The 60,019-nt window shown below is 38.9% G+C and overlaps 5 protein-coding genes and 3 pseudogenes across 6 annotated transcripts; 6 read left to right on the top strand and 2 right to left on the bottom strand.

Moving 5' to 3' along the window:
* Positions 1-4,514: 4,514 nt before the first annotated feature.
* On the top strand, positions 4,515-6,017 carry LOC126610930 (UDP-glycosyltransferase 83A1-like; annotated as a pseudogene).
* Positions 4,595-29,255, top strand: LOC126610929 (UDP-glycosyltransferase 83A1-like). 2 transcript variants are annotated; one of them, XM_050279097.1, is made up of 3 exons: positions 4,595-4,743; positions 27,676-27,990; positions 28,069-29,255. In XM_050279097.1, the coding sequence occupies exons 2-3, from the start codon at positions 27,771-27,773 to the stop codon at positions 28,950-28,952; spliced, it is 1,104 nt and encodes a 367-aa protein (XP_050135054.1). In that variant the 5' UTR covers positions 4,595-4,743; positions 27,676-27,770; the 3' UTR covers positions 28,953-29,255. The 2 variants fall into 2 exon arrangements, with proteins under 2 accessions (XP_050135054.1, XP_050135053.1); XM_050279096.1 differs by lacking the exon at positions 4,595-4,743 and having other exon boundaries at positions 27,443-27,990.
* LOC126610704 (UDP-glycosyltransferase 83A1-like) lies at positions 6,222-7,706 on the top strand (annotated as a pseudogene).
* LOC126610931 (UDP-glycosyltransferase 83A1-like) lies at positions 8,139-9,677 on the top strand. The gene is made up of 2 exons (XM_050279098.1): positions 8,139-8,624; positions 8,709-9,677. The coding sequence occupies exons 1-2, from the start codon at positions 8,147-8,149 to the stop codon at positions 9,590-9,592; spliced, it is 1,362 nt and encodes a 453-aa protein (XP_050135055.1). The 5' UTR covers positions 8,139-8,146; the 3' UTR covers positions 9,593-9,677.
* Positions 14,853-15,302, top strand: LOC126610703 (uncharacterized mitochondrial protein AtMg00810-like). The gene has a single exon (XM_050278814.1). The coding sequence runs from the start codon at positions 14,853-14,855 to the stop codon at positions 15,300-15,302; it is 450 nt and encodes a 149-aa protein (XP_050134771.1).
* Positions 29,256-30,141: 886 nt separating the features above from the next.
* Positions 30,142-40,024, bottom strand: LOC126611426 (30S ribosomal protein S9, chloroplastic-like). The gene is made up of 2 exons (XM_050279715.1): positions 39,584-40,024; positions 30,142-30,619 (listed from the first exon to the last, which is right to left on the bottom strand). The coding sequence occupies exons 1-2, from the start codon at positions 39,932-39,934 to the stop codon at positions 30,332-30,334; spliced, it is 639 nt and encodes a 212-aa protein (XP_050135672.1). The 5' UTR covers positions 39,935-40,024; the 3' UTR covers positions 30,142-30,331.
* Positions 40,025-53,309: 13,285 nt separating this feature from the next.
* On the top strand, positions 53,310-54,055 carry LOC126610166 (F-box protein At5g39250-like; annotated as a pseudogene).
* A 378-nt stretch (positions 54,056-54,433) lies between these two features.
* On the bottom strand, positions 54,434-55,388 carry LOC126610702 (expansin-A25-like). The gene is made up of 2 exons (XM_050278813.1): positions 55,157-55,388; positions 54,434-55,056 (listed from the first exon to the last, which is right to left on the bottom strand). The coding sequence occupies exons 1-2, from the start codon at positions 55,386-55,388 to the stop codon at positions 54,434-54,436; spliced, it is 855 nt and encodes a 284-aa protein (XP_050134770.1).
* Positions 55,389-60,019: the final 4,631 nt, after the last annotated feature.

The following is a 60,019-nucleotide window of genomic DNA, read 5'->3' as shown; positions in this document are numbered from 1 at the left end:
AAAACACTTTTGAGCAGAATATACTCATTACATTAACCCTTCTTGAATTTCTTGCAAGATTAGTTGCATATATAAAATATAAACAAGTATGATAATGTACGTTTTATCTACCAAAACTATGACCATTAAAAGCATGCAAAATTGATGAGTGTGAAGCCATAATACATTATTTCTCCCACTTGGGCAAACACTCAAAATTGCAAGATTAAACACTAGAGAAAGTGGTTTTCATATAACAAAATATAGGCTAGTTGAATCAATAAAGATCAAATACATATATATATATATATATTAATGGGTTCAAATTAAAAGTTCCATAAATGAAAAAAAAACTTATGCAATGACTACAAATTTTATTTTATTTTAGTGTATGAGCATATGTGTTAAAGATTAGGTCATCAATTAAAAATGAAACCTAATAAGAGAATTCAAACTCAAAATTTATGTTTTAATTCTAAAACAAAGTCGATTAAAATAAACACTTAGATATCTCAATAACATCAATTTTTCAACAATAATTTTAATCCAATTTAGAACTCAAAGAAAATTAAGACAAAGGATTGGTAAATTTACCTACTCATTCTCGATTTTGCAAGATTCATCATGGAAGTAGTCGAGTTATGGAGAATCAAACCAAACGCAAATTGCATGATTGTTGCACCTTTGGGCAGAAACTAATCATGCAAAGAAAATACCTGCATAGCTAGCCAAAACATAAAATACACAAAATACATATAGCTTCAACAGCTTTGGCCAGATGAACATATGTTAAAAGTATTTTATGATTTGCTATAATACTAATTTATAATTGGTGAGTGATTTCTTGAAATTCCCATTGGGACAAAAGTATTCACCATATAAATTAGAATTCTAATTTTTCAAAATAATTTTTTAGAACAGTATTAAATAACCATTTTGTTGGATAGTCAATGATTCTCAAAAGATTCAATCAGACACAAAAAGTATGTCGTTGTTTGACATTGAACAATAGAGTTCTCGAAAGAGGAAACATGGTTATTCAATTATTTGATAGGGACCCAAATGATCAATTAGTAAACTGATGCCACTTTCCAATTTTCTCTCAAAAGACAATTATCATCATAATCAGAATTGATGACCAAACAAAACATTGGTTTAAACAAAACAAACCAATACATCTTTAAATCAAAATTTAATCAGTGTTGTCTATAAAATTCATTAGTATTGAGAATTTGCATAAAATAAGGACATATTGGAACCATAACCTTGTATAATAATCGGTACCAATAGATGTGCACAAATCAGTGAAACAATATCACATAACAAAACTAGTTTTGAAGTACCAAAATTCAGCAGTACTACTTTAGTTTGCAAATTCACTCAAAATCAATTCTCGTTAGATTGTCATGAAAATTTTCAGGTATGAATTAGACACATATAGATACTATTTCACAAAATTTCATGATTTTAAATCTTTACAAATGACCCAAAAAGTGAATTCGAAAAGCGATGTGCTGCAGAAACTACATAAAATATGCAATACATACCTAAGATTAAAATTCACTTAAAAATTAATTTTCATCCAATGTATATGATAATTTCCAGAAATGAAGTAGATATATAAATTTACTGTCACCCAAAATTTCATAATTTGTTCGATTCTACAAGTGGGCTAAAAATAAAATCAAAATGGAATGTGCTATAGAAACCGCTTAAATTCTGCAATACATTCCCGAGATTAAAACTTCATCAATAATTTATTTTCAGACCACTGCTAGTGAAAATTTCTAGATTTAAAATAAACATCTCAATGTATATCATAATAAAATTTCATGAATTTAGGAGTTGCATAAGTATATCAAAATAATATCACAAACAGACTTTGCTGCTGAAGTCTGCAGAATTCCAGCAGCGTGGTATCACATTTAACATTTTACTATAAATTTATTTGATGTCCCAAAACGTGAAAAATTGCAGTATATACAATCTATTCTGAACTACAAGAAAACAATTACATAAGGTTTGGAGTTACGAAAGTCTCTATAAAAATAGGACGTTTATCAGGCCTAGGTTAGTGACATGAATGGTTTTCCTTTTCATGTGAGTTTCTTGCCTTTCAACATATCCTATTTTTGACTTATAAATACTTTTATTGATTTCTCACTCAAAATATAGCAAAACACATTAAACTTAAGTTGAATCCACTAAACCGCAAGCAAGACGTTATACGATAATCAACATAGTATTAGTATCACAGTTGACGTGAATCATGTCATAAGTATTCATAATTTGTCATAGGTAATCAGTCATACCAAACATGTACTTATAGCAAACAAGAGAATGCAAAAGACTTACTTGCAAACGATGTCGTTGAAGAAATTCTCCAAAATCTCAATTGTGTGTATTTGAGAAATTTCTCAAAAAACAAAGTCTCAGCTAACGCAATTTTATGTTTGAAGATGAAGGTCACAAAGGACAAACTTTGCAAACATGAACTGAAATCAAACAAATTCTGATTTCTGAAGAGGGGTGTTTACAGGCATAACGATAGGGGGAAGCGTAAACATCAACTTAATTAACATGTATGGGAAAGTCAGTTTGCAAAAACAATGTGAAAAACATAGCAAGCATTTATATTCAAATTAGTTCAACCGATCAACTAATACGCCTAAGTGGCCATACCATTATTCTTGTACTCCATTACTCAAAAATTATGCAGCGAACTGGAATAAACGAAATTAAATGTAATTGGAGAAAATCATCGAAAGCTCATTCTAGGCATTAGGAATTAAAGGCCCAGAAAACTTACTTGTGAACAGGATTGATATATAGCTCAAGCTCCTCAGGATCACAATGGCTCACCCAAATTATATGGTATTACTTGAAATTAAAATACGAAAGGCCTATTGTAAAAGGTTCCTTCAACCAGATTTATTCAATCATGCAGTCTTAAGACAATATATATAGTCAAAATGCAAAGTCATGCGGCAATCCTTGTTTGCAACATAGAGTTAATGTATTTATGGAAAATGAGCAGAAGCAAGAAGACAAACCCCAATTTATCTCCTAGCAGGGAGTAATTCTCAACTGGGTTTTGATGATGTGCGGGGAAGCAAAACCCGAATAACGGCTCGATCAATAATAACTGGATGGTGGCTCACTTAGAAATTTGAAATTAGCTATCACAGTCGAGCTCGTGGAAGAGAACACAGTCAAGAAAACATGTCAGGGAGAAAATTCTTTATGCCTTCTCCAGTTATGAATCAGAAACCAGTTATAAATTTATCAAATCATAATTGACTAATAAAACATTTCGTTTCAATTGCTTCACCGAAAGTGTAATTTTCAACCAAAAGGGACCACAAATCCATGACGTTATTCTGGATTGGTGTTCCACTTAATATCAAACGATGTTGGGATTTCAATTGAACTCCTGCAGATTGTATTATCTACACCCTGCACCGTATATAAAGTTTCTGCACCAAACTTATTAGCCATAATATATTCTTCTTTATGATGAATAACATCGCAGCACACGGTCATCATACATAAAACTATATTGAGTCATGAAAGAATAAGAACAGCGGAAGCAAAATGGGATGATTTGAATTATCCATAACGATGCAGTTATTTGAATTGGATTCTAGTCATATTGTTTGGCTCTGATACCACATGTAAGGTGGACAAATACAACATGGTTCTAGGATCACAATTTAACATGCATCATGATAATGACAAGAAGGAGATGAATGACACTAACCTGTACCAATTGGAGACATGGTGGCTTGAGTTCACAGGTTGTCTTCTACTTTCAGTACTTCAAAATGTCTCTCTACCATGAATAGGGTTTGGCGTGATTGAGAGTACAAGCGTATGGAAATAGGGACTTAACCATGGTATTTATATCGTTAGGGTTTTTAACACAGCCGACCTATCATTGGCTGTGAAGATTGACCCTCTCAGTGTTTAAGTCCCACCATGATTCTACATCTTCATAATAAAATCTATCAGATTTCCTCTAGGTTAATTGTAAGGGATAAGACTCCATAATCCTTATTATGTTAGGACTATCAGATCACTTTGGTTGCTAACAACTTGATAGACAAGTGGCTTACAACAAAATGATCCAATACAACATTCATTGTCATTCACAATCTTACAGACTTCGCATTGCTTCAAACTCGGATTATTTCTTGGAAGGAGTTGAGATCAAGCTGGTGTAAACTACAAAAACAGATACCAAATTAAAACTGAGTTTACGTGTTTAAATCTTTCAGTGCTTCCAGGAAAAAAAAATGAAACCCAGTTGCATCGGCTATAGAACAAGAGTATAAATTAAAACAATAGATAGATGAAACTGAAGCCGTTCGCTGAATGTATCCGCAAAACAACATCGTAATAAACCAAAGAAAGAAATATCATGTGTAAAACGGATAAATGCATCCGGAATGACTCTAAATCAAAAAGACAAAATGGTGGATTCCCCAATGAATCCAAACTGATGCTCCGGATTCTTCTATGTATGATAAGATTCAGAAGCAACATTCGAAAACATCTTATAGCGGAAAAAGGAAAGATCAAGAACAAAAATGAGCAACCTACACATAATAGCTGTTCCTTATCCGGCACAAGGCCATGTGCTTCCCTTGATGGAGTTGTCACAATGCTTAGTCAATCATGGCTTCAAGGTCACATTTGTGAACACAGAGTTCAACCACAAACGCATCGTGAACGCCTTGGCTGGAAAAACTCATGTAGGAGATTGTATTCGTCTAGTTTCGCTTCCAGATGGCTTAGAACCCGGGGAGGACAGGAATGACCTAGCCCTGGTTTGTGAAGCTATGCAATGAGTCAGGCCGGGAAAGTTGGAGGAGCTAATAGAGAAAATCAATGAAGAAGGAAGTGACAAGGTCACTTGCGTCCTTGCTGATGAGAGTTCCGGGTGGGCTCTGGACGTGGCAGTGAAAATGAAAATCCCCCGGGTTGCCCTTTTGCCTGCATCAGCTGCAGCTTTGGCATTGAGTTTCAATATTCCAAAGTTGATTCATGAAGGAATCATCAACGATGAAGGTACCATAAGACTAGTTAGATTAACAAATAAATATTTTGATCCAATTCACTAATTATATTTTTGTTATGATTCACAAATGGCAGGAACTCGGTTGAAAAGCCAAGAAATTGAGTTGGCAAAAAATCTGCCCGAAATGAAAACTGCAGACTTGCTGTGGACATGCTTTCATACACTAGCCACTCAGAAAATCGCCTTTCAAGTTGTAGTAAGAAACAATGTGTTTGTGGAAGCGGTAGACTGGCTTGTTTGCAACTCGGCGTATGATCTTCAACCAGCAGCATTCACCCTAGCACCCGAGATTTTACCAATAGGCCCAATTTTGGCAAGCAACCGGCTGGAGAACTCAGAAGGAAACTTCTGGCCACAAGCCTCAACTTGCTTAGAGTGGCTGGATCAATAGAAACACAGATCAGTGATCTATGTTGCATTTGGCAGCTTCACAGTTTTTGATCAAGGACAATTCCAAGAGCTTGCTTTGGCTCTTGAGTTGTCAGGGAGGCCATTTCTGTGGGTTGTGAGGCCGGATACCACTGATGGTACATGTGATCCTAACCCGGAAGGATATCAAGAGCGAGCAGGCTCTCGCGGTCTGATGGTCGGTTGGGCACCTCAACAAAAGGTTCTCAGTCATCCTTCGATTGCTTGCTTCTTAAGTCAGTGCGGTTGGAACTCTACCCTGGAAGGCCTAAGCAATGGGCTTCCTTTCTTGTGCTGGCCGTACTTTGATGACCAGTTGCTCAACGAGAGCTACATTTGCGATATTTGGAAGGTGGGATTGAGATTCGATAAGAATGAAAGCGGGATCATCACAAAAGGAGAAATCAAGAACAAGATGGAGCAACTACTCAGTGATGAAAACTTCAAAGTGAGAGCTTCGAAACTGAAGGAAATGGCCATGAACAATATCAAAGAAGGCGGCCAATCGTCCAAGATCTTCAAGAACTTTATTAAATGGATGAAGTCTTAGACGAGACGCCCATCGATCCTCGTTTTCTTCGGAATAAACAAGAGGAACTAGGCCGCAAAGAAAATGTAGCAATGCATCTGGTTCGAGAGTTAATAATATAAGATCAACATGTCAGTTGATTGATTCAACTGAGACCAATGTGTTTACCAAAACAAGAATATAGGAGTGATGAAACTCGTTTACCCGAAAGCATCAACTAGACCAATGCCCATGAATACAAAACCTACAGTAAAGGATCCTAAAGCACCTATATATGGTATTCTGTAGCTAATGAAATTTGATGAACCATACTTTATATCTTTCTTTTTCTTTTAAAATGACGATATGTTCTACTTTAAACTAATCCAAACGACAGAGAAGGGATTCAAACTCCGATGCATAGCAATAGCACATCCGCTCTTCCACGTCTGCACAAAATATATCTTTAAATGTAGCAAACAAGTGAAAGCTCTTTACCGAGACCAACTTCAATTATGACTAGTAGAAGTGGGCGTAGCCACATTGGCTAGAGCGGATGCGCTGTGCTCTCTCTATGCACCTCAGTTCGGATCCCCCTCGCTGTAGTTTAGATTAGTGTAAAGTATAATATCGCTTGTATTGAAACCTTCAATAGTGAATTGTATTTGCAGGGAACTCCCACAAAGAAAAGTAATTAAATTATCACCAGAAATGCCTGGCATGAACACATCAGCTTTTGTGTGGGCATGCCGTGGCAGTAACACTCTGCAGAAGAATGTGTTTCAACTTATGGTTAGAAACAACCAAAGGTCGTACCCAGTGCACAAGGCTCCCGCTTTACGCAGGGTCTGGGAGAGGTGAATGTCGGCTAGCCTTACCCCCATTTATGAAGAGGCTGCTCCCAAGTCTCGAACCCGAGACCTACCGCTCATGGGCGAAGGCACTTGCCATCGCACCAAGTGCGACCTCTTTTATGGTTAGAAACAACCAATCAACAAAATTAGCAGACTGGTTAATTTGCATCTCAACCTACGACCTTGAGCAGGCGGCATTTGCCATTTCTCCTCAGATTCTACCAATAGGTCCACTTTTGGCAAGCAACCGACTCGAAAACTCTGCCAGAAACATCTCGCCGGATGACTCATGTTTGAATTGGCTTGACCAACAATCTCCACAATCAGTCATATTTGTTGCTTTTGGTAGTAATGCAGTTTTTTTTATCGAAAACAGTTCGAAGAATTGTGCCAGGGGCTTGAACTCTCCGATAGGCCTTTTCTGTGGGTGGTGAGAGCTGATACACACACAGAAAATGAACCCTAGCCAGAACAATTTCTTGATACTGTTGTTGATCGAGGGCGGATAGTAGCTTGGGCTCCACAGCAGACAGTTGTCTCATCTGTCCATTGCGAGTTTCTTGAGTAATTGTGGTTGGAATTCCACCACGGAAGCTGTAAATCATGGGGTGCCTTTCTTATGCTGGCTATACTTTGCTTGACCAGTTTTTAAACCAAACCTACATTTGAGACGATTCAAAGGTTGGCTTGGGGTTCGAATGCGATGAAAGTGGAGGCATTACACGCAGAGAAATTGCAAACAAGGTGGGGCAACTGATAGAGGATGAGGGAATAAGAGCAAGGACTTTGGATATGAAGAAAAAAGGTTATGGATAGTGTCGAAGAAGGTGGCGGCTCAAACCAAAGTTTCAATAGTTTTGTCGATTGGATGAAATGATAGGTGACTTCTTCGAGCATTGTTTTCAAACTTGGATTACTTCTTGGAAGGAGTTGAGATCAAGCTGGTGTAAACTAGAAAAAAAAGAAACCAAATTAAAACCGAGTTTATGTGTTTAAATCTTTCAGTGCGTCCAGAAAAAGAAAATGAAACCTAGTTCCATCAGTTATAGAACAAAAATATAAAACAATAGATTGATGAAACTAAGGCCGTTCATTGAATGTATCAGCAAAACAACATCCTAATAAACCAAAGAAAGGAACAAAATCACGTGTAAAAGGGGTAAATGTAACCGGAATGAACCCTAAATCAAAGAGACAAAATGGTGGATTCCCCAATGAATCCTAAACCGATGCTTCGGGCTTCTTCTATATATGATACGATAGAGAAGCTACATTTGAAAACATCTCATAGCGGAAAAGGAAAGATCAAGAACAAAAATGAGCGACTTACATATAATAGCTGTTCCTTTTCCGGCACAAGGCCATGTGCTTCCCTTGATGGAGTTGTCACAATGCTTAGTCAGTCATGGCTTCAAAGTCACATTTGTGAACACAGAGTTCAATCACAAACGCATCGCCCTGGCTGGCCAAACTCATGTAGGAGATCGTATTCATCTAGTTTCACTTCCAGATGGCTTAGAACCCGGGGAGGACAGGAATGACCTAGGCCTGTTGTGTGAAGGAATGCAACGAGTCATGCCGGGGAAGTTGGAGGAGTTGATAGAGAAGATCAATGAAGAAGAAAGTGACAAGGTCACTTGTGTCCTTGCCGATGAGAGTTCCGGGTGGGCTCTGGATGTGGCAGCGAAAATGAAAATCCGGCGGGTTGCCTTTTGGCCCGCATCAGCTGCAGCTTTGGCATTGAGTTTCAATATTCCAAAGTTGATTCATGAAGGAATCATCGACGATAATGATGGTACCGTAAGAATAATTTGATTAACAAAGAAATATTTTGATCTAATTCACTAATTATATTTTTGTTATGATTCACTTATGGCAGGAACTCCGTTGAAAAGCCAAGAAATTGAATTGGCAAAAAATCTTCCCAAAATGAAAACTGCAGACTTGCTGTGGACATGCTTTCATACAATAGCCACTCAGAAAATCGTCTTTCAAGTTATAGTAAGAAACAATAAGTCTGTGAAAGCGGCAGACTGGCTTGTTTGCAACTCGGCATATGATCTGGAACCAGCAGCGTTCACCCTAGCACCCGAGATTTTACCAATAGGCCCGCTTTTGGCAAGCAGCCGGCTCGAGAACTCAGAAGGAAACTTCTGGCCACAAGACTCCACTTGCTTAGGTTGGCTGGATCAACAGAAACCCAGATCAGTGATCTATGTTGCATTTGGCAGCTTCACGGTTTTTGATCAAACACAATTCCAAGAGCTTGCGCTGGCTCTTGATTTGTCAGGGAGGCCATTTCTGTGGGTTGTGAGGCCGGATACCACTGATGGTACAAGTGATCCCTACCCGGAAGGATATCAAGAGCGAGTAGGCTCTCGCGGTCTGATGGTCGGTTGGGCACCTCAACAAAAGGTTCTCAGTCATCCTTCGATTGCTTGCTTCATAAGCCACTGCGGTTGGAACTCTACCCTGGAAGGCCTAAGCAGTGGGCTTCCTTTCTTGTGCTGGCCGTACTTTGCTGACCAGTTGCTCAACGAGAGCTACATTTGCGATATTTGGAAGGTGGGACTGAGATTCGATAAGAATGAAAGCGGGATCATCACGGAAGGAGAAATCAAGACCAAGGTGGAGCAACTTCTCAGTGATGAAAACTTCACAGCGAGAGCTTCGAAACTGAAGGAAGTGGCCATGAACAACATCAAAGAAGGCGGACAATCGTACGAGACCTTCAAGAACTTTATTGAATGGATGAAGTCTTAAGACGAGACGCCCATCGATCTTCGTTTTCTTCGAAATAAACGAAAGGAAGTAGGCAGGAAAGAAAATGTAGCCATGGATTCAATTGAGACCAATGTAAACGGTAATCCAAAATCTTGTGTTCATTAAATAAAGTTTTCCAACAGTACCAAAACAAGAATATAAAACAACGGCGTGATGTTTTGGGCGGCCAGACCTAGAACTACCTTCAACTTTGTGCAGCCATAATATTTTATGTTCACAGTAATATCTGTTGACTTCGTATACCATTCCAACCCATTGTCGTTTGCCCGAAAGCATCAACAAGACCAATGCCCATGAATACAAAACCTACAGTAAAGGATCCTAAAGTTCCTTCTATTTATAGTTTCACATAGGTAATGAAATTTGACTAAAGATACTTTATAGTTTTAGAAACTCTATTTGAATTGATGGTTTCTTCAATTTAACGGAGATTTTTCACATGACTAAAGTGATTGATTTGTTGGTAGACAATCTTAGAACTACTTCTATCGATTTTAAAGATTAGGGACTAAAGTGAGAATTTATAACAATTTCAAATACCATTTTGCTAAAAATCCTTATGTTTTTAGGTTGACAGAAGAAAATAACATATATTATAGGGTTTTAGGGTTTATAGAAAACGTACCAAAAAAGGATGCAGCATTAGATCCAAAACAAACCAAAATAGGTCCAAAAATAAGATACAAAATCTATAAGAAACTAATCTAAAATATGGGCAAAAGCTTCCAATACGACCGTATAAATCACGTGTTTCGCCCGATTTTACATATAAAGGTCTTTTTAACCTCAATAGTATATCTCAACCTCTGACTCGTGCCCCTCACCTTTTGTATCTGATATTCTCTCCATTTTTAGGGCTGGTCCATAACCCTAAATGTCTCGTCATTCGCTCCTCTCTTGTAAAAGCCCTTGAACTTCAAGCGACCTTCATCTCGCTTGGAAAACCAGCATAAATTTTGGTTTCAATTTTGTTATCCTTGGAGCCTACAAAGTTATTGTACTTTTTATGCAATGATGCAGGGTCATGCATGTCACTTGACGCCTAGGTTTGGAAAAGAAAATTTTGGGATATAGAGCATTTTCTATAGCTAAAATTAGTGATAATCTACTATTAACTAAAGAAGTAATAACAAGTCTTACGTGGTAACGAGATTATCTGAAAAAATCGTGCATGTTATGGCCGAATAACTCGATGGATCAATTCACTTGTGTTCTTGCTGATCAGAGTATTTGCCGGAATTGTTGAGAAAAAGGCAATCTAGCGAGCAAGCTGCATTCTGCCCGGTACTTGAATTTATGCCCGAAAACTCTAGGATCATATGATATAACACTAGAAACAAAAATATGTCTAGCAATCAAGTTATGGGAAGTATTGGAAGTAGGGTTAAAGCATCTACTCAAGTGTGTAGGGTTAGGGGTAAAGCAACCACTCAAGTGTGTCTCCTAAGTGGTTAATCATTTGTTCTCTTTAAGTAGGTTAAAGCATCTACTCAAGTGTGTAGGGTTAGGGGTAAAGCAACCACTCAAGTGTGTCTCTAATCATTTGTTCTCTTTTCTTAGGAGTCCACCGATTGTGGCATAACTCAAGGAGAGTTCATCTCCTTATATACGGCTAAACAATTGTAATGCATTCATGAAAGATATAAACAATCCTTGAAAATCAATATGGTATCAGAGCAGGAAAAATAACCTGCTTCTGCTTTACTACCATCTGAACGGGTTCAATCTTCAAAATGGCTGAAGACAATCCTCTTGGGTCGGATGCTGAAAGGTCACTGGTTTTTTCCTCCGTGAATATGCCTGAGGTGGATATCAACCCAAATCAAAGATTAAGCTCAGTCTTGTTGAATGGGTTTAATTATTTGCCTTGGTCAAGGGCTGTATCGTTTGCCTTAGGTGGAAGGTCCAAGTTAGGATTCATAAATGGAAGCATCGAAGTTCCTGATGCTTCCTCACCAGCTTATGAATCCTAGCTTAGCAAGGATCAGCTGGTTATGTCATGGCTCCTGAATTCCATGGAACATAAACTAGCTGAAATATTCAGTTACTCTGAATCTTCACTCCAGCTATGGGAGACTGTCAAGGAAATGTATGGCAGTCAGAACAATGCTGCATAGGTTTTCCAATTAAAGAAGGACATCTCCAACCTGTAACAAGAAGGTAAACCCTTTGTACAACTTTTAGGTAGCATGAAAAGCATGTGGAATGAGTTGGAAATATATCGCCCTCATACCACTGATGCTGGTTTGTTACGGACGAAAGCAGAAGAAGACAAGATATTTCAACTTCTGTCCAGTCTCGACTCAGAATATGAAGACCTACGAAGCCACATACTCATGAACACTGAACTTCCTTCCTTCACCAGTATTTGTGCAACAATTCAATGTGAGGAAGTAAGGAGGAAGGTCATGAACATTGGTACAAAGGCCAATGTATCTAAAGAAAAGGCCTACCTAATCAACGAGAAGAAGTACAAAGTGAAGCATCCAAACTTGAAGTGCCAACACTGCAACTATACGGGCCATGTTAAAGAGACATGTTGGATTTTACATCCAAAATTAAAGCCTGATTTCAAGAAGGACAACAAGGTTTCACAGAGAGTGAACCGTACTGTACATCGAGCAAATCATGCGTCTGCCTCCTCTTCACATGTGTCTGACACAGTTAAGAACTTCACAGCTAATCCAGCTGCACTCATGAATGAGTTTGCATTGTATCTTCAAAGAAAGAAATGAGAGACTGGAAGTGACCGAATAGACAACGTTGAAGACGGAAACCCAACAGCTTTGCTAGGCAAGTTTGCTGGTTTCTTAGCCGACACGAAACATGTACCTTAAGAAGACATGCAAGGTATCATGAAAGCTTTCAAAACTGCTCTTAATATAAATATGTTGCATGATTTTTGGGTTGTAAATTCGGGTGCCACAGACCATATGACCAACCATGTGTCTAAGTTTCATAAGTTTGAAAAATTATTAAATCCTTCCCAAGTTTCAATTGCAAATGGTGAAAATGCAAAGGTTTTAGGAAAGGGAAAAATCAACTTAATATCTGATGAAATTGAGTCGGTGGCCTTATATGTTCATTCCTTTCCATTTCAACTCCTATCTGTGGGAAAATCACAAATACCTTAAATTGCTTAGCCATATTATCCCCTCACAATGTTGTTTTTCAGGAATGTGCAACCAAGAAGACGATTGGTGAAGGGTTTTATCTAGATGGTCTCTATTACATATCGAAGAGTAATCCCAGAGGGTTTCAAGCCAAGTCCTACTCTATCCAAGATAACCAATTGTGGCATCAACGTTTAGCTCATCCTTCTCCACCCATTTTGTCAACTTTATTTCCAAACTTAGGGAAGGATGTAATTTCATGTGAAACATGTCACTTGTCTAAGGCCACTAGATTACCTTTTAACTCTTCCTTATCCAGGGCTAGTAAGTGTTTTGAACTTGTCCATTTGGATGTATGGGGACCAACTTTAGAATCTTTTGATGGTTATAAGTATTTTGTGATATTTGTTGATGATTTCTCTAGAGCCACATGATTGTACCTCCTAAAGTCTAAGAATGAAGTTATAGAAGCTTTTAAGGATTTTCATAATCTTGTTAAAAACCATTTCACTTCTCAAATTCAAACTTTAAGGTCTGACAATGGCACCGAATACACATCTCATATCATGACACAATATTTGAGCACTCATGGTATCATGCATCAAACAAGTTGTGTTGGCACACCTCAACAAAATGGCATAGCCGAAAGGAAAAATTGTGACTTACTTGAAAAAACTAGAGCACTAATGCTACAAATGAATGTACCAAAGAAATTTTGGTCCCAATGAGTCATGGCAGCTACCTTTATCATAAATAGGTTACCTAGCAGAGTCTTGGAGTTTAAATCATCCCTTGAGGTCATGAAAGGTAGGAAAATCGATCTTTCACACCTTAGAGTCTTTGACTGTATTTGCTTTGTACATATTCAACCTCATCATCGAGGTAAATTGGACCCTCAAGCTGTTAAATGCATTTTCCTTGGCTATTCTTCAACACAAAAGGGATATAAGTGTTATAATACCCAATTGAGGAAATTGATTGTGTTTAAAGATGTTCGATTCCATGAGACTGACCCTTTTTACAGTAAGTCACTTGAAACTACAAGTCAAGGAGAGTGTATGTTGGAGGTGTTTCCTCTACTAAGAATCGACCTTGATGCTTCAACAAATAGAGTTCTCAGCCATGTTAACACTGAGTCATCCCTCACTAAAAGTGGCAATGAAGGCCCTCACTCTGATGGTACAACACATGAAGATGGTGACAATCAAGATGATCCTCACAGTGTGGCTCAAGATGTGAACGAGTGTGAGACAACTCACACAACAGCCCCACGAAGCAATCCAATGCGTGAAAGACAACCTCCCCCAAGGTTTCAAGACTTCGTCACCTACAAACCCAAACATCCAATCTCCAATTATGTGTCCTACCAAAAGGTGACTCACTCTCATGCTGCATTCTTAAGTAACATTGCAAGTTGTAGTGAGCCTCAGAATTTCCATGAGGCTAACAACAAAGAAGTGTGGAAAGAAGCAATGCAAGAAGAACTTAAAGCTCTAGATCAACACAAAACATGGAGTATAACCACACTTCCAAAAGGAAAAAGGGCTGTGGGTTGTAAATGGATTTATAAGATCAAATTCAATTCAGATGGCTCAATTGAGAGACATAAAGCAAGGTTGGTGGCTAGGGGATTCACTCAAACTTTCGATGTAGATTACAAAGAAACGTTTGCCCCTGTTGCGAAAATGAACTCAGTTAGGGTTCTATTGTCTGTGGCTGTCAATAAAGGATGGTCCATGTACCAAATGGACGTGAAGAATGCATTCTTACATGGTGATCTCGAAGAAGAAGTCTATATGAAATTGCCACCAGGGCACCCTCAAAGCAATGAGCATGATTCAGTGTGCAAATTGCATAAATCAATTTGTGGATTGAAACAATCCCCCCGAGCTTGGTATGGTAAGCTAAGCTCAGTTCTCACAAATGTTGGTTTCAAAAGAAGCAATGTCGATTCCTCATTATTTGTTTGCACTGGAGCTGTGGACAAATTGGTTGTCTTGATCTATGTCGATGACTTAATAATTGCAGGAGATAATGCTGAAAAGATCTTCAAACTCAAACAGTCACTCAGACAAAGGTTTGCAATTAAAGACCTTGGGGTATTGAAGTATTTCCTTGGCATATAGATGGCAACTTCTCACAATGGACTATTTCTAAATCAAAGAAAGTATATCCTGGATTTGCTCAAGGAAGTTAACATGAGAGATGCCAAACCTACAATTACTCATCTGGATAGCAAGCTCAAACCTAGCTTGGAAGGCACCCCACTCACTGATATACGCCATTATCAGAGGCTTGTTGGTAAGTTGATCTACCTAACAATCACCAGACCTGACATCACATATTCCGTAAGTGTCATAAGCCAAGTCATGCACTCTCCCACAATTGAGCATTTGAACCTTGTTAAGCGGATATTACGCTACTTAAAAGGGTCTATGGGTCGTGGCATCATCATGAAGAAGAATGAAAACACACAACTCATGGGATATTGCGACGCTGATTGGACGGGAAACGCAATTGACCGTAAGTCCACAACAGGTTACTGTACATTTGTTGGTGGAAATTTGGTCAAATAGAAGAGCAAAAAACAAAATGTCATCGCACGCTCAAGTGCTGAAGCCGAGTATCATGCAATGGCCTCCACTGCGTGTGAGCTGATATGGCTAAAGGGTCTTCTAAGCGACTTAGGAGTGTTTACAACTCTCCCCATGTCTTTATTTTGTGACAATCAGGCAGCAATGCATATAACATCAAACCTAGTGTTTCACGAGAGGACGAAACATATTGAAGTTGACTGCCATTATGTTCGGGAACAAGTCCAGTCAAAAATGATTCAGACCCATTATACCAGAAGCTGTGATCAATTGGCCAACATTTTCACCAAACCCTTGGCTTCTCACCAGTTTATATACGGCTAAACAATTGTAATGCATTCATGAAAGATATAAACAATCCTTGAAAATCAATAGGAAGTAACAAATTAAGTTACCAAATCCAAATTCCTTGCTTTCAATCTACATTCACATTTCCAAATGAAAACCTGTTCATATAGTGCACAAAAAGATTTCACTACAAAAGCCACTTAATCTACAATGGAAGCCGAGATCTTTGTATGGCTTGCGATGTCCACAGCATAGAAAAGGAAAGACGAGTCTAACGCTTTGAAAATTCAGGGGCTTTGCGAGCTTTCTTGAGACCAAGTTGTTGGGGCTTAAAAAGACTTCACTACTTTGAAGATGTTTATCTCACAAAGAAGAATGTAATGCAGCAGAATTGATAGACAAGAGAAAGAAAGAACACTTAAAGTATTACACAAAATTTTTATTCTTACACAAACTAATACAAGAGGAAACACTTACACTCACACACTTCTTCACTCTTTTTCTCACTTCTTGCTCTCTTAGTTACATCACAACACATTCACCTATATTTATAGGCAAGCATTACCGACTTACCAAGTCGGTGGAATTTTGTTCTTCATCCTAACCTCAAGTTATAATTATTCTAGAGTTTTCTATAACAATCCATTAAACAAACTTGCCAACTTAATATGCTAAAATGCTAGAATTGTCTGTTATATTAATATGCATGCATGACGCACCGACTTTGGTGCTAGAATTCTCTAGCATTTTCAATGTATGAACCGACATGCTCTTGCTATAATTATCTAGCAATTGATGAATCTTGTTTTGCCTTTTCAACATGGGCTGGACCTGGCCCAAGACAAGATTACAATTCAACATAGGCTTCTTCCTTTCAACTACTCTGGTGTCTCTGGTCAGCAGCGCTTCCTTTCTGAAATGTCTTCTATGGCCTTCGCTGACCCTTAGCAAAGCTCGAGCAATGCCAAGGGATATCGCCTGCACCTGACCAGAAAGGCCACCACCATGAGCCTTGACAAACACATCGTACCCACTTTCGTATCCTAAAGTAATCAACGGTACTCTTAATTTTTCCCTTACCAGCAAAACCAGCACAGCATGCTGAGTTACTGTGGACCTCTGCTCATGCTTTTTCACATGGTTTCCTTTTACAAGCTTAACACACATAATTACACATAGCAGAAAGAATGTTAAGTAACATACAGATTTACTTACTACATGATACATCCAAACTGGCAAAGATGACATTACTGTCGTCTAACGTGTTATACCATGTGTATCTATTTAGCAAATTTGTACTCTAAATCCACAATATATTAGTTTTACCGTTCACCCATATAATAGTACTCCAATTAGTAACATCACGTAGTAATTAATACAACTGCCACACCTAAACAAATATAGAGCACACGCGGCATCCAAACCGGCAATGATGAAATTCTTCCGTGTGAATATCGTACATTAATGCTGGTAATCAATCTAGTCATGTTATATCACATCCCTATATTTAATAATATTATATTTCAGGATATGTGGATTAGAGTAGTTGTCTAGGGCAGTGTGTTCAACCCTTTGCACCAAAATTCAATTCCTTGCTGTAATATGATTTTTTATACCAAACCAAAAGAAATTAGAAAATATCAACTTAATCGTCTATCCATATTATAATATATAAACTAGTAATGTCTCTCATGTTAGTGTGACCGCCACACCTTGAAATTTTTCCCCGGCAAAGAATCCTTAAATTTGGCTTTTGCACATGGGATTCTTGACTGTGCTGAGAAATAAAAAATTGCCACTATCATCACAAACACTGCATGCCACAAGGGGCACTGCTGCCAATTTCATGGAGATATTATGTGAAATATCTATCACATTCAAATTTGCTACATGCACCCATCCATCCCCATTTCTTTAATTTCTAGTGTAGTACCTCTACAATGACTGTAAGGCCATCTCCAACCGATGGCTGGTCAGATGACTCGTTTTAGTCTTCTGGCTCTCCAAGATCCTCCAAGATATTAACAGTACAGGGCCATATTTGCGTCCGTCTCCAATCAAGGGCTAGAGGGCTCATTTTAGCCCTGTCACAAAAAACCGTCTCAAACCGAGGGCCAAAATGCCATAAGGCCAAACATAATTTATTATTTAAAAACTACAACTTAAATTCAAATCCAACGGCTAAGTGACGTCAGCTAGCCGTTGGATTTGAATTTTTTTTTGCTATAAATAGGGTGGATATTGGGATATAATTCACATAACTTTGAATTCAATCTATTTCAATTCAATCTCTTTCAATTCAAGTTTGCAATGAATTCCAACTTTGGATCCTCTTCATATTCCAACTGGGGGTCCTCATCCAATTCCAAAAGAGAAGCAAAATAGGCGCAAATGAGACAAGAAGATGAAGAGTCTGGTGAAGAAGTTCAAGTAAGGCGCAACAAACAAAACAGAGCAGCAGCCATAGCTGCGGCCATGGTGTGTCAGCCAACTGAGGAACAACCTCAATGGGGTGGCTTTATTGCTGGTCGCTCTTAAATGTTTTTAAAAATATTGTTTAAGTTTCATGTTGTTAAATGTTTTTTTTATGTTGTATAATTTGTATGTTGGTTTGTGACGACTCGTCACTAATTTTACGTTTTTATTAATTTTAAAAGTGTGAATTTACGAAAATGTCTTAAAAGCAAGGACTTTGACTTCCGTTGACCATCAGCTAGAGAAACATATGACTTATTCTTTTAGCATATCCTCATAGTAGTCGTCGCTACGAATGTGTAGACGTGTGTTAGACTCGAATTGGATTTGTAACGAAAAAATTACGCTCCGTTAAAGTACGTTAACTACGGGTATTTTGTACAAGCACGAACAAGATAGAGGCAGATTTTGTACATTTTAAATTGTACAAAATTAACCCATCCAATCCCAAAAAGGGATATGGTCCCATTCCTTTCACACCAATCAACTTTTACTTTCCTTCTTTTCCTCTCCACCATTCACATCATTTCCCTCATTTTTTTACAACAATAAGAAACCCTTGCTTTTCTCTTCTCTCTCTCTCTCGAAACTCTCTTTTCTCTGCAACAAGGAAGACCAACCCCAAATCTTCATTGTTCCAGCTTAACAACCTTACGATTGTGTTCACCTTACCTCCACGAACACAACCATACCAACCAAACTAAGAATGGACGAGTTTTGACTCACCAACTTGGAAGGTCCGAACTCGGACGAGTTGAGTTCGACGTGTTTTCAACCGGGTCACGATGTTTTAGGACTCGGGAAAGCCTCTACGCAACTCCCTAGGGTCCCTAGTCAAGGTTTGAGGAAGCTTTGATGTGAAACAACTCGGTTTCGAGAAGTTCAAGTTTGACCCGTGCTTTTCGAGCCAATTTCCAGCCAAACCACGGCGAATTAGCCGGCATGCAAGATATCAATCTCTTCGTCTCGCTAAGTACTATAACTTGTGTGAGATACCATTCTCTTCGTCTCTTTGAGAACTACAACTTTCGTTTTTGTTTCACTCGATTTCGTTGAGTAACGAGGAAGTTGTGAACGTTTAAAGGTTGTGTATTTTTCCAACCGAATTTCGGCCTTCATCTTCCTTTGGGTCCGGCGACCCATATGTTGGACTCGGGCCAGGCTTTTAAGCCCTACCCTTTCAAACCCAGGCCCTTGGGGCCGAGTAGAAGAAGGCCTTTGGCCCGTGACTCCAAACCCAAACCCTTAACCCTTTTTAATTCTTTTGTTTTTATGTTATTTGTTAAATTGAAGGCCTAAACCCCAAACCCAATCCCTAAAGCCCTAAACCCTTTTAGTTTAGGCCCAGAACCCTTAAGTCCAACATATTAAACTAATCCAACCTAATAACCCTTAACCTAGATGAAATATTTCGTTAGGGAATATCCCATTCGTCAGAGAATATTTCGTCATTCAGGGAATATTCATCATGTTGACTTTTGTTTTCTTTTCAGAAATTTAAGCGGGACCCTTCTTAGGGTAATTCGACGTCCTGAATCTGTTTTTGACGTCTGTTTTCCCAAATTCAATTTTTATAATATAGTTTTATTAATTGTACCTTTATGTGCTTAAGGGCAATTATTAGTGGCATTTCCATTCGCTAGGTTGCGTGGCTCGTCAGCGGTGAAATATCTGTGAGTGGGCAGTTTATTTTATACCTATACATATTGATAGTTTCCCTAAATGTGTAGTTACTTCACTTTTTCGCTTATATTGCCAAGTATTCGATAATGTGATATGAAATGTGATAAATGCTGCTATATGGTTGAGATATTATTGTCATGACATTCATACATATTTGTACATGCTCATCTTGCTGCACCCCGATGTTAGTACTCCGCCTAGGGCCAGGACTAGTGGTTCACGTGTATGTTCACATTCGCACCATTCGCTCACCTTGGATCCAAGTTAGGTACCAGTCTTGTCGGGTAGATTGCATTAGGCAATCCGACTTGTATGTGACCATGCTTCTGTACCAGTCTTTGTGTGATCGTAGTACTAGAGCACATTGATTACACCCAGTCCTGTCGGGTAGAATTGCCTTAGGCAGTTCCGACTCATGTGCTAGCTTAGATGATGAGCAAACTACTTATAATTGATTATCACATGATTATATTACTTTGGCATTTGATATATCATGACTTGGCAAATATTTGGTTATATTGCTGTTATATTTGATTACATACTTACATAATATGTTTTAAGGAAACTATACTTGTTTTACGGCGAGGGGTTAGTATATTAAAAAATAAAGTTTTTCGTATAAGTATTGTTTTGCTGACCCACTCAACTTTGTTCTTCGCCCTTCCAGGTTTAGTAGCTATGTTTACGCGTATACAAGGATTCTGGCAAATCTCATAAGATGGTTACCTTCAGTGGTATAACCCTTATCCTATTTACTATATTGTCTTATGCTCTGACATCATGTGTGAAAAGGGTTCAATCCCGCTCACCCGCACACTCTTTTGATTAGGCATTTTTAGGTTTAATTTATTCACTTTTTTCACATTACTACACTTTATGGCTTCATCACCTTCCAGTTGTCGGCCAGCACAACTCGATTCGGAGTTCTAGTAGACATTTCGGGTCGGGGTGCATCATGGTTAATGTTATTTAATGTTGTTTCATATTGTTTAATGTTGTTTCATGTTACTTAATTTAATTTAATGTTGTTTCATATTGTTTAATGTTGTTTCATGTTACTTAATTTAATGTAATGTTGTATAATGGCTTAGGAAGTTATAGGAAAAAAAATATGAAACAAATTTTGTGAAATAGAAGTTATAGGAAAAAAAAATAGAATTTAAAATAAAATGAAACAAATTTTGTGAAATAGAAGTTATAGGAAAAATGGAATTTAAAAAAAATATGAAACAAATTTTGTAAAATAAAAGTTATAGGAAAAAATAGAAGGTATATGAAAAATTTTGTAAATAAAAAATAATAATAAAACTGTAAAAAAATAAATATATCAAATGCAACGGCTAGTCAGCTAGCCGTTGCATTTGAATTTTTTCTTAAGAATTAACCGACAGAAAATCCGACACATTTAAAAAATTTATGGCCAACCCGGGGCTGGTTGACTGGCCAGAAGTGGCCAGCCCTCTAGCCCTTTGGCCATTTCCGATTCCGTGGGGCCCTTTCAGATTCCACAGCCCTCTGGCCTAGCCCTCGGTTGGAGACGATTTTAGGGTTATTTTCGGTCCTCTGGCCCTTTGGACCTTTCGATTGGAGATGGCCTAACCACCACCACCAACCCATGCTCTCTTCCCGCGATTAATACTAACGTATGGCTTTCAAGGCTTTCTTGTGAAGAGTAGGATTTTCTCCCCTCCTATTCTCATTCCTTTATGTCCCTTTCTCTCACATATTATTTTTTGTCTTATTGTCTCTATAAAAAAATTAATATAAGATGTTGACGTGATTAAATGGTAACCGTTCAAATAGGAGGGAAGAGAAGGAAAGAGAGTTTATAATAGAAGACATCTTTCTTCCTTTGAAAATACCATGCCATTCACTCATGCAGTCCTTGGATTTATATTTGTATATATAGATTCATCAAATATCTATATATATATATATATATATATATATATATATATATATATATATATATATATATATATATATATACAGAATATCGAGGCTTCGTTGCAAGGCTTTATTGAAAAGTGAGGAATCTTAGATGATGTGATTGGTGGCCCCGTTATCCAAAATCCAAGGTTTTGTAAATATGGAATTAACAGAAGCAACAGTAAAAGGGAACAGAACTGCAGATTTTGCATAAGCATTGTTATTAACAGGAGCATGGTTAAGGAAAACTAATGAAAAGAGCTTGAAAACTTTGAGTTTTAATAATAAGGACAAAATAAAGGGTAAAGTGAATAGTACCATGATTGACTTTTTAGTGTAAAAATGTGGTTTTTCATTAAAATGAACAGTACCAAAAGCTTTACGTTAAAGTTCCCTCAAATTTATCATGGATACAGCTTGGGCTAATTGTTGAAGTTGTTCTGCTGAAAGTCCTTGCAGAGCATTTGATTAAGACATGTGTGGTTGAGAGGGGGCAGCTGTTGTATTGGCAGCAAGAGAGGATGACCCAGCAGCGAAATTTGCAGCAGGGAAGGCAACACGTGGGTTGCTGCTATGGGACCCACGGGAGTGAGGTTTGTTGATGTGTTTCTTGTCTTGGTTTCCCCTATAACTAGAGTCCTCGGTCCCATTTTTTACTCTGCATATGTCTTCAGTGTGGCCTCTTTTGTCAAAAAACTTGCAATAATATTTCGAGTTCTACAATTTTCGGTTAATCCTGATATCATTTGTTGTTGTGTTTCATCTTGAATGACAAGTGAATATGCCTGACGAACTTTTTGGCAATGGTGTCATCATAAGGATATTACTGCGAACTCCATTGTAAAAGTCGTTAAGACCCATAAGAAATTGCATCATCTGATCTTCTTCTATTTGCTCATTATGTGCCTTTGTCTGATCGCAGGTAAGAAGATGTCGATATGTCTCTAATTCATCCCAAAGGCCCTTAAGTTTTGTAAAATAAGCCGAGACCGTCATGGAACCTTGTGAGAGAGATGTGATGGACTTCTGAAGATGATAGATTGTTGGTGCATTCTTATGTGAAAACTAATTTTGAAATCTTCCACACACCCTTTTAGACACTTTTGGCTTGAACAACTCCTTTAGATAAATCAGATTCAACTGATTGAGCAAACCATGACAAAATCATACTATTGCATTGATTTCAGAAAGCAAATTCTTTTGGTTGACTTGTTGCTGAGGGGGGCTGAATAGAGCCATCGATGAAGCCAATTTTATTCTTGGCTGTGAGATAAAGGATCATGGATTTACTCCAAGATGGATACTTGGGACCGTTCAATTTTTCCGAAATGATCATATGATCGGGGTTATCTGAATAATGAACATAGTATGGACTTGATGGATCGATGCCGATACTGCATTTGTTTTGATTTTTCTGTGGTTGTGGCAAGGACGGAGCTAGAAATTTCCTTTAGTGGGGGCAACCCGAAAATCAATTAAGAAAACCTTATTATAGTATGGCTTAATTATAACCAATATGAAAATATGGATGATTTCAAATGATAATGTATTACAGTTCCAATGTTACAAAAATTTCAGGGTAGTAGTGGAAAGTGGCAAAGTGATAAGAAAAATATTAATACATAATTATGCAAGAGTAAGGTTTTTCGATTTGAATGACAGAACAAAAGCACTTTTGCTCATATAATATTTGATATAGAGTATACGCATATGAAAGTAAGTTGGATATTAGGTACATATATTTTCTTAAAAAATAACGCATGTGTATTATATAATTGTAGTTTACAACTTAACAAACGAATATCATTTAAATGACGGCATGTGCCCCCAATAAGCCTTCATTGGCTCTGGGTGGTGGTTGAACAAATGTGTCTGACATGATGTTTAGAAATTGATGAGAGTTGAAAACGTGGGCAATCAGGTAGGGGTGGGTTCAAAAAACCGAAAACCAAACCGAAATCGAAACAGAAAAAACTGAACCGAATGAAAAAATCGAACCGAACCGAATTCTTTTGGTTCGGTTCAGTTTTAGTGATCTAGAAACCGAACCAAACCGAACCGAATTAATTAAATTAATTTTTTTATTTAATTATTTGTTTTGGGTATTATTTTCTAAACCCAATTTGTAAGTTAAAATATGCTAAACCCAATGTGTTGCCAAACTTTAAGCTCAAAATATTAAAAAAAAGCCTATAAAAACTCTAAACCCTAACCTATTATTTCTCCCCTATATAAGGTTCCGAAACCAAACCTCCTCCTGAAGTACCTACATCCATCTCCATAGCACTGTCTACTTCTGCCCCAGCTTTCTTTTCCAAATCTACTCTCATATAACATATAACATAATCCATAAACATTTATTTCAGGTAGATTACTTGGGTAATTTGTGATGGAAAAGAATCCAACACACACTAAATAAATCCACTCACACATTACTTTTACTAATCAAGTTGTCAACATGCAGTTACAAGCAAACAACCATGATCTTTGAACAACATCATACAATTTAACTTTTCTAAGTCATTTGTACGATTTTTGTGTTGTGAGGTTGTTAGTTTGGACTTTGGAATACTTGATTGATGATTTTAGTTCAACTTTAAATGTTTATTTTCATTGTCTTTTATTATAGTTAGAATGCTTATGTTATGATTGTGGTGGATATGTTAAAAATTTCAATGTTTTTCATTTTTTGAAAAAAAAAACAAAAAACCGAAATTGAACTGAAATCGAACCGGAAAAAACCGAACCGAAAAAAAAATTAACCGAACCGAACCGAACCGAAATTTCGGTTTGGTTTCGGTTTTGGCAAAAAACCAAACCGATTTGAACCGAACCCACCCCTACAATCAGGCACCAGAACCTTATGCTCTGGATATAGCTCTGCAATGATTGTAACCACCACCACCAACCCATGCTCTCTTCCCACAGTTAATACTGACATATGGCTTTCAAGGCTTTCTTGTGATAGTAGGATTCTCTTCCCTTCTATTCTTATCTTCTTCCCTCTTCTTCTCTCACATATTATTTTTTATTTTATTGTCTTTATAAAAAAAATCAATATAAAATATTAACGTGACTAAATCGTAACCGTTCAAATAAAAATTAAAAAAAAATTAGAAGGGAAGAGAATCCTCGTCCTTCCTGTGAACATACTATGCCATTCCCTCATGCATTCCTTGGATTTATATGTGTATATATAGATTCATCAAATATATGTGTGTGTATGTATACACACACACAGAATATTGAGGCTTCGTTGCAAGGCTTTATTGAAAAATGAGGAGTCTGAGATGATGTGATTGGTGGCCCGCTATCCAAAATTCAAGGCTGTTGTAAACATGGAATTAACAGAAGCAACAGTAAAAGGGAACAAAACTGCAGCGTTTGCATAAGCATTGTTATTACCAGGAGCATGGTTTAAATTTAGGCTAAATTGGATTAATGGTCCTTGTGGTGATAAGTTAATCGAATGATAATCCCCGTGGTGAAAAAAAATTAAATTTAAACGCTTGTGGTGAAGTTTCATTAGGATTCAAACCCAAAATTAACTGACGTCAACTTCCGTTAACATTTCCAACTTGGTTCTTTGATTCTGCCTCTCCCCACCTGGTTCTTTGCATCCCATCTCTCTCTCATTTTCTCTCCAGACCTTCGGCCTGGAGCAAACCAATGGATATTTATCTTCATCCCAGCACCCAAATCATAGAGTCATAGCTATGGTTATGGAACATATGAGTTAATTAACTAATCATTTTCAGCTCCAAAATAAAAGAAATTAAGAAATCGAGTCATGAGGGCATAGAACAGAAGACGAAGAAACTAATCGTAGCGAAGTTGCCAAGGCAGCGATATACAACAAGATTACAGATTTATCCATAGATAACGAACAACAATAACCAGTCGAATTGACGAACACGAGAAGAAGAAGGAGGGGAAAAGAAGGGTAAGAGAAGATAATACATAGGTGAGAGAAGGGCAAAATTTAAAAAAAACGAAAACCAAGAAAAGGATATGAGTATTTATGAGAAACAAAATCTGGGATTAGAATAAATGTAGGAAAAGAAAAGGGTGTGAAATTTTGGGGTTGGAGTTGATGATGGTGGTGACTGGTGTTAGAATTTTACCCGCATTCCTTCTTCTAACAAAAATATCTTCGAAAAAAAAAATAGAGAGAGGAAAAGTAACTCTCAAAATTGAAAATTCTAACGGAAATGTTAATTTTGAGCTTAAATCCTAACGGAACTTCACTATGAAGGTTTCAATCCGAATTTTTTCACCACGGAAATTATCTTTCTATTAACCTATTATCACGGAAACCATTAATCCAATTTAGCCTTAAATTTATCATGGATGCAGCTTGGGCCAACTGTTGAAGCTGTTCTGCTGAAAGTCCACTGCAGAGCATTTGATTGAGACATGTGTGGTTGAGAGGGGGCAGCTGCTGTATTGGCAGCAAGGTGAGGACCATGTGCTGCGTTGGCAGCAAAAGAGGATGACCCAGCAGCGGCATTTGCAGCAGAGAAGGCAGTACGTGGGTGGCTGCTATGGGATCCACGGGAGCGAGGTTTGTTGATGTGTTTCTTGTCTTGGTTTCCACCGTAACTAGTCCTCGGTCCCATTCTTTATTTTGCATCTGTCTTGGCCTTATTTGTCACAAAATTTGTAATAATATTTTCCAAGTCCTACAATTTTCAATTGTGTGTCTGTCTTTACCACAGTATTCGTAACGAAGATTCGTGGAACTGTTAGAGGAATGGTTCGATCGATTTTGAACTGCAGTAGCGATTGAGAAATTTTCGATTAATTCTGATGTCATTTGTCGTTGTGTTTCATCTTGAATAACAAGTGAATATGCTTGATGAACTTTAGATCATATGTCTCTAATTCATCCCAAAGGCTTTTAAGTTTTGTAATATAAGCCGAGACCGTCATGGATCCTTGTGAGAGAGATGCGATGAACTTCTGAATCTGATAGATTGTTGGTGCATTTTACTGTGAAAACTGATTTTTAAAATCTTCCCACTCCTTTTGGACACTTTTGGCATGAACAACTCTTTTAGATAAACCAGATTCAACTGATTGAGCAAACCATGACAAAATCATATTGTTGCATTGATTCGAGAGAGCAAATTATTTTGGTTGACTTGTTGCTGAGGGGGACTTGATGGATCGATGCCGATATTGCTATTGTTTTGATTTTTCTGCGGTGGTGGTTGAACAAATGTGTCTGACATTATGACATTATGTTTAGATGGATGAGAGTTAAAAACGTGGGCAATTAGGCACCAGAACCTTATGCTCTGGATATCATGTTAAAATAGTTGAATATTCAAAGGGCTAGATTGGAAGTCTATGACAATTGATAAACTGAAAAGAAGATTAATAAAAATAATTTGAAAATTTTGAGTATTAACAATAAGAACAAAATAAAGGATAAAATGAATAGCATCAGTTTTAACTTTTTAGTGTAAAATTATGGTTTTTCCTTAAAATGAACAGTACCACGAATTTTTCGTTAAAATTTTCTAGATTGAATGTTTTTCATCTGTCTCAATTGGCAGAGTATACTGTACAATATATACACCACCTAGTGAACTAATCAACCCTACATTAATGACTAAGGAACAGTGACCCATATTTTGTGGGATTTGACTCAAACGTATTTAGGTAAATATAATACAAGATATTTACATATAATACCGTATATAATATTTCTTAATACGATGCTCCGGGCTTCTTCTATATATGACACGATAGAGAAGCTACATTCGAAAACATCTCATAGCGGAAAAAGGAAAGATCAAAACAAAAATGAGCAACCTACATATAATAGCTGTTCCTTTTCCCGCACAAGGCCATGTGCTGCCCTTGATGGAGTTGTCACAATGCTTAGTCAATCATGGCTTCAAAGTCACATTTGTGAACACAGAGTTCAATCACAAACGCATCGTGAACGCCTTGGCTGGCGAAACTCATGTAGGAGATCGTATTCATCTAGTATCGCTTCCAGATGGCTTAGAACCCAAGGAGGACAGGAATGACCTAGGCCTGTTGTGTGAAGGAATTCAACGAGTCATGCCGGGGAAGTTGGAGGAGTTGATAGAGAAGATCAATGAAGAAGAAAGTGAAAAGGTCGCATGTGTTCTTGCTGATGAGAATTCCGGGTGGGCTCTGGACGTGGCAGCGAAAATGAAAATCCGGCGGGTTGCCTTTTGGCCTGCATCAGCTGCAGCTTTGGCATTGAGTTTCAATATTCCAAAGTTGATTCATGAAGGAATCATCGACAACGATGATGGTACAATAATTTGATTAACAAAGAATTATTTTGATCTAATTCACTAATTATATTCTCGTTATGATTCACTTATGGCAGGAACTCCGTTGAAAAGCCAAGAAATTGAGTTGGCAAAAAATCAGCCCAAAATGAAAACTGCAAACTTGCTGTGGACATGCTTTCATACACTAGACACTCAGAAAATTATCTTTCAACTTTTAGTAAGAAACAATAAGTATGCGAAAGCGGCAGACTGGCTTGTCTGCAACTCGGCGTATGATCTTGAACCAGCAGCGTTCACCCTAGCACCCGAGATTTTACCCATAGGCCCCCTTTTGGCAAGCAGCCGGCTCGAGAACTCACAAGGAAACTTCTGGCCACAAGACTCAACATGCTTAGATTGGCTGGATCAACAGAAACCCAGATCAGTGATCTATGTTGCATTTGGCAGCTTCACGGTTTTCGATCAAACACAATTCCAAGAGCTTGCGTTGGCTCTTGAGTTGTCAGGGAGACCATTTCTGTGGGTTGTGAGGCCGGATACCACTGATGGTGCAAGTGATCCCTACCCGGAAGGATATCAAGAGCGAGTAGGCTCTTGCGGTCTGATGGTCGGATGGGCACCTCAACAAAAGGTTCTCAGTCATCCTTCGATTGCTTGCTTTGTAAGCCACTGCGGTTGGAACTCTACCCTGGAAGGCCTAAGCAGTGGGCTTCCTTTCTTGTGCTGGCCGTACTTTGCTGACCAGTTGCTCAACGAGAGCTACATTTGCGATATTTGGAAGGTGGGACTGAGATTCGATAAGAATGAAAGCGGGATCATCACGGAAGGAGAAATCAAGACCAAGGTGGAGCAACTTCTCAGTGATGAAAACTTCACAGCGAGAGCTTCGAAACTGAAGGAAGTGGCCATGAACAACATCAAAGAAGGCGGACAATCGTACGAGACCTTCAAGAACTTTATTGAATGGATGAAGTCTTAAGACGAGACGCCCATCGATCTTCGTTTTCTTCGAAATAAACAAAAGGAAATAGGCAGCAAAGAAAATGTAGCTATGGATTCAACTGAGACCAATGTAAACGGTGATCCAAAATCTTGTGTTCATTAAATAAAGTTTTCCAACCGTACCAAAACAAGAATATAAAACAACGGTGTGATGTTTTGGGCTGCCAGATCTAGAACTACCTTCAACGGTTTGTGTATCCAATGTAAACGGTATATCCTTCTATTTATAGTATCACGTAGATAATGAAATTTGACTAAAGATGCTTTATTGTTTCAAAAACTTTAGTTGGATCGGTGGTTTTTTCTATTTAACAGAGATTTTTCACAGGACTAAAATGATTGATTTGATGGTAGACAATCTTAGGACTACTTCTATCGATTTTAAAATTATGGACCAAAGTGAGAAGTTACGATAATTTCAAATATCATTTTGCTAAAAATCCTTATGTTTTTAGGTTGACAGAAGAAAATAACATATATTATAGGGTTTTAGGGTTTATAGAAAACGTACCAAAAAAGGATGCAGAATTTGATCCAAAACTAACCAAAATAGGTCCAAAAATAAGATTACAAAATCTATAAGAAACTAATCTAAAATATGGGCTCACCTTTGTATCTAAATCTCTCTCCTTTTTTAGGGCTGGTCCATAACCCTAAATGTTTAGTCATTCGCTCCTCTCTTGTAAAAGCCCTTGAACTTCAAACCACCTTCATCTCGCTTGGAAAACCGGCATAAATTTTGGTTTCAATTTTGTTATCCTTGGAGCCTACAAAGTTATTGTAATTTTTATGCAATGATGTAAACAAAGTTATTGTACTTTTTATGCAATGATGCAGGTTGCATGTCACTTGACGCCTAGGTTTGGAAAATAAAAATTTGGGATATAGAGCATTTTCTATAGCTAAAATTAGTGATAATCTACTATTAACTAAAGAAGTAATAACTAACAAATCAAGGTTATCTGAAAAAATCGTGCATGTTATGGCCGAATAATTCGATGGATCAATTCACTTGTGTTCTTGCTGATTAGAGTATTGGCCGGAAATTGTTGAGAAAAAGGCGATCTAGCGAGCAAGCTGCCTTGAGCCGGTACTTGAATTTATGCCCAAAAACTCTAGGATCATATGATATAACCCTAGAAACATAAATATGTCTGGCAATCAAGTTATGGGAAGTAACAAATTAAGTTACCAAATCCAAATTCCTTGCTTTCAATCTACATTCACATTTCCAAATGAAAACCTGTTCATATTGTGCACAAAAAGATTTCACTACAAAAGCCACTTAATCTACAATGGAAGCCGAGATCTTTGTATGGCTTGCGATGTTCACAGCATAGAAAAGGAAAGACGAGTCTAACGCTTTGAAAACTGAGGGGCCTTGCGAGCTTTCTTGAGACCAGGCTTCTTCCTTTCAACTACTCTGGCGTCTCTGGTCAGCAGCCCTTCCTTTCTGAGAGGTCTTCTATGGTCTTCGCTGACCTTTAGCAAAGCTCGAGCAATGCCAAGGGATATCGCCTGCGCCTGACCAGAAAGGCCACCACCATGAGCCTTGACAAACACGTCGTACCCACTTTCGTATCCTAAAGTAACCAATGGTACTCTTACGTACTGTAGCCACAACGGGTTGCCTTGCAGATATTCCTACACAATGTTATAATACAGAATCATAAGGGTTTCGTTAACATTGTCTAAAGCAAACAAAATCCCCTAACAAGCAACTTTGGTGCCTGTACTCCAACTACTGCTATACTTGCTACATGATCATGATATTCACGACAGATGTGACAATTATTTGTTGACCATGAGATTTAAAAAAGAAAGCATTGTTCAAGGAATTGCTGATACTGAAAGCTGTAAAGGACTCGGACCACAAGAAATATCACAGTAGTCGGCAACCATGAACGAAACCTAACACAAATCATCGCATTCCACTCAGAGTTGTATCTAGAAACAGATAACAGATCGAAAAACAAGATTAGACAAACGAATTAACCACTACCCAAACCTTTCCATCATAAACATAATCCCCAAAGAAGAATGCTTGAATTCAACAACAACAACAACAACAACAACAACAAAGCCTTTTCCCACTAAGTGGGGTCGGCTATATGAATCCTAGAACGCCATTGCGCTCGGTTTTGTGTCATGTCCTCCGTTAGATCCAAGTACTCAAGTCTTTTCTTAGGGTCTCTTCCAAAGTTTTCCTAGGTCTTCCTCTACCCCTTCGGCCCTGAACTTCTGTCCCGTAGTCACATTTTCGAACCGGAGCGTCAGTAGGCCTTCTTTGCACATGTCCAAACCACCGGAACCGATTTTCTCTCATATTTCCTTCAATTTTGGCTACTCCTACTTTACCTCGGATATCCTCATTCCCAATCTTATCCTTTCTCGTGTGCCTATACATCCCACGAAGCATCCTCATCTCCGCTACACCCATTTTGTGTACGTGTTGATGCTTCACCGCCCAACATTCTGTGCCATACAACATCGCTGGCCTTATTGCCGTCCTATAAAATTTTCCCTTGAGCTTCAGTGGCCTACGACGGTCACACAACACGCCGGATACACTCTTGCACTTCATCCATCCAGCTTGTATTCTATGGTTGAGATCTCCATCTAATTCTCCGTTCTCTTGCAAGATAGATCCTAGGTAGCGAAAACGGTCACTTTTTGTGATCTTCGCTAGATTGCTCCGGTCATTAGTGTGGATAAGTATATAAATAGATAGAGATAGGAAAGCAAACACAAGATGTACGTGGTTCACCCAGATTGGCTACGTCCACGGAATAGAGGAGTTCTCATTAATTGTGAAGGGTTTACACAAGTACATAGGTTCAAGCTCTCCTTTAGGGAGTACAAGTGAATGATTTAGTACAAATGACATTAGGAAATATTGTGGGAGAATGATCTCGTAACCACGAAACTTCTAAGTACCGGAGTGTGGTATCGTCTTGACTTTCCTTATCTGTCTCATAGGTAGATGTGGAATCTTCTCTGGAAGTACTCTTCCTCCATCCAGGGGTGGTATCTGTAACTGGTGGAGATGCACAAGGTAATGTATCAATGTCACTTGAAGCTTACTTGTAGTTTCAGGCTTGGTCAAGCGCGATACAAACCATGTAGTAGGAGTCCCCCAAGTCGCCGAGCTAGGGGATCTGCTGAAAGAGGTAACAGACAAGGTAAGCAATCAGAGCTCCGGCTGATTGTTCACATTCTCCCTATCTTGCAGGCAGCATGAAGGATAAAGAGAAGAAAAATGAGAAGAGATGATATGGGATACTTTTGCTTTTGAAGAAGTAACTTTCCACAGGCTTATTCTTGAACTGGGCTGGAGGGTTTTCTGGTTTCCTCCAGAGTATAAGGCCGACTGAAGAATTTGAAGGTCAAAACAAGTCCATCAAATCTAGAGTACGTTCGACCCTGCTGATATGGGATACTTTTGCTTTTGACAAAGTAGTGGATGTATCGGCACGTGTGCTGTTACGCTTGTCTCCACATGCTTCCTTGTATCCTTCTCACTTGCCCTATCTGTTCCTCAGGCAGATGCGGTATCTTCCCTGGAAGCATAAGATGTTGAAGATGAGTACTCGAGAGCAATGCCAGGTAAGTAATCAGGTAAGGGGTTCCAGGCAGTCAGTTCCTGGCTGGAAGCTTGATTCCAAGTGCTGACTGATTGCTCTCTTTCTCCTTGTCTTGCAGGTAAGAACAAGGCCAAAGGAAAAGACAGGGAAAAAGCATGATATGGGATACTCTTGCTTTTAACCCTGATGATATGAGATATTCTTGCTCTAGTATAGCTTGTTTACAGAGGTATTATCGGGGGGAAAGAAAGCTGAATATTTCGAAAGGCTTCGTTGAGAGTGCCCTCTCAGATAAGAGGAAGGGTTGAGCATTTTTGCAGGTCTGCCTATCCGTTGGGGATGGAGGTCGACATATATAGGAGTCTCCCTAACATCAAGTAATAATGCTATTCCTTTACCCTGCTTGGTCATAGCACAGTAGTGGGAGCTGCCAGCTTCACAAGTTTTAACTCTGTCAGAGCACTTTGAAAAAGTGGTCTGTGGTATCTGGAAAGCTGATGTTGCGTGTGAAGATTACAGACAAGCTTTATCCAAGGAGATCCGGCTCTTGAAGTTGGGAAAGTGGTGCCTCTTCGGTTTTCGAACAAGCAATCCTGTCGGGGATCTGGCTCTCGAGATTCGGAGAACGATGCCTCTTCGATTTTTGAGAAAGCAATCCTGCTGGGGGTCTGGCTCTCGAGATTCGGAGAGCGGTGTCTTCGATTTTTGAGAAAGTAATCATGTTGGGAGTCTGGCTCTCGAGATTCGGAGGGCGGTGCCTCTTTGATTTTGGAGCAAGCAATCTTGTTGGGAGTGTTTTCTCGAATATGAGTAAAGGTTGGGCATGTTTGCTAGTCTACCTTGCCACGAAGCACAGAGGTTGACACACAGGGACTTTCCAATTATCCAGCAGTGGTACTGTTCCTTTACCCTCTCTTCGATTTTTGACAAAATAATCATGTTAGGAGTCTGGCTCTCGAGATTCGGAGGGCGGTGCCTCTTCGATTTTGGAGCAAGCAATCTTGTTGGGGGTGTTTTCTCAAATGTGAGTAAAGGTTGGGTATGTTTGCTAGTCTACCTTGCCACGAAGCACAGAGGTTGACACACAGGGACTTTCAAATTATCCAGCAGTGGTACTGTTCCTTTACCCTCTCTTCGATTTTTGAGAAAGTAATCATGTTGGGAGTCTGGCTCTCGAGATTCGGAGGGCGATGCCTTTTCGATTTTGGGGCAAGCAATCTTGTTGGGAGTGTTTTCTCGAATGTGAGTAAAGGTTGGGCATGTTTGCTAGTCTACCTTGCCACGAAGCACAGAGGTTGACACACCGGGACTTTCCAATTATCCAGCAGTGGTACTGTTCATTTACCCTTGTGGGTAATAATATGGTAGCTAGGCCTTCAAAATTTATGTGTCTAAACTTTGTTAGTGTTGTTTCTTTGCTATTCTTTTACCCTTCTTGGTCAGAGTGATGTAGTGAGAGTTGCAAGCTTCACGTGTCTCAACTTTGTCAGAGAACTTTGGCAAAGTTATATGTGGCACCCATGAGCTACTGTTGCGTGTGGGAAGTGGGTGATTGAACAGTACGATTCATGTGCTTTCTACTTCGCCAGAAATCTTCGACAGAATGCCCATAATTTCCGCAAAGCTGAGTGTGCTTGTGACAGGTGCTGACAAGGCTGGAAAAGTAGTCTCAACTTTGTCAGAGAACTTTGGCAAAGTTATATGTGGTACCCATGAGCTACTGTTGCGTGTGGGAAGTGGGTGATTGAACAGTACGATTCATGTGCTTTCTACTTCGCCAGAAATCTTCGACAGAATGCCCATAATTTCCACAAAGCTGAGTGTGCGTGTGACAGGTGCTGACAAGGCTGGAAAAGTAGGTGCCTCTTCGATTTCTGAGATCGGCCCTCGTGGTCTCTGAGCAGCCCAGCTTTTGAGAAAGCAAACCTCTTCGATTTCTGAGATCGGCCCTCGTGGTCTCTGAGCAGCCCAGCTTTTGAGAAAGCAAACCTCTTCAATTTCTGAGATCGGCCTTCGTGGTCTTTGAGCAGCCCAGCTTTTGAGAAAGCAAACGCCTCTTCGATTTCTGAGATCGACCCTCGTGGTCTCTGAGCAACCCAACTTTTGAGAAAGCAAACGCCTCTTCGATTTCTGAAGCTTCGTCGAGTGCAGATTTTTATAGAGGCTGACATTAAGTTCCAAAGCACACTTGAATATCCACCAGTAGAAGCTCCATTCTTGCACTTCTAAGATCTTGATTTGTCCGACCTCTTCTCTCTTCTACACCTTTGAAAATGTCTGGCCCCTCCGACCGTCGTTTTGACTTGAACCTTGTTGAAGAGGCAGCCCCGCCTTCTCCAGACAACATATGGCGCCCATCCTTCGTCTCCCCTACTGGTCCTCTTACCGTTGGGGATTCCGTGATGAAGAATGATATGACCGCTGCGGTAGTGGCCAGGAACCTTCTCACTCCCAAAGATAACAGACTACTTTCCAAACGGTCTGATGAGTTGGCTGTTAAGGATTCTCTGGCTCTTAGTGTTCAGTGTGCAGGTTCTGTGTCTAATATGGCCCAACGCCTATTTGCTCGAACCCGCCAAGTTGAATCATTGGCGGCTGAAGTGATGAGTCTCAAACAGGAGATTAGAGGGCTCAAGCATGAGAATAAACAGTTGCACCGGCTCGCACATGACTATGCTACAAACATGAAGAGGAAGCTTGACCAGATGAAGGAATCTGATGGTCAGGTTTTACTTGATCATCAGAGATTTGTGGGTTTGTTCCAAAGGCATTTATTGCCTTCGTCTTCTGGGGCTGTACCGCGTAATGAAGCTCCAAATGATCAACCTCTGATGCCTCCTCCTTCTAGGGTTCTGTCCAGTACTGAGGCTCCGAATGATCCCCCTCCGGTGCCTTCTCTTTCTGGGGCTCTACCGACTGCCGAGACTTCTCCTAAGCAACCTTTGTGAAGGCTCCCTCTTGTTTGTTTATTTTGACTCAAGTATATGTACATATTTGTAATTTATCGGGGATATCAATAAATAAGCTTTCCTTCATTTCAACGTATTGTGTTAAATCACCAAAGCCTTCTTCGCCAAGTTCTTTGAATTTTCTTTTGTTGAAGCTTGTATGTTGGAGCTTTGTGAGTGGAGCATGTAGGTTGAGGTAGTGTTCCCTTAATTTCCCGAGCGAGGATAACTTCTCGGTTGGAGACTTGGAAAATCCAAGTCACTAAGTGGGATCGGCTATATGAATCTTAGAACGCCATTGTGTTCTGTCCTGTGTCATGTCCTCCGTTAGATCCAAGTACTCTAAGTCTTTTCTTAGGGTCTCTCTCAAAGTTTTCCTGGGTCTTCCTCTACCCCTTCGGCCTTGAACCTGTCCCATAGTCGCATCTTCTAATCGGAGCGTCAGTAGGCCTTCTTTGCACATGTCCAAACCACCGTAACCGATTTTCTCTCATCTTTCCTTCAATTTCGGCTACTCCTACTTTACCCCGGATATCCTCATTCCTAATCTTATCCTTTCTCGTGTGCCCACACATCCAACGAAGCATCCTCATCTCCGCTACACCCATTTTGTGTACGTGTGGATGCTTTACCGCCCAACATTCTGTGCCATACAGCATCGCCGGCCTTATTACCGTCCTATAAAATTTTCCCTTGAGCTTCAGTGGCATACGGCGGTCACACAACACGCCGAATGCACTCTTCCACTTCATCCATCCAGCTTGTATTCTATGGTTGAGATCTCCATCTAATTCTCCGTTCTTTTGCAAGATAGATCCTAGGTAACGAAAACGGTCGCTCTTTGGTATTTCTTGATCTCCGATCCTCACCCCTAACTCGTTTTGGCCTCCATTTGCACTGAACTTGCACTCCATATATTCTGTCTTTGATCGGCTTAGGCGAAGACCTTTAGATTCCAACACTTCTCTCCAAAGGTAAAGCTTTGCATTTACCCCTTCCTGAGTTTCATCTATCAACACTATATCGTCTGCCAAAAGCATACACCAAGGAATATGATCTTGAATATGTCCTGTTAACTCATCCATTACCAACGCAAAAAGGTAAGAACTTAAGGATGAGCCTTGATGTAATCCTACAGTTATGGGAAAGCTTTCGGTTTGTCCTTCATGAGTTCTTACGGCAGTCTTTGCTCCTTCATACATATCCTGTATAGCTTGGATATATGCTACTCGTACTCCTTTCTTCTCTAAAATCCTCCAAAGAATGTCTCTTGGGACCCTATCATATGCTTTTTCCGAATCTATAAAGACCATGTGTAAATCCTTTTTCCCATCTCTATATCTTTCCATCAATCTTCGTAAGAGATAGATTGCCTCCATGGTTGAGCGCCCTGGCATGAACCCGAATTGGTTGTCCGAAACCCGTGTCTCTTGCCTCAATCTATGCTCAATGACTCTCTCCCAAAGCTTCATTGTATGACTCATTAGCTTAATACCCCTATAGTTCATGCAATTTTGTACATCGCCCTTATTCTTGTAGATAGGCACCAAAGTGCTCGTTCGCCACTCATTTGGCATCTTCTTCGTTTTCAAAATCCTATTGAAAAGGTCAGTGAGCCATGTTATACCTGTCTCTCCCAAAACTTTCCACACTTCGATTGGTATATCGTCTGGGCCTACTGCTTTTCTATGCTTCATCTTCTTCAAAGCTACAACCACTTCTTCCTTCCGGATTCTACGATAAAAAGAGTAGTTTCTACACTCTTCTGAGTTACTCAACTCCCCTAAAGAAGCACTCCTTTCATGTCCTTCATTGAAAAGATTATGAAAATAACCTTTCCATCTGTCTTTAACCGCGTTCTCTGTAGCAAGAACCTTTCCATCCTCATCCTTGATGCACCTCACTTAGTTTAGGTCCCTTGTCTTCTTTTCCCTTGCTCTAGCTAGTTTATAGATATCCAACTCTCCTTCTTTGGTATCTAGTCGCTTATACATATCGTCATACGCCGCTAACTTAGCTTCTCTCACAGCTTTCTTCGCCTCTTGCTTCGCTTTTCTATACCTTTTACCATTTTCATCGGTCCTATCCTTGTATAAGGTTTTACAACATTCCTTCTTAGCCTTCACCTTTGTTTGTACCTCCTCATTCCACCACCAAAATTCCTTTTGGTGTGGGGCAAAGCCCTTGGACTCTCCTAATACCTCTTTTGCTACTTTTCGGATACAACTAGCCATGGAATCCCACATTTGGTTAGCTTCCCCCTCTCTATCCCACACACACTGGGTGATTATTTTCTCTTTGAAAATGGCTTGTTTTTCTTCTTTTAGATTCCACCATCTAGTCCTTGGGCACTTCCAAGTCTTGTTCTTTTTTCTCACTCTTTTGATATGTACATCCATCACCAACAAGCGATGTTGATTAGCCACGCTCTCTCCTGGTATAACTTTGCAATCCTTACAAGTTATACGATCCCTTTTCCTCATTAGAAGAAAATATATTTGTGTTTTTGACGACCCACTCTTGTAGGTGATCACATGTTCTTCTCTCTTCTTAAAGAAGGTGTTGGCTAAGAAGAGATCATATGTCATGGCAAAATCCAAGATAGCTTCCCCATCTTCGTTTCTCTCCCCAAAACCATGGCCACCATGAAAACCTCCATAGTTGCCTGTCTCCCTGCCCACGTGTCCATTTAAATCTCCTCCTATAAATAACTTCTCCGTCTGAGCAATTCCTTGCACCAAGTCTCCAAGGTCTTCCCAAAATTTCTCCTTCGAACTCGTATCCAACCCTACTTGAGGTGCGTACGCACTAATCACATTGATAAGTTCTTGTCCTATTACAATCTTGATTGCCATGATTCTATCTCCTACCCTCTTGACATCTACAACATCTTGTGTCAAGGTCTTGTCCACGATGATGCCAACACCGTTTCTCGTTCTATTTGTGCCCGAATACCATAGTTTAAACCCTGAGTTTTCTAGATCCTTTGCCTTATGCCCAACCCACTTAGTTTCTTGTAGACACATAATATTTATCATTCTCCTCACCATAACTTCTACTACTTCCATAGATTTTCCCGTCAAGGTTCCTATATTCCACGTTCCTAAACGCATTTTGCTCTCTTGAACTCTACCCTTCTGTCCTAGCTTCTTCACCCTTCCCCGTCTAATAGGATCAAAGTACTTCTTTTGTGTGTCCCGTGTAAAGTTGATAGGAGCATATGCTCCCAAACAACTTTGAGTGGAGTCGTTCGAAAAGAAGTTTCTATAGCCCCCTTGCTCATTTAACACTGCATCAGGGTGCCGATGGAGATACAGCGACCCTTGCTCACTTATCACTGTGCTCGGGCCACACAGCGCGCCACTTACGGGTGACGCCCTAGCTTTAGCGCGATTTCGTTCTGGATTCATTTTCATAAGGATTCGACGTGATCATGGAGTGTCGGCTGTCGACTACCTGACGCCCTCCCCCTCCTCCTTTATCCGGGCTTGGGACCGGCAATGTAAGATAAACTTACACGGCGGAGTTAGAATGCTTGAATTCAATACATAAAAATCATTGGCGCACTTTGAGCATAAAACGAAAAGAACAGAACAGAACAAACAAAGCAAAACATAAAGAACTAAGAACATCATAGCAGATAGTTAAAGAGCAATCCCCCACAACCGCATCTGCTATCGTAATGTTGTTAGGGGGTTTTGTCCAATGCGGGATGGTTGCAGGAGGTGAATAGCCCGCAACATTCTTCCGGCATTGAAGAATTTCGGAATGTTGTTCATCTTACAACATTTATATTACTTGTGTCTGGACTCAGTAACAAACAATATAAAAAGTACAAAAGCAAACATCTTTGGCTGCCCAAAGACGCACACTTTGAGCATGAAATTGCTTAACCGCAGAGATATCAGCTTAACTATACATTATTCACAAATCAACTACACTAAAATCATTATTCTTGTGGGGAAAAAAATCGAATTCTGTAGCTAACAAATCGGTAAAATTGGATGAGCACTGAAGCCCCAATTCGAAACCCTAAACTACATGTGTTAACAAAGAGAGCGAGAGAGAGAAGAGACCTTGGCGTCGCGATAGTTGATGATAACTTTTCCGGTGCCCTCCTGGAGTACAACACGAGCAATCGCACATTTCCGGCGACCGGTGCCAATGATTGTCTGAGCCGCAAAGCCGCCGGGAAGCCTCGATTTCACGTATTTCTTGAGGTTTTCAGTCTCCACCACTTCCGTTGGAGGAGCCGCCGCGACGGAAGCCACCACCAGACGAGGTGCACGTGTGGGGGCTCCGCACACGTGCGAAACAGACACTGATTTGGAGCCGGGAAACGACACAATGCTGGGCTTCTGAGCTACGTGGGAGGAAAACGAGAGAGAGGATAGGGATGACGTGAGAGCCGTTATCGAAACCGCCATTTTTGCCGTAATGTTTCACACCACTGAGCCTGCTGCTGGTGGGAAGATGAAGGGGATAATGTTTATACTGCGAAATGGGAGGATTAAGGGGATAACGTCTGCAACTGTTATTATTTCGTAAAATTGCACGACTGGCACCCATATTATTTGGCATTCGAATTTCCACCCCAAATAAAATTTGATCAATGTCATGTCACTCGTATTGACATTAAGGGTTTATATCAACTTTTCCCCATGAGTTTTTTAGGTTAGTTCACTTTGGTTATTTGAAAAATATTTAAGTCATGTTGTTAAATATTCTAAACTACTCTAATTTACAAAATAATAATAATAATAATAATAATAATAATAATAATTCAAACTTAAGTGTTGGGGACAAATTCGACGGGAACACGGTCCTTGACTAATTGGCCTAACCGACATTTGCGTAGAAAAATTAATTTTCTTGGAAGGGAATTGAGACCTGTGAGTTCCTCTATCACTAGTTATTCAGCCATGCATGTAAACATTTTAATCCAACTAGTTCTAAATTAAGTTCGTAAAGCCTACTCATTTGAAAGATAAGATTTTGAAGTTTAGAAAGTGCTCATAATGTTATTAAAATCGCTTTTACTTGTCAAAAAACGCTTTTCTCTATGCCATAAGTAGTTTCAAACTGGTCCACTAGGGATGGATATAGACTTCCTTGCTAGTTACTCTTTGAAGTGTTCTAAATTTTTGGTTACTATAGTGAAACTTCGGGTTGTGTGGCGTGTGTAACATCGGTAACCTAATAGATCTAGCATATGTAAGTGATTATCGAAGCCTCGCCAATACGTGTTCCACAAATGACGCATTAAACAAGTAAGCGAATAGAGACCAGGTTCCTTGGGGATTAGTGACTAGTCCTCTTGACAGTTGAAACCTCCATGATTAGTAATAGGAAATGCAACACTTAAGTTCTGTTTCTATGGTTATCTTTCAAAAACATTCACTTATGGCAGGAACCATGTTGAAAAACCAGGAGATTCAGTTGGCATCAAACATGCCCACCTTGAAAACTGCAGACTTTGTGTGGGAATTCTACCAAAAGACCCGCTGTTAGCTAGCAGCTGGCTTGGGAATTCAGCAGACTACTTTTGGCCACAAGACTCAACTTGTTTAGAGTGGCTGGACCAACAGCCACCCAGCTCAGTGATCTATGTTGCATTAGGCAGCTTTACAATTTTGAATCCAATCCAATTCAAAGAAATGGTTCTGGCTCTTGAATAATCCGAGAGGCCATTCCTCTGCATTGTGAGGCCGGATTTCACTGACAAGACGAGTAATCGCTACCCGGAAGGATATCAAGAGCGAGTAGCCTCTCGCGGTTGGATGGTTGGTTGGGCGCCTTAACAGAAGGTTCTGGCTCATCCTTCGATTGCTTGCTTCCTAAGCCACTCTGGTTGGAACACTACTCCAGAAGGCCTAAGCAATGGGGTTCCTTCAGTTCACTAATGAAAGCTACATTTGTGATGTCTGGAAAGCCGGCATCATCAGGAAGGAGAAATCAAGAACAAGATCTTCAAGAATTTTGTTGAATGGATGAAATCATAGGCGTGCAAGTGGAAGAGGTAAATAAGAGAATGTGCTGATCATCTGGCTTTTAAGAATTAATATAAGACTAGTGGCTTAGTTGATACAGTGATACAATACTATTTGCACCAAATTGCTCAATGTTCACATCTCTCACATAGATGAAATCTATTTTTTTTTTTTTTTGGTCAATAGATGAAATCTATTTAAATCTTAATTATATCTATCAATTGTGATCCGAAAATTTAATCTCCACACATTAAAATTCTACAATATTACATAATAAATAGTTCAAGATATATATACTTGTATTTGAAATTATTTATATAATTAGGGTTTATAGGTCGGATTAGCATAGCTAATAGGATAAAGGATGAATCATATTAAAGAGTGTCGATCTTACCTGATTGGTAAACATTTGTACGATGTATAATTTCCAATCTTATATGTAACTAATCGAAATGACTCCTTGATTCGACTTTCGTGTTCATTCAACTACAGTGATAGCCAACAGGGGTATCCAACTAGAGGGCAAACGCATTTACGAACCGGCAAAAAGCATACTTTTATTGGAGCTATTCGGAAAGAAAAAAAAAAAGAGGAGCAATATTTTATCCCAGCTTCAATGTATAGACAAATGGTAGCTGATGAAGATGTGACAAAGATGATTGTTTGCATCTAGTCATGGTTGTGGAGGTTGGACCCCTTTTGAAACGAAAGATCATGGAAGTATCATCCTTCTTGTTTTAAGTGAAGTGAGAACAACACCACCAACAACAAAGTATTTTCCTACTAAGTAAGGTCGGTTGTATGAATCCTAGAACGTCATTGCGCTCAATTTTGCACATTTTTGTAAGATATAATTCTTAAATGCAAACCCTAGCTAGTACTAGAGCTAGCTTTAATAGAAGATGGACGCTTCCCAACAAGAGTAATGCTACAATTGGTCGGCCACATTTAGCTGTTGTCAGTCGTCAATGCAAGTAAATCTCATAACGTAATGACAATTGACACTCATCCTCACGCATGTAGACCCTCACTATTTCAACAATTGTCGCAATTAATTAGGTTAAGAATCTACAAAGAATTAGGGCAAAAATTACTGAAATTTGGTCAACTAATTGCTACCAAAAAAGCAAACAAGTGAACAAATATTTAAAGCGAGCTCTGAACTCCATGTTAACAAATTTATTGAAAAGCAACCGAAATTAGATTCACCAATATAATGAAGCCTGTGACATGGTTGCTCAATTTTTCCCTTAACAAGCAAAACCAGCACAGCATGCTAAGTTGCTGTGGACCTCTGCTCATGCTTTTGCACATGGTTTCCTTTTACAAGCTTAACACACAAAATTACACATAGCAGAAAGAACGTTAAGTAACATACAGATTTACTTACCACATGACACATCCAAACTGGCAAAGATGACATTACTGTTGTCTGAAGTGCTATCGATCAACTCATGTTATACCATGTGCATCTATTTGGCAAATTTTTACTCTAAGTCCATAATATATTAGTTTTACCATTCACCCATATAATAGTACTTCAATTAGTAACACCACGTAGTAATTAATACAACTGCCACACCTAAAAAATTACAGAGCACACGAGGCATCCAAACCGGCAAAGATAAAATTCTTCGGTGTGAATATCGTACATTAATGCTGGTAATCAATCTAGTCATGTTATATCACATCCATATATTTAATAATATTATATTTTAGGATATGTGGGTTAGAGTAGTTGACTAGAGCAGTGTATTCAACCGTTTGCACCAAAATTCAAATCCTTATTGAAATATGATTTTTTTATACCAAATCAAAAGAAGTTAGAAAATATCAACTTAATCGTCTATTTATATTATAATATATAAACTAGTGACATCTCTCGTGTCAATGTGACTGCCACACCTTGAAATTTTTCCCAGGCAAAGACCCCTCAAATTTGGCTTTTGCACATGGGATTCTTCACTGTGCTGAGAAATAAAAACTTGCCACTATCATCACAAACACTGCATGCCACAAGGGGCACTGCTGTCAATTTCATGGAGATATTATGTAAAATATCTATCACATTCAAATTTGCTACATGCACCCATCCATCCCCATTCCTTTCATTTCTAGAGTAGTAGCTCTGCAATGACTGTCACCACCACCACCAACCCATGCTCTCTTCCCACAGTTAATACTGACATATGGCTTTCAAGGCTTTCCTGTGAAAATGCCATGCCATTCACTCATGCATTCCTTGGATTTATATGTGTATATAGATTCATCATATATCTGTGTGTGTGTATATATATATATGTTGCTCTTTTGTGATGGAAGGGTAAGACTACGTATGATAAACGTTTTTACTCCCGACCCTGACAAAGTCTTGTTGTCTTAGAGTCGTTCTTTTTTCTTATTTTCTCTGCAATGCATATGTCTGTGTGGTTAGAAAACGATGTGTGTGCAGTGTGTGCCTGCAAGAGAGACATATACGGAGAGAGCCAGAAGGGATGTCTAGCTCTTGGGTGCCAAACAATTCCTGCAGTTTTTGTTTATGCATTTTAACTCAGACATAAAAGCAAACAAAAACCCAGGAATAAAATATGACTAATATTCAAATTCAACCAATTTCAAGCAAAAAATTTTCCAAGTAGAAGGAAAATGATGATAAAAAGGGAAAAAGTATAAAACTTTCAGTCTTATTTAAGATAAAAATTACCTAAGCTAAGCTATTTTTTAACGACCGATATTTTAAACTACTCTAATCAACAATAATTATTCTAATCAAAAGAGAGATTTAACAGGCGAACTCGTTGATAGAAGTAACACATTTTGTCACAAAAGATCTGGGAAAAAAAATTAGCTATTAATAATTTAGTTGAGCCTCATATGGTGGATGACCTTCAACCAAACAAAGCATGCAACATCTAAACTTCCAAACAAAAATTAAGAAAAATAAAAGGAAAAAAAAAACCCAAAAAACCCATCTTTTTCTTCTTCTTCTTCTTCTTGTTTTCCATTGACAAATTAAAAGATATGGAACGACTATAATACAGCAGCAGCATTTTCCTTCTCACTAGATCCATAAAACTCGACGAGTCTCTGCAAAATCACGACCTGGGTCCGCAGCAGGACGATGTAATCCGCCGTTTCCTGGAACAATTCGTCGGCTTTTAGCGTTTTCCCGACCTGGGTCGGATTAACGAGGCTCTTCAGGGTCTCCAGCTTGGCGGAGACCGCCTTCAAACACCTCCGTTTGCGGCCGCCATTGTTGAATTTTCTTACCGGAGCTCGACCCCTACGCGACACAAGTCTTCTTCTCGAAGTGGTTCTTCTTCTTCCGGCGAGGGTGGCTTTGAGGTAATTTCCAGGAGCCGAGCTCATTGTGTTTTTGTATGATGGAAAAACAGAGTCGCAGAGAGAGTGTGGGGAGGAAGAAGAGGCCTTACGGGGTTTAAGTAATGGAGGGTTGGTAAATTGACACTCGGGTTGTTGGTTACTACGAAAGTGCCATTACAGGTTTCCTTTGTCGTTTAGCCATTTTCTTATGATTCTCATAATTTTGACAACGTTTTAAATTACTATAAATGATTAGTATTTGTGAATTTGAACTTGAGGGTAAGAAAGCGCATACATTATCGGCTCATTAGCCTAATACACAGTAAGTTCTCAAGTTCGATTCTTGCCAAAGTCGAAATTGAACCACATTATTATGATAAGCCCATTGTACGATTTAGTTCACTCTCCCACCTCCCTTGGTGCATATTCTATCGTTTATTCAGAAAATATACGATAAGTTCTTGTGTTGAACAGTCCATTAGAACTCAATGCAAGGAAATGGGTGCACTTTTGAACTAACTATCGTAACACACGAGAAATTTTTATGTCCAACAAGAGGATCAAGCTGAATATTCGACAGACTGCCTCACAAGAAATTAAACTCTTACACAAAGTGTGAGTCGTAAAGTCCACCTGATTTGAATGTGCTCTCCTTGGACATGTTTGGAAGTTTACTTTTATTGTTTACCAATTTTATTTTGATTCTCTCTATTTTGGCCTTTGGCTTTGATGCATTTGGTAAAAGGTTGTGCCTTCTTCTATTTATTGAGCTATAATTGAAAGAAAAATAACCATGCGAGGAGCAAAGGACGGAAGGAAAATGGCAAAATGCAGATCTTTCCAATGAGGAGATAAAGGGGGTGTTTTTGTAATTCCACCTTCGAGGAGTTCGCATCTCAATCAAAAGGAGAAAGCGGGAACACGGCACAACTTGCGAGCCACAAAGGCAGAAAGGCTGCCCATCTGTAACGGCACATGCGAGGTCCGGGACGGTATAAAACCCTCGTTCCGAAAATACCCCTCAAGTTTGTTTCTTTGATTTTTTGTGTTTGCGAGTTGAGAAGCATTAACCTCTAATCAAAGGGTTCTTGTCTTTTAGATCCAAAAATACTGATAATTGGTGCAAGTTTTATTCGGGATGAACAACGCGTGTGAGTAGTTGTACATAATAAATTTTGCCCATGAGCGGTAGGTCTCGGGTTCGAGACTTGGGAGCAGCCTCTCCATAAAATGGGGGTAAGGCTAGCCGACATTCACCTCTCCCAGACCCTGCGTAAAGCGGGAGCCTTGTGCACTGGGTACGACCTTTTTTTAAGTAAATAGTCAGTACAGATATCCGAAACAAACCGATTCATTAGGATTGGATCGAAAAATACATAGTTGAATGCATCAGATGGAAGGCACTATCATGTTAGGCAACCAAAGCAACAAAGGACAAATATGATACTATACCAAAGTCCAATGGAACAAGTTAGAGAAAATATTATATGGGGTGATCTAGAAGGTATTGCAAGACAACAAATTAACCTTCTCTTCTTCTCTCTACTCTTCACGTTATTAGAAGACAAAGCTTGTCTTTTTTATTAAGGTGAAGAAAGTAATTGGGTTGTTTAGATGACGATGAAGCTAATCAAGGGGTAAAATGGACATTTGGGGCATAAATAAATGTTGGAGTGTAAGTTAGCTAGGGAGTTGTATTGGGGGTGGGAGTGAGGCTGCATGTGAAGGTGATATGGGCCAGCAAAGCCCCCATCTGAGGGCTGTGAAGGGGGGAGAGAGAGAGAGAGAGAGAGAGAGCACATGGGAAGCACATGCAGAAGAGGGAGTTTTGGAGGGTAGTTTGGGAGAGGGGGTAGGGCATGTGACAAATGAGAGACAGTGAGGCAGCATGAAATGTACAGCATGTTTTGCACATTCCCTGCATGGAACTGATCGAATGGCAGCAAATGCACCTTTTCTCCTCTCTCCCCCCGCCTCCCTGTTTTCCTTTTGAAAATAATAATATAATATCACAATGTGATCCCGATCCTAAAACTATATAAATCGAAAAGTAATTTACAATAATATTTATCAAATGTTGAGTATGAATTTCACGTTAATAAAAAAAATGACTTCAAATTTATTCGTAGAAATGAACTGATTTGACTTTAACTTACAATTCAATAAAGTCTTATTGAAATCGGGATTACTAATTAAATTTTATTATACACATGCATGTTTAGACTTGGTTTGATTTTCAATCAGGCATGCGTGTAAGCAGTGCACATGATGACATCATTCCCATATATACCTTGTCAATTATTTAAGATTATGAAAGTACCATTCTCTTCAATTTATTATGCTAAACAGAAGATATTGTCTTCTCTTAGGTGGACTTTTGTTGAACTACCCACTACAAACTTCCAACAGATATTTAACTTTATCTATTTAATGTGAAAACAATTGCTGTGTACTACAAGTTCAAAAGAAAGAGCTCAAATTTTTATGAATCTTCCCCAAATATCGAAGTTTAATCATCTCGTAGTTTTTTTTTTTTGGTAAAGTACAAAAAACTACCTTAACTATTGATGTCACGACACTTTCATACCGCATCTTTTAAAATTGACAATGTCATACCGCATCTTACGAATTTGTGACAATGTCATACCTCCGTCAGTTTTTCTGTTAATTTCTCCATTCAATGCTGACGTGGCCCGACACGTGTCCCACTCACTAATACAACTGGATTAAAAAATAATTAAATATATTTTTAATAATTAAATATTAAAAATTTAACAATAAAAAAACAAAAAAAAATCCTATGGGTGGGTGCATCATCCTTTCCTTCTCCCGCACCAATTTCAATTTTTTTTTGTTCTTCTCTCTCCTCCTTCTTCTTCTTCATCTTCTTCTTCTTCTGAGCGATTTGTAACTTTTCTTTTTTTTTTCGTTTTCAATTTTTTTTGTTCTTCTCTCCTTCTTCTTCTTCTTCTTCTTCTTCTTAGGCCGAAACTGGGTTCGATTATTTATTTTTTATTTTTTATTTTTTTTGTTTCTGGGTCGCAGGTAGAGGGAAAAAGGGGAAGAAGATGAAGATGGGGGAGGAGAGATGAGTGCACGTTGGGTTGGGGGGGACGAACTGGGTTGGCAGAGTGAGGGAGTGGCGAGAAAGGGGGGAGAGAGAGAGGCGAGAAAGGGGGGAGAGAGAGAAGAGAGAGAGGAGAGAGAAGGTGGTGGAGGACGGGTGGGAAGGGGTTTTGGGTTGTGCAAAGAAGAGAGAGTGGCGAGAAAGGGGGGAGAGAGAGAGAAGAGAGTGAGAGAGATTTAATATATATATATATATGGGCAAAAGACTGTTTACTACCCTCATGTTTCGTGGTTTTCAACATTTAGTACATCAATTTTTTTCATCCCAGAGTCATACCTAAAGTGTTAATTTTGGGACAGTTTCATACATCCGTTAGTCAAACTGTTAGTTCTCCCGTTAAGTGATGACGTGGCGCCCATGTGGACAATGATTGGGCACCACGTGTCATTAAAAATATTTATATTAAAAAAATAAAACCATAATTCCCTTCTTCTTCCCTGCAACCCGCACCCTCCCCAGCTTTTTCTTTCTTCTGTTCTTCTTCTTCTTCTTCTTCTTTCTTCTTCTTTTTCTTCTTTTTCTTCTTTTTCTTCTTTCTTCTTCTTCTTCTTCTTCTTCTTCTTTCTTATCTTCAGGATTTAAGAATTAAAAAAAATAATAATAATTCTACCCATCCCGACCCCCCCTCCCTCATTCTCCCTCCCTTATCTTCAAGATTTAAAAATTTAAAACAAAAAAAATAAAAAATCTGGGCTTTCACCCATCCCGACCCCCTCCCTCCTTCTCCCTCCCTTCTCTTCCCTGCACCCATCCTCCCTGCACACCCACCCATTCCCCTCCTTCTCCCTCCCTTCTCTCCTCTGCAGTCCACACGAAGCTCTCTCACCTTCCCTCCAATCCCTAACCCTAACATTAATCTGGTATAAAAAAAATTAAAATCTGGAATTGCAGGTCGTCGGACTTGATGGGTCCTCAAGGAACCTTCGATCTCCGCCATAACCACCAGGTCGACGACGCTCGACCTCCTCCCAGTGGCTTCGGAGGGAGGGGTGGGAGGGCTCCGTGTGGATTGCAGAGGAGAGAAGGGAGGGAGAAGGAGGGGAATGGGTGGGTGTGCAGGGAGGATGGGTGCAGGGAAGAGAGGGGAGGGAGAAGGAGGGAGGGTGTCGGGATGGGTGAAAGCCCAGATTTTGTTTTTTTTTTTTTTTTAAATTTTTAAATCCTGAAGATAAGAAAGAAGAAGAAAAAGAACAGAAGAAAGAAAAGGAAAAAAAAAAACAAATCTGGGAAGAAGAAGAAGAAAAATCTGGGGAGGGTGCAGGTTGCAGGGAAGAAGAAGGGGATTATGGTTTTTTTTTTTTTAAATATAAATATTTTTAATATTTTAATATTTTTTAATGACACGTAGCGCCCAATCATTGTCCACATGGGCACCACGTCATCACTTAACGGGAGAACTAACAGTTTAACTAACGGATGTATGAAACTGTCCCAAAATTAACACTTTAGGTATGACTATGGGATGAAAAAAAATTGATGTACTAAATGTTGAAAACCACGAAACATGAGGTAGTAAACAGTCTTTTGCCCTATATATATATATATTTTATTATTTTGCAATCCAATTGGATTAGTGAGTGGGACACGTGTCAGGCCACGTCAGCATTTAACAGAGAAATTAACAGGAAAACTGACGGAGGTATGACATTGTCACAAATTCGTAAGATGCGGTATGACATTGTCAATTTTAAAAGATGAGGTATGAAAATATCATGACACCAATCATTGAGATAGTTTTTTGTATTTTACCCTTATTTCTTCTAACAGATAGATCATAGTTTGATGTTTGAATGCAATTTTTTTTTTGTGATTTTAGTGAGTTACAGTAAGTAAGCAGAAAATCTTCATTACATGTAAGAAATTGAGCAATTTTTCTTCCAAAATTATCTTTCACACCCTCTTCCATATAAACATAGACATAGAGAAGTGGACTTTGGATTGGAAGGGAGTTGGTCCAACCGCACTAACGGTTCTTTTTTTTTCTTCGTGTTTTTGTGGGTTAATTATAAGAAACTTCATAGAGTCAAAAGTTAACTTTGTTTTGGTCTTTTAAATTTGATGATCATCATGTGCTAATTACTTATAGGTCCAAATTAATGATAGGAATGGTCATTATAGGCTTCACACACACACACATATATATATATGCAAGTATTTGTGTGAGGGAAATGTTACTCTTTTGTGATCCAAATGTCACATGTTTGAGTTGTAGAAACAAACTCTTTACAAAATAAGGGCAAAATTGCGTAAGATAGACGTTCCCTGCCAACCCTCGCAAAACAGAAGCCTTATTGACGTGAAGTTGCCTCTTTTACTTTTACTTGTGATTATGCTGATGATGAAAGGCATATAATTGTTTAAAATTCAAATCCAATTATATCGGGAGAGAGATAGAGATTTAGATGTGATGTAACATCTTTTTTCTGGTTCATGATCCGCTGCACTTTTCTGTATAGAGAGGACAGGTGAGTGAGTACTACTGCTCATGAACTAGCTGAGCAGAGAGAGAGAGAGATATGCAATATCATGTGGAGCTAGGTTTAAGTTGTTGATCACTTTATTCCTTTTGTTTTTGCGTCGGCAGAGGCTGCCATAATCGAACATGGCTCACTCACTCAACGCTCTTTTGGTTGCAACCCCACTTGTTTTGTCTAGTCTCAACCAACTCTGCCCCACTATGCTTCATTGCATTCTCCTTTTTCCTCCTCCTCTCTAGCTTCTTTTTTTTTTTTTTTTTCTTCCCACTTTTCCACTTCTTATATATATGCTCAACCCTCTTCAAGTATATATAGATATATGCTCAACTCAAATTAACCATTGTCGGCACCTAATCCATAACCAACAAGTGAGGTTTTGATTGTTCTATGATACATACGATATATTATGGATGATTCTAATTTACAGAGATAGTGATTCAAATTTAAATGTACAGCGGCGGTATAATATCAATTATACCCAACTGACTTAACCAACAATATTATTATTAATTTTGGTTTGAAAACCTGGTCTTTATTTAATTTTCCCTTTAATTTTGGAAGTTCATCGCATTACCAAAATCATGCATTTTCATCTTATTTCTCCATAAAAATTATATTTGATTTCACATCCTTTTCTAATTGTCAATCAAAACTAGGGTTTCTCTAAACAATTTAATCCTTTTTCCTTTGAATTCTTTGTTAAAATATATAAAATAAATTAATAAAAATGAGGGTTTCAAGTTCAAAGTTCCAACCTGCATGCATGCATCCCCCCTTGGCGGCCGAATCGGATAACGACCAGGACCAGGGGCTCCTCTTCAGCTAAGATGGCCTGCTCCACCGCCCATCCCGACTTCAGTTCTAGGGTTGCCCAACGGTCTTTTGCTGCTCTGTTGGGCCATTGGCGACCCCAAAACTATTAATTTTACATCAAAGTCCCTTATTGCGATTTTATTGTTTTTTGTTTTTATCGTTAATTTGCTACTTTTCTCTCCTTCCTCCCGGCCTCTGCCTAACTCTAATCTCCCACTTTCCCCATTCCTCTGCTTCCAATTTCCATCAACGTTTTTGGGTTTTTCATTCCAATCAATTATGATTAGTTTTTTTTTTTTTTTTTTTTTTTTTTTTTTTTTTTTTGCAGTCTTAATTTTAAATTTTGTATTTCATTTTCTTAATTCCCTGTTTTCTATGCCTTTTAATCTGATATAATCAAGTGCTAGAAATATGTGCTCATTATGTGTGTTGGAACTGAACAATCTGAACAGGAGATAGAAAGAATTAAGATTGTCTTGTTATGTATACATATATAAAAGGACGATCCTAAATCAACAAGACGCTTTTGCAAGATCGGGGCAATGTCTAGTGTACGCAGCTTTATCTTTACAAATAGCATGTTTCTACAACTCGAAACCGTGACCTTTCGGTCACAAAGGAGCAACATTTCTGTTGCGCCAAGGCTCGCCCTTATTATACATATATATATGTTTGTGTGTGCATATGTATTGATAATCCGCACGTTGTTAGGCATTCAAGTGTAGGAAGAATTCCGTGGTTGTTGTGACATCCCACATCGTCCAGGAGAGTGATCCTTAAATGTATATTTTCATCCCTACCTAGCACGAGGCATTTTGGGAGCTCATTGGCTTTGGGTTCCATCGGAACTCCGAAGTTAAGTGAGAAGGTGGCCAGAGCACTCTCATGATGGGTGACTCACAGGGAAGTTGCTCGTGAGTTCCCAGAAACAAAACCGTGAGAGCGTGGTCGGGGCCCAAAGCGGACAATATTATGCTACGGTAGTGAAACGGGCCCGAAAAGTGGTCCGTCCCATGACGGGATGTGACAGTTGTTCGATACGAAAATTAGCTATTTGGTTGAAGCTTGAAAGTTTGCTTATTCATTTAGACCGTCCATCCCGATTATCAATACAATGCGATTATGCGAGGTTCTTACTGAGTTGATAGACATAATGCGACGTTCTTTACTCCTTCTCGGGGCTACCTGTTATATGGAACAAGTATTTTTTCTTATGATTCATCTAACACTGAAGTCATTCGTTATATCTGAACTGATTTTGATATGATCTTTTGTGTTTTCCTCGTTACGCTATACGGCATATTCATGACCGTGTGCTAATCTTATAAGAAAAACTTATTACGAGTGTATATTTTCTGATCTTGGATTTTATCCTTTTTCCGCAGGGTTTTCTATTTGTTCTCATCTCTGTTGATTTTAGTCCTCCTATGTAGTGATAGTTGTGGAGCAAAAAATAATCGAGAAAAATATGGAAGCAATCCGTGGATTATAGTGTAAAAAGGATAAAATTATCCTCAAGGAATACCGGAATTCATACGCGCAGTGAACAATCATGACTCAATTAAGGTCAGAAGTGTTCAAAATAAGTATTTATTCAAAATATATTTCATCCATCCTCATCAAATATTCTCCCCAAGGTAACTCTCAAATCTTTCATTTCAAATGATATTAATTACCTAATTAATTGATTTATTATTCAATTAATTTATTAATTAGCTACAAATCATGAATCTCATCAAAAAAACCATCAAAGTGGCTGGTCCATCTCCTCCCAAAGGGGCCGGCCACACTCCTATATAAACACCCTCATTTTCTTCAAAACCTAAGATCTACACTCTTACAAAATTCTCTAAATTCTCCAAACATTTTTTTCTCAAAATTCTAACTTTGGCATCGGAGATTCTTTCGGCCAAAGCCCCCCAATTCATCGTGGCGCGTGAGGCTCTTGGCCTTGACCTAAGGTGTTATTTATTTTGTAGGTGCAATTTTTTCCAAGAACAAGAAGGAAGAAATTTGCATTCACAATAGTTGTAGCGGCGGATTTTTTTGTGAATTGTTTGTGAGCTGAAAAATGGTGAATGAAGAGGTTCTGAAGATGCGGTTTTTCCTTTACTGGAGGGGTGGATCTTGCTTCTTGTATGGGAGTGTGCAAGCAGTGGAGACGCATAACTAGAGATGATTTCTTTTGGAAGTGTTTATGCGCCCAGAGATGGCCCTCTACCTGCAAGCGACCTAACCCTCCCACTTCAACATATTACAAGCTGTATCAACCCTTTTATAAGCGCCACCATCGTTGAACTCTTCTTCCACCAAGGCTTTCCTTTGATGACTGGGAGTTTTTCATTGATATATGGGATGAAGATCGATTTCTCTTTTCTGAAGTGGTCCCTGGCCGCGTCCTAGATAGAGATATCAAAATCCCACTACCAGGAGTACGTGACATGCTTAGATTTCACCTAAAGGGTCCTGAGTACAAGATGAAACTCGCTGTTGAGAAGGTTTATCGATCCTCTGACCCAGACTGAGTGTTTCAGTGCTTGTTGGGCGCAAGGATTCTAATAGGTTTGCATGTATAATTGATAATTCTATGTTTGACTATATTGATCGATCGGCATATAGAGCCACGGCAAATGACTACATTGACTTCTCCCCGGTTACCCATTCACTTCAGGTATCTGGGCCCGGTTCTCTTTGCTTTTCATGGACAACGGAGATGAAGGAGTTGTTGATGTTTTTGGGATCGCAATGGATTTCATGGGTGCTGCGAACTCGAAGGAAGAGGTTTTGAAGCTATAAGACATGCTTGATTGGAAGTGAAGGTTTGGCTTTTGTCTTCTACAGTTTAGTTGACATGCTCAGTCTGCATACGGAAGAAAACAGCGCAACGCTCACATTTTCAGCATAAACACTTTGCGTTAGCGGTCACTTTCTTTCTTGTGTAATTGCATATTCAAAATTTTGAAGTTCATACAACTTGTGACCTAATGTGACCTAATGTGACTACTTCTGAGTCCGTTAACGATCTATTGTAAAAAGTATCTTCGTAAATAGCGTATCTTTAGCCAAAAGAAAAGAGCGTAAAAACCTGTTTTTATTCACCATCTGCATTACAGATCAGTTCTAAAATCTGGTAAATAGGTAAAACAAAAGCTGTAAAAGTAACTCTTAGAAAACTAAACCCTAAACGCTAGAAACCTAGAAATTTCTTCTCCCCTCAAAGGTTTGTCCAAACTGCCAATTTGCTGGTGCGACATTATCCAACTCTATTGTTTTCCCATCACTCGTAGTGACTAGGAATGACAAGCTTTGCCCTACAAGTTGGTTTCCGGTCGCCACCCAAACCTGCCCCCAATTTCTTGACATTTGAATCCAATTCCTGCTAGATCCTTTGATTCTGACGTTCGTAACATCGCCAGCACCGCCGACGTTGAACACTGTCGCGGTAACCCACCAGGGGTTTCCCTTGAGCTCGAACTTAACCCCTCCTCTCTTCCGGCACGAGACCCTGCGGTACTTAACTGGAATGATACCGGCTTTTGTCTGTGCGAGCTTTGCGAACATAGGCATGGACAGGTCGAAGTGCTTTTGGGGTGGATTGCACCAGTGATCAGGAGCCGGAACCCAATTTGGCGGACAAAAGTTGGTTGCGGTAATTGTGATGGCTCTAACGTGAGGGTTGCACCACTGGGGATCATTGACACACATGAGCTGGAAACATGCACCGCAAGTACCACCATTGTTGAAGAGGGCCGTACTTAGGGCTGCTGTCTCGAGGCCATAGCCTTGTTCATGGAGATTGCCGTATCCACAACCCCCCTCTGTCCAACAAATCACAAAGTCAAAACCTAATCAAATTCTAGTTAACAACAAAACAAAGAAATCGCACGTAACCAGAGCGAACAAAAGTTCTTCACTTACGCATGGTATCTCCTCCGTTCATGTCACCGTAAAACGTTGCATGTGCATCTTGCCAAACATTGCCGTCTCTTCCGCCTGTTGGGTTTACATAGCCGTTACTGATGCTTCCACCGGTAGGGATTATATAGCCGTGACCGGCTCTCATATCGGTAGGGATTATGTAACCCATGGCTTGAACCAAAAGAGTGATCAACACTGCAGATGTGAACAAGTTCTTCCGAAGCTTAGCCATGGCTATGTGAAAAACAAGTTCTATGCAGGTTCATGATATAATTAAGTTAATTTATAGCATAATTGGGATTAATTGTAAAAGGAAAGAAAATATGAGGATTCCAATTAAGTGAAAAAAGGAATTCACATTAATTGACGTGATTAATTCCGATAATCCTATTGTTACGTTAAAATGTAAGAGATATGTATACTTATTACACTTTCAAAGCAGATCTAAAATACAACGGGAAACGACCAAAAGAATAAAAAAAATTAAGACCTCAAATTATTGCAAAACTTTCAATTAGTTTTTTTTTTTTTTTTTTAAGGATTAGCTAGTGGCTTGAAATTCATCCACAACCAATGATCACCCGTGGTGGTTAATTAGTTAAAATTTTGGATGGTGTTATTTACATACCTCTTTTTACTTTTTTATATACCCTATTAATTTTTGGTTGTCTGATCGAATGAATTGAAGAAGATAAAAAAAACATAAATTAACAAAGGGCATGTGAAACGTAAAAACAAATGCGTGGATAACAACACTATTTTTTTTATACAATTTTGTGTGATTTTCCAAATTTTGCGAAATTAGTTACCAAAAAAAAATAATGCAATTACTTATAAATTGGGCGTTATAGTAGGCTTGATATATTTAATTCATAATTTGTTTATTCAAAAAATGATAATTTGTAATTTGTTTAATTACTTATAGTAGGTTAGGTCAACTTAAGGTCAGCTTTTATTCTGTCGTGCCCCGATCCTGACATACTTTCAGGATCGACACGTAACATCACTAAGTATTCGTGTATCTAACATACCCTGCCTCCAGGATATGTACCAAGCACACTCAAGCCTCGAATTGCATAGTGATTTTTCGTATACTTTATGTGACACACCCCGACCTAGATCGAGGCCACTACTACAAAAGAGGCTATCAGTGGCGGTGTAAAAACAAACATTAAGTGATATAAAGTCGTGCAATGTCGGATATGTGAAACGACAACATTGCTACCGTCACCAAAAAGGTATTGACATCGGTTAGTCCCTTTAATCCGCCACCAAGAAGCAAAGTAATATAAAATAAAAAAGAACAATAGCGTCGCTTAAAAGCGACATCCAACATTACGTCAGTTAGAAGAGATGTTAATTTCTGACATGATGGCGGTTCTAAGTGACGTCAAGCAACAATTAAAGAATTAAAATATCAAACATACTGTCGATCCTAACCGACATCAGCAATTAAAATAATAAATTAATCAAACCTACTATTGGTTCGAACTGACATTACCTAACATGTCGATACATAAAATATTTCTTGTGCTGTCATCCATAAGCGACACAAAATATTTTAAAAATAAAAATTAATTAATTAATTAATACTAATAAAAAAATTATATAAAAAAAAATTCCTGACATATTTTAGGCCAAAGCAAACATTAATAGAAATTAATAACAATTATCTACCATAACAAACATTTTATATCACACATAACATACAAAAACTCATCCACCATAACAAACTCGACTGGTTTATCATTGACTTATTCTACAATCTTCAAGTAAAAAAAAAAATATTTATACCCTTATTCCATAATTGGCAACGAAACCAGCAGAAAATGGTAAGAAAGGAGAACAGAAGTTGCACAAATCGAAATAGATTGTTTGAGAACGTCGCACTCTTGTAGAGTATAATAATAATACAAGAAATGAATAAAAAATTAGATCATTTGTGGACCGTAGTGGCAGATGTTGGGATCTGGGAAAAGCGGAGGGGGTTCTAATTCGGTCGATGAAGCAGTGGACCATCGCACTTACGAAGGTGCGAAGCTAGTGGAATCAGAGGAAGTCCAGGGCGAGCGATAAGAGAAGCACCCAGTGAGAATTACCTCGTTGGAGCTAAGGTGTTCAGAGAGCAGGAGAGTAGAACCTACTCTACCAAAAACATTATCGCCGGCGACGCTATCACACTTAAGCGGTACAAACTCTGCGACACCATGCAGGTAGTGACCTCCAATCGCGGATTAAGCAAGCAGAGCCACCCCTGAGTAACCATGTAGGTAGTGGCCCCCCATAACGAATTAATCAAGCAGAGCCACTCCTGAGTAACCATGTAGATAATGACCCCCAATCACGGATTAACCATGCAGAGTCACTCCTACGAATTTGCTAGGCATTGATCACCTATCACGGATTAACCAAGTATGATCACCCCTAAGTATGTATGACCATAATGATCGCCCATCATGGATTAACCAAGCACAATACATAAATAATATGGTCCCCCATCGCGGATTAACCAAGTAGGACCAATAGCGACCCCCCATCGCAGATTAACCAAGCAGAGTCACACCTACAAAATTGTTAGGCAGTGATCACCCATCGCGGATTAACCAAACATGATCACTCCTAAGTATACATGGCCACAAGGATTGTCCATCGCTGATTAACCAAGCGTGATCCATAAATGGTATGGTCCCCTATCGCGGATTAACCAAGCAGGACCATCCATGTACCATTGCTACATGGTGCAGACTCGGTGTCACCTAACCCCGTGACACTAAGGTAACGGTTCCCTACTAGCCTTCAGTTTAACAACTATTTCAATATGCACTTCAAATCACTTTTTTCAAAAATATTTCCAATCCATGAATCAAATCACATTTAATAAAAATAGATTGATGGCCAATTATAAAAATCACATTTTTACAGAAAACACTTTTATAAAACCAAGTCATATCCACAAAGGATACTAATATAAGAAAACAGGGTAATAATCATATAACATATATTAAAGTCACTCACTGAGACAAGTCCTCAAAGCCTCACTGAGTCTTTAGTAATACTAATTTTAGTAATTCAAATGGTTCAAGACCGATTGACCAAAAGTCAACTCTTAGTCAACGGTGGGTTCTACACCTTAGTAATTTAATCCAGAAGATCCGCACGTCGGATTTTGGACTTGTAACTTCTTAAGATCCACATTATGTTCCTCAAACAGCATACTAAAATCTCATCGCGATCTGACGGTCGGATATCCGCCAATCTCAAATTCAAGTGGTGGTCAACAATTAGTTTTTCAAACTTAAACATCTAATTCGGGAAGATCTGTACGTCAGATTTATGATCCATCGTTTCTACTATCCTCAAATATTATGTACTATTACGTACTTAAGTTTGGTGAAAATCCAACGGTAAGATCATCAATTCATATAATAACCCCGTGGCGGCCAACTAGGTGATCAATTACGAAACTATATTAAAACATCAGAATTTCACTAAACGGATGTCAAATACAGAATTGGGGTATCAAAATTAGACTAGGATGGTTAGGTGGGGTCTCAGCCCACGTATCGATGCCTGCCCTGACTCACCAAAAAATCCAACTAATTCCAAAAATTACCAAAATTTATAGAATTGTAGATCTCAATGAGTAGAGCAAGTTTCATACCTATGACCAAAGCCAATTTGGCCGGAAAAAAGCCCCAATTTCACTCAAACCCGCCGGAAACCCTTGAATTTGGGTGTTCTTGATTCGACTCCAAAACAACTTTGACACACCAACCAATGCATGAGCTTTGTTCCTGAGGTTGAGGGGAGTTTATTGGTGGTGGTGGTTGACGAAGTTAGCTTCGAGATTGACGGATCACCACCATAGAACCACCGCACCCACTGGTGCGGGTTTCATGAATTCAAGGCCAAATTCACTAATTTTTAGGGCGGAATTGGTAGAGGAAATGTCGTGGAGTGTTTCCCAGGTGGTTGTTTGACGTGATTCACCGGAAAATTGACAAAAAAACTGTCGGAGAAGGCATAGGGAATTGGGTCAGGTCGCAGGTTGAAGGGAGGGAATCGGGTCTGTTGGTTCTCCCCTCCCCTCATTTCCCTCATTTTCTCTCTTCCCATTGGTTCTCCCTTTTCCCTCCTTTCTGATTGGTCTTGTCTCTCATTTTCTCTCTCACGTCTCTCATTTCCTCTCTCGCATCTCTCATTTCTCCCCTCTTTCTTGTTGCCATCTGGTAGCTTCTAATATTCTTTTTTTTTCTTTCTAATTGGTCCCTTCCCAAGGTAATGGGAACCCCAACAATATTAAATTCCTATTTTATTTAAGAAACTTCTAACGTTCGTAACTTCTACTTCCTCATCTCAATTCACAAACGACCTTCGCCTACGCGCTTGTAGTGTCGAGCTAAATTCGAAAACATTAAGAGTGACCCCAGAAGGTCTACGGATTATAAATAATTATTTAAAAAAAAAGTCAACTTTGTACTTAAGTAATAAAATCTAAAATTAATTTAAATTCCCGAAAAATAGTATAAAATCTCAATAATACAAACACGTAAATTATAACAGTGAAATCCAAGAACGGAATTTCACATATTCTCTGTGATGGGGCCTTAGTCAACCTTCTCCGAAATTATGTATTTTTCTTCTAAGCGCTTCTTTAAGTTTTGTTAAACTAGCATGTGAGTGCTCATATAAAAGTGCTTTTAAAATGATTGAAAGCGCTTTTATTAAAAATATTTTAAAAATTAATCCTTAGTAAATATGCAAGTAACTTCTGAAAGAGTTTAACGGTGACAATTTTTAGCATACGATACCTCGGGGTACACTCTCGAATACCAAATTTTGAGTAATATTATGCCTATGTAA

This window comes from Malus sylvestris, chromosome 17, assembly GCF_916048215.2.
Source record: "Malus sylvestris chromosome 17, drMalSylv7.2, whole genome shotgun sequence".
In the NCBI taxonomy this organism is placed as follows: Eukaryota; Viridiplantae; Streptophyta; class Magnoliopsida; order Rosales; family Rosaceae; genus Malus; species Malus sylvestris.
This window is presented reverse-complemented; position numbering and strand designations above follow the sequence as displayed.

Excerpts from the sequence above, each read along its gene's own strand:
- LOC126610931 (XM_050279098.1), top strand. The coding sequence starts at position 8,147 with ATGAGCGACTTACATATAATAGCTGTTCCTTTTCCGGCACAAGGCCAT. Across the intron at positions 8,625-8,708 it reads AATCATCGACGATAATGATG|GAACTCCGTTGAAAAGCCAA; the intron begins GTACCGTAAGAA and ends CACTTATGGCAG.
- LOC126610703 (XM_050278814.1), top strand. The coding sequence starts at position 14,853 with ATGGCAACTTCTCACAATGGACTATTTCTAAATCAAAGAAAGTATATC.
- LOC126610929 (XM_050279096.1), top strand. The coding sequence starts at position 27,507 with ATGAGCAACCTACATATAATAGCTGTTCCTTTTCCCGCACAAGGCCAT. Across the intron at positions 27,991-28,068 it reads AATCATCGACAACGATGATG|GAACTCCGTTGAAAAGCCAA; the intron begins GTACAATAATTT and ends CACTTATGGCAG.
- LOC126611426 (XM_050279715.1), bottom strand. The coding sequence starts at position 39,934 with ATGGCGGTTTCGATAACGGCTCTCACGTCATCCCTATCCTCTCTCTCG. Across the intron at positions 30,620-39,583 it reads TCAACTATCGCGACGCCAAG|GAATATCTGCAAGGCAACCC; the intron begins GTCTCTTCTCTC and ends AACATTGTGTAG.
- LOC126610702 (XM_050278813.1), bottom strand. The coding sequence starts at position 55,388 with ATGGCTAAGCTTCGGAAGAACTTGTTCACATCTGCAGTGTTGATCACT. Across the intron at positions 55,057-55,156 it reads GAACGGAGGAGATACCATGC|AGGGGGGTTGTGGATACGGC; the intron begins GTAAGTGAAGAA and ends TTTGTTGGACAG.